The sequence below is a fragment of the Rattus rattus genome, chromosome 1 (assembly GCF_011064425.1).
Source record: "Rattus rattus isolate New Zealand chromosome 1, Rrattus_CSIRO_v1, whole genome shotgun sequence".
NCBI classification, from domain to species: Eukaryota; Metazoa; Chordata; class Mammalia; order Rodentia; family Muridae; genus Rattus; species Rattus rattus.
The window spans coordinates 172,613,706-172,685,794 of NC_046154.1; the positions used below are offsets into that span (position 1 = coordinate 172,613,706).

Genomic DNA, 72,089 nt, shown 5'->3' on the forward strand with positions numbered 1-72,089 from the left:
CTAAGCTCTCAATGGATGGGTCATGTCTCCAGCCCTTATATAGAGTTTGTTTAGGTTTGTTCTAGGTATATAATTTACTTTGCCCATACTCACTTGTGTCTACAGGAATTTGAAACATGTGTTTCCTTTTCTTTGGACAGAACCAGGAGGTGGAATAACAACCCAGTTGCACACATCAAGGAGCTCTGCAGGTAAAAAGTAACCAGTCGATGTAGACTTCCTATGTGCCTGGTATGATTAGGGACCGTGGTGGCCTTAGGGGTAAGGGAGGAAGCTTCCTGTCAGCATAAAAAGGTCAGAGTGCATCCCCTTGCTACTGTTAGCTGGATTGCTTCAGCTTCTCATGGCTAAAACGGTTAACCCAGTGACTGTCAAGATGATGGACAGGAGGAGCTGACTCTGTGTGAATCCACCAACCTCCCTCCTCTATTTTCTCCCCTCCCCCTCCTGCTTCATGATAAGACAGGGAATCCCTTGGTTTTCAGCTCCAAATCTGACAAAGCTTTAACACCTAAGGTAGGTCATAGGTGCTCTCTAGGCAGGCTCTTCATTGGAATTGATTAGAATTTGCAAGCTTGACTGCAAGGGGCAGATGTAGAAAACAATGAGCTTCAATAGAATAAAGGTTCTATTCTCTCAGAGATGGAGAAGAGGGAGAAGGAAAGGAGAGAAGGGGGCAGGGAGGGGAGGAAAGGAAGGATCCTGGGTGCTTCTGGGAAAGGTCTGACAAGCAAGCCCTTTTGAAATCCCACTGGCTTTCCCTTCCAAGTATTCAAAGAGCCCAGCCAGAGCCCAGCCACTTCCCCAACCCTGTTCCCATTGTCTGGGCCACTTTGGTTTCAACCCCACTCTCCTGTTCCTACTTGCTTCCTGTTCACCTGCAAAGAAGCCTTCTGGGAATCCATCTGACCAAGAGTCAAGGCATGCAAGACACTGACTGACCTGCCTCACTACTGCCTTACCCCACCCCAGACCCCGTGGCTGCTGCCCTCTGTCCTGTCTCAGGGCCTTTGCACTTACTGTTATGACATTCAGAACTGATCTTCCACAGATCTGTCACTTCATGGACGGATCCATCCCTCCACTCAAGTTTGCTCACCCCACACCTTGTCACTTGTATCATAAAAATGTTCACTTGCTGTGTTTACTTCTATCATCTGTCGCCCCTCCTCAGCCTCTGTCACTTGAGCTCAGTGTAAGGGTAGAGTTTCTGTTTTGTTTACTAATGTGCAGTACCTGGGGATTGAATGGATAAATTAGAACCAGGCAAACAGAATGGGCCAAAGCTAAGGAAGGAATGAGTCTGTGCGTTGCAGGGTTTGAGCGATTTTGTAGGCCAGCTGGGGGTTTGTTTGTTATAAGACATGGACTCACCTGGCTTCCCTGGAATTATGGAGATGAAGATAGCTTTGAACAGCCTATCCCTGCCAGAGTGCTGGTATTAAAGACATGGCCACTATGCTGGGCTACAGAATGCACAGCACGGATGCTTTTTGAATGGGAAAAAAGGATGCGATGTTAGTGTTATTTAAAAGTTTTTTTTAAGTGGGGCATAGCAGTATATTCATTTAATCCCCACACTTGGATAGTAGAACTCTGTGAGTGAATCTGAGGCTAGCCTAGTCTACAAGACCAGTCCAGGACAGCCAGGACTACACAAAGGAAAAAAAAGTTTTGGGGTTTTTTTTGTTTGTTTGTTTTTTAGTTCTTATTTGTTTTTTGAGACGGGATCTCACATGCAAACCCTACATACAGTCAAGGTTGCCCTTAGACTACTGACCTCACTTTCTGGGTCTTGAGTGTTGGGACTGCATACCTGGATCAATATCCAGTATTTTATGGAGAAAAAGAATCTGCAGAATCTTCAAGAAGCAGTAAAGCAAACCCACCAGGCAGTAGTACTTTAGAAGCTATAACGGGATCAATGATCAGTGATCAATGATCATAATGGAAGATGCTCTGAAAGGTGTTTTGTTGGAGAAAGAGCTTCCAGCTCTGGAACCCCATCCAGCCTGTCCCCAGCTACTGGCTACTCATGTGCCCACCACCAGGCTGACGCCCTCCAGCACCACCAGGTTGTGCAGCTCCGGCCCTGTCGGATATAGCTCTCTGGGGGTGCACACCAGCACCACTTGCTGTGCATTCTCCAGCAGGAAGCGGTGGCCTCTCATCATGCTCCTCCTAGATGCTGGCTAGAGCCTGCAAGCTGTGGCTCCTGGGCAGAGCATGACTGGGCAGAGCTGGGCAGGGTGGGAGCTCCACAGCAGCAGGTGCCCAAGACCCAGGCAGTGCCAACCAAAAGTCTGGAATAAAATTAGAATAAACTTTATTGTGGACCCTAGTCTTTTCAACTCCCCTTTTCGGGTTTTGAGTAAAGGACGTGATGATTACATCACCCCCTCCCCAACCCCTAGCTTTTGGATTCAAAACAAAACAAAGTTGAAATTTAGCCACGGGAGCGATCACGTTGGAAGAGGTAGCTGCTGTGCGGTGGCCGAGCGAATTGCTGGGAAGGGCTCGCACAGGGACACCAGTGATGTGAATATTTGTGTGTGTGTGTGTGTGTCTGTTAGAGATAGTGACAGAAACAAAGACAGTAATCTGTGTGTTTGTGTGTGTGTGTGTGTGTGTGTCTGTCTGTCTGTCTGTCTGTGGTGCTGCATGAGTGTGCATGGTGTCTGTGTCGTTTGTAAGCATGTGACTGCGTTTGTAGGGACAGTGACAGAAACAGAGACAAAGACACAGTGTGCCCTGGGACCTAGGACCTGACAGTTGTTGGAGACCTGCGCTGGCAAGGCAACAGGGCAGGCACGGGGGCAGAGGGCTCACAGTGTCCACTCGATGCTCCCAGGAAGGCTGCGGGTGCCACACACTGGTTGGTTGGCCAGATTGGCTCTCAGGTCTGATACCAGACGGTTCCCAGCATGAAGGGGACCTGGGGCAGGGAAGGATGAAGCTGAGACACAGAGTATCGCTTGGGTGCCTCTGTCTACTTTGTCCCTGTAGCCTTCGAGAAGGATAGGTCTCAACTGTGATCCAAACTCATTGAGGTAAAACCCGATTTGACCCTGGTGTCTGCCACACACACACACAATTCTCGGGAGTGTGGTGGCTTCCGTGCACACTGCTACACTCAAGGATGTAGACAGCATCCAGATGGTTTAAAGAAGGCTGGCAGGCACCAGGATTTGTTTAGATTCTTTTTTTTATTATTATTTTTTAAATTATTTTTCTGAGATTGCAATGATGTCATTTCCCACTTTCCTCCTAAACCTCCCTTCTTCTCTTTCAAATTCAAGACGTTTTCTACCTCGTTACATATACCTGGTGTGTGTGTGTGTATGTGTGTGTGTGTGTGTCCCTAAATACATAAACACAGCCTGCTCAATCTGTATAATGTTACTTGCATATACATGTTTTGAGGGCTTCTCCCCTTATCTTTTTCTTCTTGTTAAGACAAGTCTCACTATGTAGCCCTTGGCTGTTTTAGAACTCATTATATAGACCAGGGTAGCCTTTTAATTCAGAAATCTATCTGACTCTGGTTATCTGTGTCTCTTGCTCTGTCCCTGTCTCTGCCTCCCCCTCCCCCCTTACACACACACACACACACACACACACACACACACACACACACACACACACACACTGCACATCAGTGCTGGGACTAAAGATATATACCACCACTCCACCCTTGTTATTTGGTTTCTAATGCATGTTTCATAAATAAATGAGTTACTTACCCAGCCCAGCAAATACAACAAGAGATAGGGGGAAAAAAAACCACAGGAAATCATTCCATAAAAGTAGGCTTACTCTGCGAATCACAAAGATGACGTTGGGTCACCTTCCAGCCATTATAAAACAGACAGCAAAAAATATCTTTCAACGAACAGATTAGAACAGACTAGAAACAAATGTCCTTTAGGTTCACGCCATGTCCTATAATAAAATGGAGATGGGATAGAAACGAAACAAAACCAGAAACCACAAGAAAGAGGTTATATAATAATTTGAGTGAAGACCCAATGGCTGCTCACAAAGCAGAAACCGCCACAAATGTCCGTGTGCTGCCAGAGGGGAAAAAAAAAAGTATATATTAGGCAGGGATAGATCTCTGTGCGTTTGAGGCCAGCGTAGTCTCCACAGTGACACTGTTTAAAAAAATTGAAAGAAGTAACGGGGATGGGGAGTAGAAATGGCAGTGTGGAAGCAGTCACTGATGCATAGCAGCAAGCCTGACGCCAGCAGGGCAGAGAGAGGTCAAGCAGACAGGTGTTTCCTCACCCTTCTGAGCCGCTTCTGACCTAATAAAAGAGGAGGGCCATGGAGCAGGCCAAGGACCCAGGGCTCCCTGGCTTGTGGGTGAACAACAAACTGCTGACTCAGATGCACCCACACCTTTGAAGGCCACAGTTCACAGCGTCCCTCCTAGTGTTTGAAGGGTGGGTGGAGGCAGGGAGAAAAGTGGGAAAGGCATTGTGGTCAGGGAGAATTGGCTGCTAGAACAGTGGTTCTCAACCTTCCTAAAGCTGAGACTCTTTTTTAAAAATCTTTTTTATAATTTACCCTTAATCTTTATTTTTTTTTACAGTCCAGACTTTATTCCTCCTCCTGGTCCACCCTCTGACTGCTCCACATCCCACACCTCTCATCCCCGTCTCCAGCAGGATGTCCCCACTCCATCAGACCTTCCCATTCCCTGGGGCCCCAAGTCTCTCAGGGCTTAGGTGCCTCTTCTCTGACTGAGTCCAGACCCAGCAGTCCTCTGCTGTGTATGTGTCGGGGCCTCACATCAGCTGCTGTATGCTGCCTGGTTTGTGGTCCAGTGTCTGAGAGATCTCGGGGGTACAGGTTAATTGAGACTGCTGGTCCTCCTACAGGGTCGCCCTCCTCCTCAGCTTCCTCCAGCTTTTCCCTAATTCAATCACAGGGGTCTGTAGCTTCTGTCCATGGTTGGATGCAAATATCTCTTTCAGCCTCTTGTTGGGTAGTTTGAAGGGCAGTCATGCCCCTTTTGGTGAGCATTCCATAGCCTCAGTAATAGTGTCAGGTGTTGGGGTCTCCCCTTGAGCTGGATCCCAATTCGGGCCTCTTGTCACTGGACTTCCTTTTCCTCAGGCTCTTCTCCATTTTTGTCCCTGTGGTTCCTTCACACAGGAGCAATTCTGGGTCAGAGGCTTTGACTGTGGGATGGCGACCCCATCCTTCACTTGATGCCCTGTCTCTCTACTGGAGGTGAGCTCTAGGAGTTCCCTCTCCCCACTGTAGGGCATTCCAGATCCTTTGGTGTAGTTCCTCATGCATGCTGTGGTGACCTCCAAGCAGAAAATGATTTCCGTTGCTACTTCCTAGCTGCAATGTTGCTACCCTCATGAACTGTAGTTATTATCTGTGCTTTCCAGCGGTTTTAGGCAACATCCATGAAAGAGCCCCAAGAAGGGGTCAAGACCCACAGGTTGAGAACATCTGGACTAGACTCTGGCTATGAACTAAAAACTCAACTTTAGTTCAAATACCACCAGGGTGGTGGCATTTTTTTAAACAGAGGACATTGTCCAGCTGTCTTCTTGTAGATGGAGCTAGCTGGCTCCCTTCTACCTCCTTCTTCCACAGACTGACCTCCTCAGTCATTCAGGAGATAAACACGAAAGGAAAGACAGGCATCTCAGGACTTCCAAAGACTGTAGCATCAGTTTGTCATCAATTTTCCTGTATCGATGTGGAAATTTTAAACATTTCACTAGCCTGTTATTTACCTTCCCCGCTTAGTTGTGTTCTCAAACTTCTTCTTTTCTTCTATCTATCTATCTATCTATCTATCTATCTATCTATCTATCTATCTATCCATCCACCCACTCACAAGTCTGTCCTTCTTTCTGTCTATCTATCTACCCACCCACCCACTCACCCATCCATCCATTCACCCACATATCTATCTATCTATCTATCTATCTATCTATCTATCTATCTATCTATCTATCTATCTATCTATCTATCATCAATCCATCCATCCCCCACCCACCCATCCATCCAACAATCTCTCTCTCTCTCTCTCTCTCTCTCTCTCTCTCTTTCTCTCTCTCTCCATCCATCCACCTACCTACCCACCCATCCATTCAGCCACATATCTGTCTGTCTGTCTATCTACCTACCTACCTGAGGTAAGTGCACCATCACCCAGCCTCACCCTGAGCCTGGACAAAGAGGGAGGGGCTGTGCCAAACCCATGGCTACCACAGCCTGCTTGCTCAGCAGCTTCAGAGACCCAGGCTTCACGTGCAGTTTTCTCTGCCCGCACTGTCCCTACGCTGTGGCAATAATGTGATTGATTGGTTGGTTGGTGGTTTATTGATCCTGCCTGTGTGCACCTGTGGAGGTCAGAGGTGTCTGAGTCGTCTCATCAGCCCTGGTTTGGGGTTTTGGGTTTTTATTTTCTTTATAACTTACAGTAAGTGGGCAACAGGTGAGAGTAGCCCAGCATCAGGACGCTAAGGAGCGCATAGCAGTTTCGTTTGTGGTGTGCAGTGGCTCACAGTCAGCTCCTGGGTTATTAAATGGCACTGAACGGACGCTATTGCACATACATTTCTGCTCTCGGGATTGATTATTTTCTGGGGTGTAAGTTCCTAGAATTAGAAAAATTGCAGGGGCTGGAGAGATGGCTCAGCCGTTAAAGGCTAGGCTCACAACCAAAAATATAAGAAAAATTGCAGGGCACAGGAGTTTGTGTGCCCATAGTTTTTAAAGCCACAGGAGTTGTTGGGAAGTCACTGACTATTGAATTTAGCCACGTTTGTGCAATACATAAAACATTTTCATTTTTTTTAAAATTATTTTATTTTTCAGGCTGAAGAGATGACTTGGCCATTAAAAGTTAAGCTCTTAGTTTTAATTATGTCAATATGTGTGTGCATGTGTATGTGTGTGTGTGTGTTTCTGTGTGTTTGTATGTATGTTCTGACTGTGCTAGTCTTTATGTGTGTATGTGCGTATATGTACATACATGGTGTGTGTGTGTGAGTCTGTGTGTATATGTGTTTGTATATGTGTGGATATGTGTAGATATATGTACGTTTCTGAGTGTATGTGTATGTGTATTGTATATATGTGTTTGTGCATATATGTGTGCATGTGAATGAAGCTGCCTACAGAGGCCAGGAGAGTGTTCGTGATCCCCCAGAGCTGGACCTCCAAGCAGTTGTATGCTGCCCAACATAGATGCTGGGACCCCAACTCAGGTCCTCTGAAAGAGCAAGTGTAAGCTCTCAATGGAAGGGTCATATCTTCAGCCCCTATATACAGTTTGTTTACATTTATTCTAGGAATATAGTTTACTTTGCACATACTCACTTGTGACTACAGGACTTTGAAACGTGTTTCCTTTTCTTTGGACAGAACCAGGAGGCAGAATACCACCCCAGGTGCACTCGGCAAGGAACTCTGGAGGTAAAAAGCAACCAGTCAATGTAGACTTCCTATGTGCCTGGTATGATTAGGGACCGTGGTGGCCTTAGGGGTAAGGGAGGAAGCTTCCTGTCAGCATAGAAAGGTCAGAGTGCATCCCCTTGCTACTGTTAGCTGGATTGCTTCAGCTTCTCATGGCTAAAACGGTTAACCCAGTGACTGTCAAGATGATGGACAGGAGGAGCTGAGCTCTGGGTGAATCCACCAACCTCCCACCTCTATTTTCTCCCCTCCTCCTCCTACTTCATGATAAGACAGGGAATGTCTTGGTTTTCAGCTCCAAGTCCTACAAAGCTTTAACACCTAAGGTAGGTCATGGGTGCTCTCTAGGCAGGCTCTTCATTGGAATTGATTAGAATTTGCAAGCTTGACTGCAAGGGGCGGATGCATAAAACAATCAGCCTCAAAGTCATAATGGTTCTATTTTCTCAGAGATGGAGAAAGGGGGGAAGGAAGATGGAGGCAGAGAGGGGAGGAAAGGAAGGATCCTGGGTGCTTCTGGGAAAGGTCTGACAAGCAATCCCTTTTGAAATCCCACTGGCTTTCCCTTCCAAGTATTCAAAGAGCCCAGTCAGAGCCCAGCCACTTCCCCAACCCTGTTCCCATTGTCTGGGCCACTTTGGTTTCAACCCCAGCTCTCCTGTTCCTACTTGCTTCCTGTTCACCTGCAAAGAAGCCCTCTGGGAATCCATCTTACCAAGAGTCAAGGCATGCAAGACACTGACTGACCTGCCTCACTACTGCCTTACCTTACCTCAGACCCCATGGCTGCTGCCCTCTGCCCTTCTTATGCCCTTTGTACTTACTGTTATGACATTCAGAACTGAACTTCCACAGATCTGTCACTTCATCGACGGATCCATCCCTCCACTCGAGTTTGCTCACCCCACACCTTGTCACTTGTCTCATAAAAATGTTCATTTGCTGTGTTTAGTTCTATTATCTGTCACCCCTCCTCAGCCTCTGTCACTTGAGCTCAGTGTAAGGGTAGAGTTTCTGTTTTGTTTACTAATGTGTAGTACCTGGATATTGCCCTTCCTGGGTGTTTATTGAATGGATAAATTAGAACCAGGCAAACAGAATGGGGCAAAGCTAAGAAATGAATGTGTCTGTGTGTCACAGGTAGAGTAATAGTCCCCAACTATGTGTACATCATCTTCCTTGGAACCTGTGAACATGTTACTTGACACAGAGAGACTTTTAAAGTGTGATTAACTTAAGGAACTTGACATGGGAAGAATATTCTGGATTGTCTGATGGGCACAAAATGGAGGCAGTTGTATCTTAGACAGGTATGCCAATGTGGCCATGGAAATAGTGGATGGATTTGTGCTGAACATCGATGAAGAGGCTACAGCCAGGGTGTGTAGGCATAATCTAACAGCAGAAGACATAAGCAGAGTGTACCTAGAGCCTCCAGAGAAACACACCCTTTTAAACTGGCCTTTTCAGGCTCCTGATCCCTAGAACTTCAAGCCAGGGCATTTGTTGTGCTGTCACAGCCTCTATGGGACACTAATGGTTCTGAAAGGTTCCTTATCAGCCATGATGTGAATCTTCAGAGCCCAGAGGGAAATATGGCTGAGCTTGGGGTAACTCAGGTTCAGCTAATGACTCGTGCCAAAGTGGCAGACTGTAGATCTCAGGCCCAAGGTCCATCTTGCCCTAGAGCCTGCAGAAGGGTCAGGCAGGAGGCTAAGGGTAGATTCTCATATACCAAATATTAATATTGCCCCCTAAAGGTCAGTCTAGCAAGAAGCTGAAAATAGGAACATATTTCAAAAAGGGTCTTCCCAGAACTAATTCAAGGATCATAGATTTGTGGTTGGTCCATCTCGAATACAACTTGTGGGGGTGTGCTTCTGCAGGCAAATCTCTGAGTTCAAAGCTAGGTAGATCAACATGGTCAGTTCCAGGACATCTAAGGGTTACATAGTAAGGCCCTGTCCCCAAAATCAAAACAACACCCCAGTAAATGCAGCAAGTGATTAAATGCATTAAGTGCAACTAGCTATAGGAGACTAGAGGTGAAGAGAGGGCAGGTGGGGTATGTCCCTCTGAAGCTGTCAGTGGTCTCATTGGATATCTGGGATCCGTTCTTGTCCTATGGTAAGGGACATGGGATGGACTCAGGCAAAGTCAAGGTCTAAGTCCAGAAAATAGCCAGTGGAGAGGTTACGCACTGTGAGAAAAGGGTTCAGGGGATTATAGAGCAACCCTCAAGCTGGACTTGGAAAAGCTGGTGTCAGAGAGTCTGTCCCAGTGCACAGGCCTGAGTCCAGAGGAGCTAACAGGATCAGCCTCAGTCTGTTGATCATGGGTAGCAATCCGAGACGAAATGACTCAGTTCAAACAGCAAGGCGCCCGAGAGAGAGAGAGAGAGAGAGAGAGAGAGAGAGAGAGAGAGAGAGAGGTGGCTACTTCTCCCTCCTCAGCCTATTGTCTTATTCAAGCTCTCCGTGGATTGGCTGGTGCCCACGCATAGTGGGAAGGGCAGTCTTCTTTACCCACTCAACCAATTTGAAGGCTAAAGTGACCTGGAAAACCCCTCACAGACACCCCCAACATAACGTCTAATTTAGGCAAACCGCAGCCCCAGGCAAGTCCACACATGAAGTTAAGCACCACTCCGCTCTCTCTGCTGAGCCGGAGCCTGTTGGTCATGCTTTCCCACAGCCTTGCAATCCCCAGAGCCCAGCCTTGCCTCGTCGCTGTCAGTCCTCTATCCCGTGCGTCATGGGGCCACAACGTCATCTGCGTTCTTGACATCTTTACGCCCCAAAGGGCCCGCAAGGAATCACCCGCAGTCTCTCTGCTTCTTACCAGATGTGACCCTCCCTGGCTGACACCCCCTTTCCTGGACCAGGCACATTATACTCAGTTTTCAATGCATCCGATTACCTACTGCGCATGGTACTCTATGCTCAACCCTCTAAGGAGCCGGCCGGTATGTTCCAGAGTAGCCCCAGCATATAACACCTCTGATACCAGATGGTGTTATAGACCTCAAGTGTGATCCCTTAGCTCTGGTTCGTGCCTCCTGACCTGCTGAGCCCTGGGGTTGTGCTGTAGAGAGTGGGTAGAGAAGATGTGGCTCCTACCTGGGAGATCCAGGAGGTTTATTGCCAGGTTCAATTGGAGGGCGAGATCCATCTGAAACCCACCTTCTCAGAGACACCTTCATCACCAACTACTCCAGTTGGTGGGGTCTTTATAGTTCTGACCAATAAAGGAACTAACAACTTCCTCCCTCCCTGCCTTCTTCCTTTCTCTCTTCTCTTCTCTTCTCTTCTCTTCTCTTCTCTTCTCTTCTCTTCTCTTCTCTTCTCTTCTCTCTCTCTCTCTCTCTCTCTCTCTCTCTCTCTCTCTCTCTCTCTCTCTCTCTCTCTCCCTCCCTTTTCTTTTTAGATGAAGCAAAAGATGCTGAACTCAAAAAGGAAGACCCTACAAGATCTTTTTTCAAAGATCTCTTCCTTTTCAAAGAAAATGAAATTGCTGCAAGGAAAAGGGTAAGGTTTTATTAAGATCGGACCCCCCCCCCCAAAAAAAAGGTTAGAACCGTGTACTTTCAGCCATAGAGCTCAATAGTTTTATGGGTTAAGAGACGGTGTCAGATACTGATGCACCTTGTCCCGCGTTTGACGCCATTCTAGGAAGATGCTGTTCATGCCTAGGACAGGGGTTCAGAGCGCGCCCCCTAGTGGGAAAAGACCGCTACGCCGTTACCAACTGGCTCCAGAGCCAGGGTTCACTGTCCTCCGTGTGTCTGACACCCGGGGTTTTCACATCGCTACGTTTCTGAACTGGGTCTAGCTTGTGCAGGGGGCATGCTGCACTTCACTGTCCGAGCACAAAGTAAAAGTAGGTCTTACCATGGGTAACACCTCGGGACCGACGGGTCCTACAGTCAAAGCTGTGTGAGGGAGACAGCAGAGGCCTGCTCTGTGGATGAGAGAAGAATGGGAAGGACAGACAGAGCCTTCTCTATGGTGACAGGAGCTGAGTCCTTAAGAATAATCCAAAGTGTGCCAAAACTGTTACGGATAAACAAGTGTATGCGTGCTTTGAGGAGAGAGAAGAAAAGAGTGCATGGAGAGGAAAGGGGATTGGTTTTAGAGTGATTTGGAATAAAAAAAAATTAGCAGTGGGACTGAAATTCAACCTTTCTTCCCAAAGGTAATGGATTAGAGGACTCCCTGGCCTTCAGCGGGATGAATAAAATAGCTACAAACATGGATTGTGGTCATCTAGGGATGGCTCTGCTCTGGGCATCGTGTGCTTCGCTGAGCCTCACACACGATTAAACTGAGAGAAGTGCAAAGCAATCCAAAGACTGGGCTGTCACTGCTCTCTATGGAAGTCTGCCTTCCATTAAGTTTTCGGCTCCAGTGGGCTATGAACCTTTGAAATTCCATATTTTCCCTGCATTTAATCTGGGGAGACATTTTCCTGCCTCCGTTTCTGAGATAGTTTAGAAGGCCCAACTTCCAAACATAATCCTGGTCCCCATGTGAGAAAGAGAGGATGCTGGGTCCATTCCTTCCCAGGGTAAGCTCCTGAGCTGCCTAAGGCCAAAGGCCTTTGCTATTTGCAGATGACTATTATAGCAATACGACACTTTGCTGCATTAAAATCCCTTCCATGCTCTTGCACCTTGGGCAGGAAAGAATGAAGACCCACAGCATGAAAATCTACCAGAAGACGACATTTTCGTCCCGAATGAAGAGTCGCTCACACCTTGCCCAGCTGGCTTTTTTTGCGGAGGCAGGTAGCAGCTCCTATGAAAAGCTGGGGCTAGACCCCACTCTGATCCTCAGACTGACAGAAGGTGAGTGTGGTGGTTTGAAGAGGTTCAGCCTCTCCAGACTCCTGTGTTCAAATGCTTGGCTCGGAGACACGTGGCGCTACTATTTGGAGGCGTGGCCTTACCGGAGAAGGTGTGGCCTTCTTAGAGGAAGTTTGTCACTGTCGGGGGCGGGCTTTGTAGTCTTAAATGTTTAAACTATGCCCAGTGTGAAACAAATCCAGCTTCCTCCTGGCTTCCTGGTAATCAAGGTGTAGAACTCTGCTCCTTCAGCACCCACTGTGTCTGCCTACACGGGGCCGTGGGCCGTGCTCCCTGCCATGATGATAATGGACTGAATCTCTGAAAGTGTAAGCTGGGCCCAATTCAATGTTAGCTTTTGTAAGAGTTGCCATGGTCACGGTGTCTCTTCACAGCAACTTAAATCCTAACACAGTAAGTCAACGTTAGTCTTAGTCATTCAGATAGATAGATAGATAGATAGATAGATAGATAGATAGATAGATAGATAGATTGATAGATGATAGAAACAGATGATACAAAGATAGATAGATTGATAGATGATAGAAACAGATGATACAAAGATAGATAGATAGATAGATAGATAGATAGATAGATAAATGTTTCATATATATATGGATAACTTGGTATTTTATATACATATATAGACATATGATTATATATTATATATATAACTTATTTATTTTTTGTTTTATGCACGTTGGTCTTTCACCTACATGTGGGTGGGAGTCAGGTCCCCTGGAGCTGGAGTTACAGGCAGCTATAAGCTACCATGTGGGTGCTGGAATGGAACCCGGGACCTCTGGAAGAGCAGCCTGTGCTGTTAACCACTAAGCCATCTCTCCAGCCCCTATTCTTAGTCTTAAGATGTTGTTTTTGATATTTGCCATTCATCGTAGGTTTGGGAGATTTTCTGGTGCTGAAAGAGAGAGAATCAATGCTTCTCTACTGCTGTGAGAAGCCTACCAGAGACAACAACATGAAGCCCCCCCCCTTTTTTTTTTCTTTGTTTTTTTCTGTGTAGCCCTGGCTGTCCTGGAACAATTGCTACAGACTAGATTGGCCTGGAACTCAGAGATCTATCTGCCTCTGCATCTGTTGAGAGTTTAGGCCAACACAGACATTCTTAAAGTCAAAAGGAAAGTCTTTATTGCTGGACAGTGGCTACATGGGAACTTACCCAAAGTCTCACTCACAGCCATTTGTCTTTTATTTAAAAAACAAAACACACACACACACACACACACACACACACACACACACACACACACACACACACTCACTCCTGGTTGGCATACTTCAGTTAGTTAGCAAGACGCAGAACTACAGAAGTCAAAAAAAGCAAGATTAGTACATTTAGGGACTTTTCATTTGTGGACTTTTCTAGAACTGTGAACTAGGTCTTTGTTCCCATTTTGGCACGTGTCAGGGCCTGTGCGCTGGGTTTTAAGGTCAGAATGGTGCCTCTAACATGGTGACAGTCATGTTAAGCTCTGGGGCCTGTTACAGTACAACAGGTAAGATCTTTGCCATAGGCTCGATTGAAAGAAGAAAGCAGCTTAAGTTAAGAAGACACTTTCCCAGGAAGGTCTTACTTCTTCTCCTGCCTTTGGGAAGGAAGGAAGTCAATGCCAAATAATAGTGTTGACGTCGTCAACGTCGAGTAACGTGAAAACAGTAGGCCCAGCTAGCTGTACTGTTTGAGGTATGGAAATATAGGCACTTCCTAAGGTTGGAGGAGCTTTGGAGGTTCAAAATAGGCCTCAGACATAGAGCATCAGGAAGCCGATGGGGCGAAATAAACTTGTCCACCATTGCAAAACCCAGACTGGTTTAGTGACCTGGTTGTCAAAGTCATAAGCACTTCCTGCGCCTGACAGGTCAAGAAGCGCCTACACGTGAAAGTACTTTGCAGCTAAATAAGGCCAGAATGGCTCAAGAGAAAAGGGACTTGGGGTTGACCAGCTCCCATGGAGGAAGCAAGCCATGAGGCTGGAGAGAGCTTAGTCAGGGGAGCTCGGCTGCTCCTGCAGAGGCCTGCGGTTTGACTCTCAGCCTCCTGACAGAGGCTAAGCACCAGTTGTAACTCAGTCTGAAGGGATGTAATGCCTTCCTCTGACTTCCTCAGGCACCAGGCACACACGGAGTGCATGCACTTGAATGCAGGCAAAATATTCATACGCATAAAAAAAAATAAATGAATCAATCTTAAGAAAAAGACGGGCTGGCTAGATAGCTCAGTAAGCAAACGCAATGGCTGCTCTTCCAGAAGACCCGGGGTCTGTTCCTGGCACCCACATGGAGGGTCACAACTACCTGTGACTCTTGTTTTAGAGGATCAGGCACCCTCTTTTGTCCCCTTCTGGAACAAGGCACATATGTGGTGCTCAGACATACACGCAAGGGGAAAAACACTTTACACCAAAAACAAAAACAAATTGACTTTTAAAAAAGCCCTTAGGATTATTTGTTTTGTTATTTTGTGCATATCCGTTGTGCCCGCGTGTATATAAGTGTGTCGGATCCCCTGGCAACGAAGGTTAACAGTCGGTTTTGAGCTTCCAATTGAACCTGGATTGGGTTGGGAATTGAACCTGGATCATCTGAAAAGGTAACAAGTTCTCTGAATTGCTGAGCCAAGTTTCCAGACCCCAAAAACATCTTTAAAAAAGACGAAGCAGGCAACGCTAATCGATCTAGACCATCTCGTAGATGTACGTGTGACTGAATAGTAGTGACTGGCAGGCAATAGTTGGGTCCAGCTACAGCATCGGGTCTAGGAGATCCCTGGGCTCCATCTGTGTCTCCATGTTGAATCTTGGGCCATCGAGAACATGTAAAGCCACAAGCGACATATCTACGGTTCCTTGCAAAAGAGGTGACAGTCCTCGCCACCCTGGCCGTCCTCAGATAACTAGAAATCACAGCTTTGAGGGTGATCCGGCCCTCCTCTCTGTCATTGATGTGGAATGGGACACTTCTGGCCTCTTAAGACCGAATGCCCTAGGACGGGCTCCTCCACAGGAAAAGAGTCCAACTGTTATGCATCATCCGAGGCTCTCTCAACAATGTGGCAGGTTGTACTAACAAGCAATATGGAGTTTTCACTCAAAGACATCTCCCTCTAACTGCATCTGAAGTAAAGAACTGATCTGAGTGAGGTCCCCCAACCTTACAGTCTCTGTATGAATTCTGATTTTAAAATATTTTATAGATTTATATATAACAATATATTTATAAATTATATGTATTGATATATAGTATATAACACACACATTTCATATATATATATATATATATATATGCACGTGTGTGTGTGTGTGTGTGTGTGTGTGTGTGTGTGTGTGTGTGTGTAAAATAAGCCAGTGGTCCCACTTGGGGACTCTCGATTCTTGTATTTCTGTGTTTGCACTAGTGGTGAATGGCTAGATCACTATCAAAAGAAATTGACAGATGCCTCAATGCCAGTGGCAGATTGGTTTCCTACCCCTGCTCATTCTCTACACCACGGTGAGACTCTGCTTTGCTTTGAGAGGAAATACCTGTAGGCCAGATGTGAAGGGGCACTCCTGCAGTGCCAGAACTCAGGGAGCAGAAGCGGGAGAATCAGAGTTCAAGGTCATCCTCTGCTCTAGAACAAGTTTGAGGCCAGCGGGAGTTACTGGAGATCCTATCCAAAAAAAGAAAAAGAAAGAAAGGAAGAAAGGAAGAAAGGAAGAAAGGAAGAAAGGAAGAAAGAAAGGAAGAAAGGAAGAAAAGAAAGGAAGAAAGAAAGAAAGGAAGGAAGGAAGGAAGGAAGAAAGGAAGGAAAGAAGGAAGGAAGAAAGGAAGAGAAAACAGAGTCACAGAGCGGGCAATGGTAGTGAAGCACACACTTTTAATCCCAGCACCTGGGAGGCAGAGGCAGGCGGATCGCTGAGTTTGAGGCCAGCTTGGTCTACAGAGTGAGTTCCAGGGCGGTGCAGAAAAACCCTGTCTGGACAAACAAGAACAAAAGCAAACACACCAACAACTCTGAACAGGCTGTGTTGCAGGCTCTGTCTGCCCCAGATATGTCACTGTGCTTCAAAACACCAGTGCCTGGGATGGACGTGTTTGGAAAGACAACTGGAAACTCGGGCCAGATATAAGACGGTGTTGAGGAATTGTTGGTTTGTTGGGGGTGGAAACACTACTGTTTAAATTCTCTGATAAAGTTACACACTAAAGCTCAGAGATCAACTAGTCTAAGATGTTTTATTGATTTTCAGAATATTCTAGTGGGGGGAAAAGTTGGGGAGGGTTATCAACAGGTAGGAACTAAAATATATCAGCGACGTCGAAGCAGCTGAATTTCAGGATGCGCTGTTATGAATGTCAGTGACTTCTAGTTAGTGCAGTATTAAAAATATAGCTGTTTCTGAGCGTTAATCACTCGGGTGTGTTATATTTGATCTGCAACAAAATGCGGTTGGATGTCTTCAACCAATCTTTGCAGAAGAAGACAGCTCGGGGAGGCGGGGTCATCTCACATCTCTCCGAGGCTCCCTGCAATGGATGTTTGTTAACGACTCTAACAATCACCGTGGTTTTCATGACTGGTCATAAAATGAATGGCGCATCCCAAGTGCATTGCGTGAACAATAGCAGCTCGTAGTGGTTGAGAAACCGCTGTGTGTTTTATGTCCTACGCGGGCGACCTTATGCTCTCAAAATAAGCCACATTGAGCTGGCAGTGGCTTCCCATGCCAGGGGTTTAAATTCTCAGTCACTTCTCGGGTTTGTTGCCTGGGTCTCTTCTAAAGGAGCAGTCCCGGCCAGGACATCACAGAGGGCTGCAGCTAAGGGCTCTTGAAGCTTCTTGGTAGTCACATAGCCCCACATCTGTTCCGTGACCAGCAGGTCGACAGCCATGAGCTGTGGGTGGGAGAACAGTGTTCACACAGATGAGGAAACTGGGGCACAGAGAGAGCGCGGGTCTCTCTCCCAGTTAGAGGCAGAAACCCCGTGCATCTGTGGGGAGACAGGAGCCCAAGACAAGGCCCTCTGCTTGTTTAGGAAGTAGTGTTTCTATTTACATGGTTAGCGAGAGACTGTACTCTATGTCTATGCGCACTCTGTCGGTTTCACGCAGAATGAATGTGGAAATGTAGCATTTTCCAAAATGAAGAAAACGTGAATGTTTTTTTGGAATTCCTTGCCGGTTCCCTGCAGGGTAAAACTGGCTGTCATCCTTTCCAAACTAGTTACGTTACCGGAGGGCAAAGCTCTTTTGCTGAGTCTGGATTCGCAGCGTATGTGATAACGCTTACTCTTTGAAAGCTAGCAGTCTAAACATACGTCTGTGTCAATGTTTTCTCCAGGCGCGGACAGAAAGAGGACCGTCCACCAGTTTATTAACGACCAACGAGACAGATTTCTACTTGAGGTATGAAAAGCAAGTTCTTTCTCCTGTTAGCCAGACTTCTTGCATAGCATTGCCAGGTAATGCTTGCCTTGGCGTTAGATTTTTCCCTCACAGTCTATTGCCTGAACGAATGGCGTGTTCCTGTGTTTATTCACTTGAACGATATTTATTGAGTACTTATAACATGCCAAGCCATTACAAAATTCCCTCCCATTGGAGAACTTACCTTCACACAATCTATACCAGTGACCTGGGAAATGGTTTGTTTTTGCAGAGGATGATGTTGGGCCCCAAGATCTCTATTTTTCCCAGTTCTGTGTGGGGGTCAGAACATTCTGGAATCTTCCCACTCTCTCTATAACCACTCAGACCAGAGAGAAATGGCTTTGTTACAAGAGAAGAACACATTAAAATCAGCCAGAAGAGCCCTGTGAGGCAGAGTTTAGAAGCACTCCAGATAATCGTGATTATATTTTCTTTGTTTTAGTTAGATATATTTCTTTACTTACATTTCAAATGTTATTCTCTTTCCCGGTTTCGGTTTCCTGTCTATAAGCCCCCCTCCCTTCCCCTCCCCCATAAGGGTGTTCCCCATCTTCCCCCCTACCCCCCCCATATTCCCCTGTACTGGGGGTCCGCCCTTGGCAGGACCAAGGGCTTCCCCTTCCACTGTTGCCCCAACAAGGCTATTCTCTGCTACATATGTAGTTGGAGCCCTGGGTCAGTCCATGTAGAGTCTTTAGGTAGTGGTTTAGTCCCTGGAACTCTGGCTGGTTGGCATTGTTGTTCTTATGAGGTTGCAACCCCCTTCAACTCTTTCAATCCTTCCTCTAATTCCCCCAAAGGGGGTCCTGTTCTCAGTTCAGTGATTTGCTGCTAGCATTGACCTCTGTATTGGACATGCTCTGTCTTTGTCTCTCAGGAGAGCTCTATATCCAGTCCCTTTCAGCATGCACTTTTTAGCTTCATCAATCTTATCTAGTTTTGGTGGCTGTATGTATATGGGCCACATGCGGGGCAGGCTCTGAATGGCCATTCCTTCAGTTGCTGCTCTAAACTTTTCTTCCATATCCCCTCTTATGGATATTTTTCCCCTTTAAAGAAGGAGTGGGAGCATCTGCATTTTGGTCATCCTTCTTCTTGAGCTTCCTGTGGTCTGTGGATTGCATCCTGGGTAATTCAAGCTTTTGGGTTAATATCCACTTATCAATGAGTGCATATCAAGTGTGTTTTTCTGTGATTGGGTTACCTCACTCAGGATGATATTTTCTAGTTCATTCCATTTGCCTATGAATTTCATGAAGTCATTGTTTTTTGATAGCTGAGTAATATTCCATTGTGTAGATGTACCACATTTTCTGTATCCATTCCTCTGTTGAAGGGCATCTGGGTTCTTTTTCTACCTTCTGGCTATTTTAAATAAGGCTGCTATGACCATAGTGGAGCATGTGTCTTTGTTGTATGTTGGAGCATCTTTTGGGTGTATGCCCAAGAGAGGTATAGCTGGGTCCTCAGAGAGTGCAATGTCCAATTTTCTGAGGAACCTCCAGACTGATTTCCAGAGTGGTTGTACCACTTTGCAATCCCACCAACAATGGAGGAGTGTTCCTCTTTCTCCACATCCTCACCAGCATCTGCTGTCACCTGAATTTTTGATCTTAGCCATCCTGACTGGTGTGAGATGGAATCTCAGGGTTGTTTTGATTTGCATTTCCCTGATGGCTAAGGATGTTGAACATTTCTTTAGATGCTTCTCCGCCATTCTGTATTCCTCAGCTGAGAATGTTTTGTTTAGCTCTGTACCCCATTTTTAATAGGGTCATTTGTCTCCCTGCAGTCTAACTTCTTGAGTTCTTTGTATATTTCGGATATGAGCCCTGACAGTAGTGATTATTGTATCGATAACTGCCTGACGCTCGCAAACAACTTACTGTTGTTCCAATAGCGCCAGTGAACTGTGGCTGCTTATTTTGAAGCTGTGTCTGGAATAATCTCAAAGTCGCCCATTCCGTTTGCTGTGCTGTGTTCAGCTTTATTTGGTTTGTAATTAAAAACAAAAAAAAACGTTATGAGACAACATCTTTAAATCCCTGGTGGCCGCTCCAAGTCATGCTTAGACAGCGCGTTCTCATCATCCGCATCTGTATTTGCCAACAGTGCGTGGCATACCTCACCACGGCCCTTCCGCTCTGCTCACTTAGAGCCTCGGCTCCAAGCGCTCTACCACCTGTTAAAGCTTGGTTGCTGCTCTGAGTCATTTCCATCTGTCCTCGCAAGGTTACAGAACCGAATGAAAACAGGGTTAAGATTGCCCCAGCACTCACAGGCTACAGTAACAAAAGGGCACACCGTGTGTGTGAAGAATTACGGGAGACTGTTTCTTTCAGTCCTGGAGGCAAAAACAAAAGAGGAAGCACCCCAGGGCAAAGTTTCTCAGGCTCCCTTCTCATGGAGTCAGACTGTCACACGGTCCCCCTGTCTGCAGCAATGAACACACAGTGCAGCCGGGCAGGGATGATCTTAACATGTCTAGTCATAGAAGGTTTTATCCTGTCTTCAGGCCATGTGACAATACGTTAGTTATTACCCTTGTGTGCATATTAATTTACCATAGACAGAGTAGAGACTCTGTGCACGCAACCCTGGGAGAAAAACTGCAAATTGAATCCATTGGCTGTTGGCTTATACCTCTGTTGCCAAGCCCTAATCATTTTGAGACAGTCGTTTCTGTTGGGGCCTTGAATGCTAGCAAGTCAGTGAAAATGTTTCTGGTCTTTCCTAATTTCATAGCACACATTTTTTGGGGGTACAGGCCAAAGCTAATGCTTGCCCTTGAGGTCAGCTGCAACCAACAAGAAGGAACTCAGATAAACTACGTCACACAGCTGTGAATGGAACCCACGCCTTAGCTTAGCTAATGTTAACAGTTCTCAGGTGTGGCCTCCCCTAGGAAACCTTGCTGATGTAACTGAAGTCTTGGCTGGGAGTAGATGGTTCTTGGCAGACTCTCTGGGATTTGAATGGGCCTTGTTCTCTGCTCGGGTATTTTTCCAGTTCCCCAAGCAGGTTGATAACAAGCCCCAAGTGATATAATGAAGTCAATGTATCACTAAGACTATAGCTGGAAAAAAAATTGACCTTGCCCAAACAATGCCTGGCTCTAGTGTTTTTTGTCTTCTAGAAGGTGACTTATGTCACAGGTCATAAGGATGTCTTCAAGGTGAGGCTGACCACATCTGCCAGTCTTAGGATGGCCGTGTCAGGAAAACCAACAATGTGGCTGTTTGGGGTCATTCCAAGAGGGTCAGGGGACTGAAGAGATATCAGTCAATTAATCTTGTCTACAGAATGAATTTTCGTTGGAAATTCTGGCCAGCGAGTCTCGGTTGACTCCGTGGTTGGCTGTACTGTGTGTTTATTGTTTTAGACTCGGGAATAAAACCATGGGCGGAGTCTATGGGGAGGGAGACCCAGAAACTTTGTCTCTGGAGAGCCTCTAAACCAGGGGTTCTCAACCTGTGGGTCTCAACCCGTTCGGGGGTTGCCTATCAGATAGCCTGTATATCAGGATATTTACGACTTCATAACAGAAGCAAAATTACAGTTATGAAATAGCAACATAATAATTTTATGGTTGGGGGTCAGCACGGTGTAAGAAACTGGATTACAGGGTTGAAGCATTAGGAAGGTTGAGAATCACTGCTCTAAACCCTGCCTCATGGGGCTCTTCCTCTGGCTAACTTTAACGTTTCCTTTCCTTGTAATGATATCCCCACCCAGGAGTTTTGTGGGACCCAGAAACCTGAAGCTACTTGGGGGGGCTCATCAAATTTGCCAGTGGTGTCAGTGGTGAGAGCAGATGTGGGCTGAGTCCCTCAAAATTTTCAAGTTCAGTAACTTAATGATGTTTTTTTTTTTTTTTTTTGGAGCTTTTTTTTTTTTTTTTGGTTTTTTGTTTTTGTTTTTTTTTTTTTTTTTTTTGGAGTTGGGGACCAACCCAGGGCCTTCGCTTGCTAGGCAAGCACTACCACTGAGCTAAATCCCAACCCCCCTTAATGATGTTTTTAAACTGAATGATCTCATAGCACCCTGCCTTGTTCTTTCACCCCTTTTTTTCCTCTGCTCCCCTACCCCTCTCTTTTTAAAAGTTTTATTTATGGGATGGTGAATTTCTCACTTAGAATGTAAATGTTAATGTATTGTGAGTTTAATACTATGGACGATTTTTTTTATGCCAATAACTTGACATGGATGGAACAAATTCCTGGAAAGTTACAAACCATCGAAGCTTGTCCGAGAAGAAAGCACTCGATAGCTTTATATCACGGTACAGACTGAACTTTTAGGCAAAAAAGAAAGAAAGAAAAATTCCACATTCGCTGGCTGATTGTACCAGACATTTTAAGAGAAGACCATTCTAATCTTACATAGCCCGTTAACACCAAGAATATTATTCTGATCTCTGAATAACATGCAGGCCTTAGAATAAAAGAAAGCACAGACCCTATGACTTATGGGTAAAGGCACATGGCTCCAGGCCTTATCTATGAGTTTGATATCTGGGACCAACATGGTGGAAAGAGAGACCTGACTTCTATAAGTTGTACTCTGACCTCGTGTCCCTGCCCAACTGATGCTAGCCAAGAGATGCACTATACTTACTAACTAACTAACTAACTAACTAACAACTGACAACTAACTAACTCTTAACAAATCCTTAAAGAAGAAGAAAGTGAGAGGCAAGCATTCCAAACTAATTTCAACAAATCAAACATGATAGAACATAAAAAGGATAATCCATCATGGCTAATTAATTGGGGCTTCTGCTAAGCGTGTGGAAGCAGCTCAGTGCTCGGAAACGGATAAACACAACACACGCCAGCGGATTAGAAACGAACAGCCATATAGTCATCTCAACCAATACAGGAAGAGCATTCCTCTATATCCAAAATGTGTTCTTTTTTTTTAATAATATCACTCTTATCCTTAGATAATTTTATACACACGTCAACTCAATTCCAGGTCAACCCCTCATCTTCTTACCCACCCACTGTCTTTTCTTCACTAGTAATGTTTTATTTATTTAAATACATTTTTTAAAACGTTTTATTGATTCCTTGTGAGTTTCACGTCATGCACACCGATCCCACTCATCTCCCTATCTCCTTGGTATCCACCCTCTGCCCTTGCAACACCTCCTCCCCTCTCCCCAGGAAACAAAGATATAAATATCACAAACCAAAAGGAGAAAATCTGCTCGTGGAAGCTGCGCTGTGCCCCACAGCACACCTTCGTGATCGCACATCTACACTTGCAAATGTTTCCTGCAGGGAGTCATTGGTCTGGGTCAAGGCCTCTGTCTTCCGCTGTCCATCAATACTAGATCCTCAAGGGGGTTCCTCTCTGATATCCTGCTGTTGCCGTGTGTGCCATGGGATCCTGTAGCTTTGGTTCTGTAGGGCCAGCCCTTCTGCTTGCTCCAGCAGTTCATAGATGGGGTAAATGTTAGGGTGGGCCAATTCGAAGCCCTGGATCCGGCCATTAGGTATTGTTCTGTCTGCCTTTACATCAACCCGACATAAGCTAGAGTCATCAGAGAAGAGGGAGTCTCAGTTGGAAAAAAAAGGGGGAAGGGGGCTTCCGGAAGGTCTAGCTATAGGCAAGTCTGGGGGTAGGTGAGCATTTCCTTTATTAGTGATTGACGTGAGACGGCCCAACCTGTGCTGGGCGGGACTACCGTTGAGCTGGTAGTCCTGGGTTTTAAAGGAAAGCAGGCTGGGTAAAACTCTAAGCAGCATTTCCCCCATGGCGTCGGCATTAGCTGCTGACTCCAGGTTCCTCCCTGCTTGAGTTCCTGCCCTCACTGCTTTTGCTGATGAACTGATGTACAGAACTGCGAGAGGAATAAACCCTTTCCTCCCCAAGCTGCTTTGGGTCATGGTGCTTCATGACAGCAATGGTAACCCTAAGACAAGAGTTGTTCGAATACTGCGACCACTTAGCAGAAGTATAGCAGTAGATTCTCCACTAGGGTCCAGGGCCTAACTAGCCACAAATTCCTGACCCTAATGACTGGGCAGGTATGGGTTCTACTCTGTGGCAGGCCTTAGGTCCAATCAGTAAGTGGTTCCTACCATTGTACTGGTGAGTATATCTTGCCAGGCCGGTCATTATTGTAGCTCGTAGAGTTCCCAGTTGGGTGAGAGTGATGATTACCTCTCTGCCAATGGTATGAGACTTCCCAGCACTATGAGAGCTATCCTGTGGGGATGAAGCTTCCAGGACAGTGTCACCATGCCTTCTCGGTGATCTGTGTCTCGATATGCGGCGTCTTCGGCAATACATTGTCTCAGCTAGATCTCCAGTGCTGTGATAAAACTTCATGACCCAAAGGAAGGAAAGGGGTTTATTTCATCTTACATTTCCAGGTATCAGTCCATCACTGAGCACTGAGGGAAATTAGGTTGGGAGCTCGAGCAAGGCAGGAACCTAAAGAACAAGACTGAAGAAGTCATGGAGGAGTGCTGCTTTCTGGCTTGCTCCCCTTGCCTTGCTCCCCTATTTTCTTATACCGTCCAAGACCATTTACTCCAGGGGTAGCACCACCCATAGTCAGTTGGGCCCGCCCACAGTCAGCTGGCACCTCCTACAGCTAGCTGGCTCCGCCCACAATCATCTAGGCTCCGCCCACAGGCAGCTGGGCCCACCTACAGTGATCTGGGCCCATCGACCTCAATTATTAATCAAGAAAGTATCTCACAGGCTTGGCCATGTTGCTGCCAATCTTTTTTTTTTTTTTTTTCGGAGCTGGGGACCAAACCCAGGGCTGAGCTAAATCCCCAACCCCGCCACAAGCCAATCTTAGGAAGGCATTTTTTTTCAAGTTGAGATTCCCTCCTCTTTGATGATTCTAGCTTGTTCCAAGTTGACAAAAATCTAGCCAACATAAGGTCTGACTGTTGAGTTTTGGAGGGTAACCAAGAGCGATGCCAATAGCCAATTATATTTGGAGGTCAGTGGAACTTCACTGATCAACAACTCAGAAAGAATAGTGCATTCCTGGCCTGGGCACTGGGGAGTCTAGTTGGAGCCTTTAAAGGAAGTCATACAGAAAACTGCTATTGTAGAAGCTACCCTATATACATACACACACATGAGGAGGCAAAGAAACAAAGCCATGTGTTTGTTTCATATACTGTACTAAAAAACACTTGAGGATCTAAACAGCTCCCTCTGGATTTGGCTACATAGCCCACACCCTCGGACCAGCCTGGAGAAACCCATTACTGCACCCGAAGTTGAACTGATTTCTATCAGAGGAGAGATAGGAGGCTTGGTCACTACAGACAGCCTGGTTTCCTTGTGTTTAGAAAACCAGATTGCATCATGGGTAACAGATGGACCTATTTTTTTGAAGAGCACCTGATTTTTTATGTATTTATTTTTGGATTGGTAGGGAGCATCCATTTTAGAAGTACACAAAGTCTTTTCATGAAAGCTAATGGAAAAGGGCTAATTTCCCTGCTGAGGATCCCCAAAGCAACCTCTTGAGATCCAGGGGACTCCATGGGTGTCGTTATTACTTCCTCCCCAAGTGGTCCCTTGCTGCAGGACTCACGCCCCTCTTGAGATTCCGTTGAAACCTGCTGGTAACATGCCATGGGATGCACTTCGCCCACTCTTGTTTTCAATGCTCCCCAGTACGCAGTGTCGACTAAGAAAAACACAATCAAAAGGTTTGAAAGACTCATAGCCACGAAAGAAAGTCAACTCAAAAAAGCCGAGAAAAAGCTCCAAGATGATGCCTTGTCCTTTGAAGAGTTCCTACGAGAAAACGACCAGAGATCTGTAGACGCTCTCAAAATGTTAGTGCCGTTCTTACTTCTTACTCTCTTACTCTTTGTCTCTTCCCCCTCTGTCCCTTTTCTCCCCATTCCCCCCCCCCCACATGTTCATGGCTGACCTATTCTCTCTCTCTCTCCCCCCCCGCCTTTACTTTCTCAACTCCCAAATAAACTCTATTCATATATATATACATACATATATATATATACACATATATACATACATATATACATATACATACATATACATACATACACATACGTACATATATACATATATACACATATATACAGATATGTATATATATATATATATATATAGTGTCTCTTTTCTGGCCATAGCTTTCTCCCCATCCCCCAAGTCTTTGCTTGCTTGTTATAGTTCCTTGGGAAAAGGAACTAACTAACTGATCCGTGTTCCCTTTTAGGGCAGCCCAAGAAACAATAAACAAACTCCAAATGACGTCAGAGCTCAAGAAAGCAGTCATGGAAGTTCAAGCAATAAAGAGGTGAGGGGGTGCTGCTCTCCCTCCGCCAGTCCCCACATCTCCTCATGACTCTTGTGCCCAGCAAAGCCAGGTGGGAATAGTTTCAGCAGCCTGTGCCTTACTGTGACTGATGGCCTTCAAAACGGGCGAGCTGTCTGTCCACGGTGCAAGCCTAGGTATGGGAGCATAAACCTCTCTGTGGGGAGGCTCTGCTGCTGGGGCAGAGGAGGGAATTGAAAAGCAGCAAAACCATGTCAGGAGTCAAAAAGGGTGTTCCCCCTATGTGCCTCCTTTCATTCGCTGTATGACCCGCCCCATCACCCCACATTTACGCATCTCAGCTGGGATGCATTTGCCAATCACCTCCCATCCATCATTGGCGGTTTTCGTGTGCAGAGCCCTTAGCAGAATCTCACGTCGATGTTGAAATTAAGATCTATACTGAGAAAAATCACAGGGTCGGGGATGGGTTCATATTATGACATCATCAGCCACCCCTCTTCCAAACCTGTATGCTTCTGTGTTCAGTTGAATGATACGAGTTCCAAACAGATTCTGGCCATAGTAGCCTTTTCTATTTAAAAGTCTGAGGTGGAAGATGCTTCTGAGAGGGAGCTTCCTCCCCCACTTTCTACTGTAATGAAATTCCTCAGTACATCTCCGGCATGTTCTACTTTTAATTTTTAAACATGTTTATTTATTTTATGTATACAAATGCTCTGTTTTCATGCAGACCAGAAGAGGGAATCAGATCTCATTACAGATGGTTGTGAGCCACCATGTGGTTGCTGGGAATTGGACTCAGGACCTCTGGAAGAGCAGACAGTGCCCTTAACCACTGAGCCATCTCTCCAGCCCTTACTTTTAGCTTACAGATAGAGCTTTGCTATATTACCCAGGCTGGGTTTGAACTCACTCTGTAGCTCAGGCAAACCTTAAACATCTTACCTCAGCTTCCCAAGTAGCTGGGAAGATTATAGGTTCCCTCTAGAGCAGCGGATTTCAACCTTCTTAACACTGCAAACCTTTAATACAGTTCCTTGTGTTGTAGTGACCCCCAACGTAAAAATATTTGACTGCTACTTTTGCAATTTTTCTACTATTGTGAATTGGAAGGCAATATTGGATATCCAGGATATCTGATATATGACCCGCAGAGGGGTCGCGACCCCATGGTTGAGAACCACTGTGCCAGCTGCTCCTATAGGTCTGGTTCCGTGTGTGAGCGGAGCAGTGTACGTGGTGCATTAATGACCATGCTCTGCCTAGTGTCCTCTTGGTGACACCTCTATACACCCTGGCCAGAGACCTGGCTCATTGCTTACATGCCTCACCATTCTAGAAGGGTGAACGAGATACGGGAGAGCTCGCTTGCGTAGAGCCAGGGAAGGGGAACCTCTTCCCTCTGTGGTAAGGCGACTCGAGAATGGAAAGTATTTGAAAACGAGAAATGACTTTCTTAGAAAACCTTTCCAAGGAAGCCGTGCGATCATTTCGCCTCGTGGTCTCTGACACATCCGGGGGGTGAAATGAGGGGCTTTCGCCATCTCCCAATCACTGAACACGAGGAACTGCGTCCTGACCCCTGAAGACCACTCGTACCGGGCGGAGGAAGAGCTCTGATGTAAGGGTTTGAGGCTGAGCACTTGAGCTGACACAGCAGCGGCAAGGCTACGAATGGGGTTCTGACTGAGGAAGACAGGCTCTGACCTTCCGGTTCAGCTTTGCGAATGGCTCTGTGTGAAACGTGACTGGGCTAAACCAACGTGAAGCCGGGGAAAGCATTCAGCTCAAGTCTCTAGGTATTGTTGGCGAAAACGCAGGCATCTGTCTAAGGTCTCCCAAAAGGGTGGAATAAGAACATCTGTTGTTTCGAGATTTATATTTAATTATGCATGCATGTCTGTGGATATGCGCGCTGGTGCAAGTGCCGGCTGGGGGTAGAGGCGTCGGATCTCCCTGGTGGCTTGGAGCCACCTGACGTAGGTGCTAGGAGTTAAACTCGGGTCCTCTGCAAGAGCAGTATGCATTCTCACCCTCCCATCCATCTCTCCAGCCCCAAGGATGCCTATTTTTAAATTCGGTACTGAGTGCGCAGTCTTGGGGGCTTGCTGCACACGGCTCGCACGTGTCAGGCCTTTGTGACAGGGTAGCTCCTTTTCTTCACCTCACATACCTACGGTCCTTTTCACCTTCCGAGTTCTTCATAGGCCCGAAGCTTAATAGAATATAAGGTTTCTGACAGAAACAGACCAGCCGAGTGAGCTGGTCAGCAGCCCATGGTTTAGGAGCATGTCAATGGCTCTGTTTATTCACATGCCAGCCTCTGGGTGTGTTTCTGGTCATATATTTCAGAAGTGTGTAGTCTGGGGTTGTGTTTGCAAGTTTGGTCAGGTGTGCCACTGTGCGAGCAAACGACGGTGAGGAAGCGTTCACGGCGGTGTAATTACAATCCCTGTTTCTTTTGAAGTGAAATAGCAAAAACAGAGTTCCTCCTCAAGGAGTACATGAAATATGGATTTTTCCTGCTGAAGTTGTCTCCGAAACAATGGCAAGTACAGCAATCACAAAAAAGAGTCCAGTCATCCAAAAGTAACCAGGTTCTTCCAAAAATCTTAGAAAGTAAGTCACTGGTAGTAAGTCAAGCGAAGCAAATACCCCTGATTATCTAGAGTGTTCTGCTCAAAGGTTGTTATCTATTTCAACAGTGAAAATGTTTTTTGATTGTATGTGCATTGGTGTTTTGCCTGCATGTATGTCTGTGTGAGGGAGTTGGATCCCCTGGAATTGGAGTCACAGGTAGTTGTGAGCTGCCATGTAGGTGCTGGGAATTGAACCCTGGGTCCTCTGGAAGAATGAACAGCCAGTGCTCCTAACCACTGAGCTACCTCTCCAATCCTCTTCCTATCATATATTATTAATTTGGAAATTCAGGTTAGTTTCAGATATAAGCAATAAAAATGAATACATCAACAAATAAAATTACATTATTTATAGATATTATAACAACATCTCAAAAAACTGTAATTAAAGGCCTCTATAGTATGATCAATGGATACAAAATCGATAATACTTTGTTAACCTAATAGTAATAAACTAAATGTATTCATTGGGAACTGTACAAATACTTTGAAGCTGGGAAATCACAACTTCAATGTGTCTGACCTGGGGTGTTGACAAATGGAGAAATTTGTTGTGTTTGCAGAACACATCACAAGAATTGATAATGTAAGGTTAATAATTTTCTTGAAATAAGTGTATTTGGCAAAATTACAATAAAAATCCTGCTACCGGGGTTGGGGATTTAGCTCAGTGGTAGAGCGCTTGCCTAGGAAGCACAAGCCCTGGGTTCGGTCCCCAACTCCAAAAAAAAAAAAAAAAAATCCTGCTACCACGGGATTTTTAGAGAGTTGAGTATGAGAGTGGAGAGGACGTTGAACCATGATCCTGAGGTCCGTACAGAAAAATAAGTGCTTTTAGCTTAAGAAGGTAATGGGGGTGGGTGAGTCATTAATAGTGCTTTAAGTATTATATATTTAAATATATTATAATTTTATATGCAATTATATGGTTAGATATTTAACAACATAATCTGAGTAATTGTAACAGTGCTGTGCTGGTGTTAGTGTGTCAGTTATAGAGCAGAGACAGAATCTATTACATAAACATTCCACACATGATCCAAGCGGAACCACATCCTAACAGAAGATTTTATTCCAGCAATATTGGAGTGGCTAGGCCCAGGCTCACTTCCTCCTTAAAGAAAGTTCTGAGATATTGGATAGATGGACATTGGTCGCCAAGCACATAACAGAATTAACCCCTGGGAGCAGGCAAAGCAATTACGTGAGAGCCAAGATTCTCAGCTACTGCCTGAAGCATTTCTAGGATCCATACAAGGACCGGGAGTCTAGAGGGTGCCCAGCTGATCCAAGCATTTATACTACAGGAACTGGCAAACTAAAAATCAGGGAGAACTAGTCTTGCAGGGAACTGGTGGGCGGGGACATGAGTCCCTGATCAAAGCTTGTTAAACGATGTTGAGCAAAAAGTAAAGCCGAGATGTATTTTCATAAGAGAGTTTCGGATTTAGTTTTTTTCTAGACTCCTCATCTAAATGAGGACACTCAGGTCCCGGTAGGCTCTCAGGCGACGAGTGCCAATGGTTACAGCGGAGTTTCAGGAACTATGATGGGCTAATGTTGGAAATGGAGCTATCCTTGGCCATAAATGGTCTATTCTCATCTCTTCTCCCTGTGTCCGAGAGCAGACCTCACGGTTGGTTGCAGAGTTCACACTGCAGGTCGCAGGGTCTCCACTCCGCATAATTCATCCTGGGAAGCTTTAAAGTAACTCTGCCTTCTGGCTGAGCCAAAGCTCCCACTCTCAGAAGTATAGCCCCGCCCCGCCCCGCCCCGCCCCGCCCCGCCCCGCCCCGCCCCGCCCCGCCTCCTTCCCCCACAAACTCTCACTCTTTCTCTCCTCTTCATCTCCCATGTTTAGAATTCTCAATATGTACCAATAAAAGAAATAACAGCACCGAATCGGACAGGGTATCGTTTTCAGAAGATCGCAGTTCAAAGAGAGGAAGCCTAGGTGAGGACCGAGGTCTGTGACTGCACTGACCAGAGCTTCCAACAGCACATATTAGTGCACATCGGGCGACAAGGACTCTAACAGTGTTCTCCTTTTCCTCTCCCATCACACGTGGCATGACCTCACCTGGACATTCTGAACAGGAGGAAGACGTAGGAAATCTACTTTGGGCCAAGACTCTAGGAGGTCATCCGTGTTAGCGTACGTTACAAACTTAATGAATTCTGGTGAAAAATGTGAATGACTTTTTAGAAGATAAGTCTCTTTAGCGTTCTGTCAACAAAGTCCTCATCTCCAAGCCTATTGTCACATACAGTGGAGTACGTGGTGGCTCAAGTCTGTGCACTCCCGAGATGCCCCAGAATTCTGCTCTCTGTATAAGGACCCACTGCCCCCAGTCACTGGAACCAGTAGATCCCAGCCCCTTGGGTCTCTTCTTCTAGCTATTCCTATAGCCTGTGCACCTTCAGATTTAACCCCTCATTTACCTATCGAAGAAGGACCATAAAGCATTTTTATTTATTTCTGTGCTTCTTCCCTAACTTGATTATGAATTCATTATTTTATAAACTGTTCATTGTCGATCTTAGCTACAGAGAGGTGCTTTGAGAAAATATATGACTGTCTCGGTCAGGCATGGTAGCCTCAAGGAAGGGTTCTGAGCTAAGACTACCATATCCCGCAACAGGGATCCCGTGCCAAACCATAGGGCAATGCCTCAGCCAGGATATCAACCTCGGCTCAATCAAGTGCAAAATGCCACCACTGGATTCTCCATGTCCCTTTGTGGTCACATCCACATCCTCTTCCCCTGGCAGCCCCTACTCTGTTCATTTCTCTGGTTTTTATCGTTTCAAGAATGCAATGTAAGAAGAATCATGCAGAATGTAATCTTTAATAATAATTCCCAAGAGATCCAACCATGTTAGACCGCGAGCAGTTGGTTCTCTTGTCGAGCAGTGCTCTGTGGTCTGAACATTGTGTCCTTGAACTGTTCACCCCCTGATTTCTAGTTTGGGGCTATAGTGAATGTTTTATGTATCTGGGTGTTTGGCCTGCATGCGTGGTGAACCCTGTAATAGGGGCTGGTGACATCGCTCAGTGGTTAGAGCACTGGCTGCCCTGGCAGAGAATGTGGGTTCGATTCCCAGCATCCACATGTTGGCCCACAACACAGGCTCTTGTGGCTTCTATGAGCATCAGGCATGCACATGGTACATTGACATACATGCAGATAAAACACTCACAGCGTAAATAAAAATTAGGTAAAAAAAAAACCCCAACTTTGTGATAGTTGGGGTTCAGAGTCATTTAGGGACAAAGACAAACATGTTAACAGAAAATTACTCAGAAATGGTTTCTTTCCCTTTTTTCTTTTACAGTCGGCCTGAGAGCATTGCCTCGGAGGACAGTTTGGAGTACTTTATAGAGGACGAGATAGTGGAGTTTGATCTGGTAACCAGATTGTTTCTTAATTCTACCTGTACGTAGTGTACATGTTCACTCATTTCTCCTGCAATGTCCTGTTCCAAATATATCACCCTTTTTCCAGAAGGAAACACGATTTGATACTGTTCTTAAGACCTGTCTATTACCAATACTTGTCATCAAGCCATCTATGAAAAACAAACATTTAAGAAGGTAACATGTCAGCCCTTTTAAGGGCGAGGCAGGAGAACCACAGATTTCAGACCAAGAAGCTAGATATGGCAAAGCAGGCCTGTAATCCTAGCTCTTGGGAGGCTGAGGCAGAGGCCTGAGGGCCCAGGTTATCTTCAGATAGTTAGCAAGTGGGAGGCCAGCCTAGCCTACAAGAGAGGCTCCCAACTCAATAAGACAAAAACCAAATCAAAAACAATAGCAAACACAAAATTCAAGGCCCGCTTGGGCTACATAGTGTGTTCTAAACCAGTCTGAGGTCCTTAGTGAGCCCGTCTCAAAACAGAAACAAAAGCAAAACAACAAAAAACAAATGCAAAACCTTTTGGAGAAGATAGATACTCTACAACAACTCTACAAACATTGTTACTCTTAGATTGTTATTTGCGTGTGGCATATGTATTTAAGTTTGCATGTATGTGAATGCACGTGTGACTGTCCATGCCCAGGGCAGAGCTGCCACTGGGCGTGTCCTGTGATTGCATTCCACTTTATTTCCAGAAACAAGGCTCCTCGATGAATCTGCAGCTCACAGATTTTGGCAACCTATCGAGCTTGCCCTGGGAATCTCCTAACCACTGGGGTGATGATGGGTGGGTGGGAGGGTTTGGGGGTCAGCTGCCACACTCTGATCCTCATCCTTGCACAGAAAGTGCTCCAGCCTCCGAGCCAGCCCAGGACTTATTTTCACCCTATTGGGTAGCAGAACCACAAATATTCCTCCCTCAAAACACCCCATTACAGCTGCAAAACCGATTGCGGTCTCCCCGTCTAAATGCGATCACAGAGGCTTGCAAGTGATTGAAAGAGAAACAAAACAACCCCTACCAAACACCCCTACCATTATTACACAGGACGTACCTTACCCAGGTCATTCTGCTTTGAAACCTGTGCTCAAACCCAGGTGGTCCAGCTTAACGTTTTCCGTGTGAAGGGCAGCACTGTTGACCATGCACGCCCTGTTGGATAGCATCTTGCAAACCTGAAGCACTGTGCCCATCTAATACCCTCTCCTCTAACCTCCAGCCCCTGGCAACCATCTTTCTGTTTCTAAGAGACTGGCTATTTAAATATATAAATATTTAAATAAGCATCTTGTGCACTATTGGTCTGGATTTGGGGGCGTGGGCTTTTTCACTTAGCATGATGGTCCTTCAAGCTCATTTAGATTATGCCACAATGGGGCTAGGTAGCGAGCAAATAGGTACAGTACTTGCTTTGTGTGGTAGTTTGAATAGGAATGGCCCCCATAGACTTGTGTGAATGCTTGGCCCATAAAAAGTGACACTCTGGCTGGGGACTTAGCTCAGTGGTAGAGCGCTTACCTAGGAAGCTCAAGGCCCTGGGTTCGGTCCCCAGCTCCGGAAAAAAAAGAACCAAAAAAAAAAAAGAACCAAAAAAAATAAAAAAAAGTGACACTCTTAGGAGGTGTGGTCTTTTTCGAGGAGGTGTGGCCTTGTTGGAGGAGGAGTGGTCTTGTTGGAGGTGTGGTCTTGTTGGAGGAGGTGTGGCCTTGTTGTAGGAGGGGTGGCCTTGTTGGAGGAGGAGTGGTCTTGTTGGAGGAGGTGTGGCCTTGTTGGAGGAAGTGGTCTTGTTGGAGGAGGTGTGGCCTTGTTGGAGGAGGTGTGGCCTTGTTGGAGGAGGTGTGGCCTTGTTGAAGGAGGTGTGGCCTTGTTGGAGGAGGTGTATTGTGGGTGGGCTTGTGCTCTTATAAGCTGCCCAGTGTGCCTCAGTCTCTTCCTGCTGCTGTGTATCCAGATGCAGAACTCTCTGCTCCTTCTCCAGCAGCACTATGTCTTCCTGCATGTTGCCAAGTTTCCCTCCATGATGAAAATGGACTGAACCTCTGGAACTGTAAGCCAGCCGCAATTAAACGTTTACCTTTATAAGAGATGCCTTGGCCATGGTGCCTCTTCACAGCATGACCTGATTTCCAGACCCAGAATCCGTTATAACCCCCCCCCTTCAAAAAAAATCAGGCATAGTGCCACAAAGCTTATAATCCTAACACCTGGGAAGCAGGGACAAGCAGATCCCTGGGGGTTGCTGGCCAGTAAGCATGTCCTACTTGGTAAGTGTCAGGCCTGCCAAAGATCGTCTCGAAAGAAAGAAAGGAAAAGAAAGAAAGGAAGAAAGGAAGAAAGAAAGGAAGGAAGGAAGGAAGGAAGGAAGGAAGGAAGGAAGGAAAAAACCGGATGGGCAGTGTCTGAGAAACCACACCTGAGGCTCTCCTATAAGCCCCAACACTGTGTCATGTGCACACATAGCTGCACACACACGTGCAGAACCACACAAATGCACTGTAGAAGAGAATGTCTCGGACCGAATAACATTCCATTGTGTGTATGTGCACTATATTCCCTTTATCCACCTATCTATGAATATTTTCTGTTGTGTCTGTGTCATAGCTGCTATAAATAATAATATGAACACATGTATTAGTGATATATGTCATCTTTGAGAATGCTTACATAAGGTAATACATGTTCTTAAAAAGCCAGGACCTATCAAATAATTACCTTGAGAGGAAATGAACCTCCATCAATCTCTTACCTCTCCTCCCATCTTTCCTCCCCACCCCAATTCCTGCCTCCACTTCCCACTTTTTTTTTTTTTTTTTTTTTTTTTTTTTGGAGCTGAGGACCGGACCTAGGGCCTTTAAAGGCGTTCTGCCACTGAGCTAAATCCCCAACCCTCCACTTCTCTTCTAATAAAGCCTTTCTCCTTTCTTCCTTCCCTCTTTTCCTCTTTAATATCCCCCACCTTTCCCCAGACCCCAAATCATCTCTTTCCATCTACCATCTCTCTGGGAACAGAGCTCCTTTACAATGGTCTCTGCCTCCCTGTCCTCCAAACTGTTGTGTGGATTCAGGACATTTCCAAAAACATTTGTCTTGCAAGTGTGGTCCCCAGTTCTTGCTGGGAGGGTGGGGTCACCACTGCAGACCTTGTGACATCTGCCGAGATGTGATGTCTCTGGAGATGGGGACTAGTGGAAGAAAGTTAGGTCATTGGAGGTGTGTTCTTGAAAGGGAAGAGGACCCCTGGTGCCTTCTCTCTTTACCTCTTGGTTATGGTGAAGTGGCTTCCACCATGTGATCCTGACACCGTGTACTCTGCCAGTATACATATATCATATATATATATATATATATATATATATATATATATATATATATTCATTCCCAGGGCAAAAATAAATAGTCCCTCGTTAAAAGTTGACTTCTCTCAGGGGTTGGGGATTTAGCTCAGTGGTAGAGCGCTTGCCTAGGAAGCAAGGCCCTGGGTTCGGTCCCCAGCTCCGAAAAAAAAAAGAACCAAAAAAAAAAAAAAAAAAAAGTTGACTTCTCCAGTAGCTTGCCACAGGGGTGGAGACCTGATGCATGACAGCCCCCCTCCCCATACTGTCAGACAAGTCACGTGAGCGCATCTGTGAGACGCTTCTCTTCCCTGTTGATTGATTAGATGCCAGAGATCTATTTCAAGGAGCCGGAGGAGTTACTGCAGGTCCTCACGGAGCTGGAAGAGCAGAATCTCACCTTGGTCCAGTATTCCCAAGATGTGGATGAGAATCTCGAAGATGTCAACAAAAGAGAACGATTTATACAGGATAAGATGTGAGTGGGTTCTTCTTAGTCAACAGTTACTAACCAGAGACCGCATCCGACCACTCATGATGGTTCCTCTCCTGGTGTGGGCTGGGGTTTGACTTAAGAACGATTTACATGATGATGGGTACAAAGGAAGACTGACATCTGGACAGACTAGGCTGGTTTCAGTTTAACGTTCCTCCTGCCTTCTCTCACTCTTTGAAGCTTTTTCCTAGCTGGAAAGGTGGAAATGGCTCCAGGACAGCTGTCGCCGGGCTACCTGTCACTACAGATTGAGGGGGTCATGAATGCAATTTCCATGGGTGTGACTCTCCAAAGTGACTCTCTGTCTTGTTCCGTAATGTATCTATCAGCATAGCAGGCCTAGTACAGAGGAGACCAGAGTCCCAGGCTACCTCTGCCCTAAGACTACAGTTTTGAGAAGAGCCTCCGATTATAAAGAATGAAGCCTTGTATCCATCAGATTACAAAAGGTGTAGGCCTGTTTGGAACAGTTGTCTGGGTCAGAAGACGGCAATCTTTCTTCTTCTTCTTCTTCTTCTTCTTCTTCTTCTTCTTCTTCTTCTTCTTCTTCTTCTTCTTCTTCTTCTTCTTCTTCTTCTTCTTCTTCTTCTTCTTCTTCTTTTTTTCTGGAGCTGGGGAGCGAACCCAGGGCCTTGCGCTTGCTAGGCAAGCGACCTACCACTGAGCTAAATCCCCAACCTGACGGCAATCTTTCTAAGCAATTAGGGTTAAACTACATTTAAACTTCAGAACCAATTTGTCCAGAAGGCAAGGACCTGAGACACAATCCCAGTTTCTTCACCCAGCCTGAGTGTGTGTGTGGTGGCCCAGCCGTGATCCTCCAGCCAGGATGGGCGTGTTAGGAGGGGAAAAGATCTATGTCTGAATCTTTCTCTGGAGATTTTTTTTTTTTTTTATGAGAACTGGAAGGCAAGCTAAGCAGACATATCTATCTTCCCTGAACCTGAGGCTATTCTGGTGATCAGCCACATCTGGGGACATCTGGGGGGCCTGGGGGGGCCACACACTGCTGTTTTCGGTCTGGAGGTTTGAGGGGATCCACAATACTAGAGAAAGGGGAGAAAATGTGTTCTAGTGGAAATTAACACCTGCATGTAAGCTTTTATTTGCTTCCTGGTGACTTGACTGGAAGGCTTGAGAGATGCCTCAGGGGATAAAACAATTACTGACCAAGCATGAAAACTTGAGTTTGAATCTTGGAACCTGCACAAAAGCCAGACCGCAGTAGTGCACACCGTTAAGCCCAGCACTCCTAATGGGAGGCAGAGACAAGAGACTGTCCAGAAGGCCATGGGCCAGACGGTCTGGCATTTGCCAAAACAGAACCTTGGGGCCACTGAGATGCTCTAGTGGGTAGAGTGGCTGGCTGCCAAGGTAGAGTTCAGTCCCTGACTCCACATGGAGAGAGAGAGCCGGAGACAGCCAAGTCCTCCAAGATGTCTGTGACTTCCACATAGGCCATAGCATCCACCCCCCACTCCCGTCACACACACGGAAAGAAGGCCTTTCTCAGACAAGGTGGAAAATGAGGATTGGTACCTGAGGTTGCTCTCTTGACCTGTGGGCGAGCATGGTGAGCACAGGCCCCACTCACGGGCATGCATCCTCCACCTCACCATCTCTTCTCCCCCCCCCTCCCCCTCCTTCTTCCCCATCCCCTCTCCCTCCTCCTTTCTCCTTCCCTCTTCCTCTCTCCCTACCTCTCCAGCCCCCCCCCCCACCGCCACTCTCACATATGACGCACACGTGCACGCACGCTTGAGTTGCACGCACTCGGGCCATGTCATCACACGCTGACTCCCTCCGTGGCTGCTGGGTGCCAGGTGCTGACAGGTGCCCCGCAAGAGGGTTGAATCTCTCAACCTTGAGTTACCGACAGGGGTCCCCCTCCTTCCTTTGCGACAGAAACAACAACATCTCGTTCCTTCTGGAGCATAAGAACATGCTTAAGGTGAGCTGTGAACGAGAGGAGGAGAAGGCTGCAGAGTTGGAGCTGAGGTCCAGGCTCTTCAACTTCGGAGAATTCAATTCCGATGCCCAGGTACAGGTTTGGCCTGCGGTGACATTTTATTTTTGTCTCCTGGTAATGATCTGGCCTCCCTGGGTGCTGAGCACTTGACACGGGGAGAGGCAGGGCCACCCAGAAATTGCCAGGGTGTGGAAAAACAGGGTGGAATTAGTTTGTCAATGCGAAACCGTCGATTGGCGAGAGAGCAACCATTTAGACTGACCCTGGGGCTCACGCGAAATGTTGTTCTATTTATTTCAAATGGCCCCTCTGTGTTGGTGTGTGCTTGTGTGATGCAGTTCGCTGCCTTTAACCGTTTGGGTGGTAATTCGTGTGACCAGTGACAGAAGATAGTAAACTTACACAGGTAACCCTGAATGGAGAACTGGCCCAAGCACTGAGCCTAGAATGTGTGTCAACTTCTTTGGGCCTAAATAGACTGGCTTGCCTCCCAGCACCTGTGACACATGCTAACGCCCGTATTTTATTGACAGGTTCCTCTTTCCCAGCCGCATCCAAAGCCCTCCACCAGGGACCGTCCTAACTTCTTGTTAGTGAGCTCAGTTCAGTGCTCCCTTAAGTGTCAGTGCTCAATAAATGTTTGTTGAATGAATGACCACGTTAGTTTTCAGATCCACAAGACACGCCAACCACCACTGCTGTTTCTTGGAATGCGAATCCAAAGCCACCGAGTTGGGGCTCACACCCCATTGACCGCTGCGAACTTGACGTTTAGACAGAGGCAGATCGAGGAACGGGCTGCGTTAGGAAACGTGACCAGCCTCCCCTACCTACACACAGGCAGGGTTACTTACAAGCAAAAGCTGCAGCAGGAAATGTTTTGAGCAACAGCTCAGTTCTCCGTTTTTGTTTTTAATCAACCATTTCTTTTAAACGGTGGTACGCTATACAAAAAGACTTGCCGCCTAACCATCCTGAGTGCGCAATTCAACGGCATTTCAACCTTCATGTAGCATAACTGTCACCACAGGCTGCTTCCAGAACCTTTCCGTCACCACTTAAGCATAAAGCTGAACGTCTTGACCACTTTTTAAAAGGTACAGTTTGGTGGTGTTACATCCGTTCACATTGCTTTGCAGCCAATCTCCAGAACGCCTTTCATCTTGTACATGAAAAGCAGCACACTCTTTTAACTCGAGCTCCCGGTCCCTTCGCTGCTCACCATCTGCTTTGACTCTCTGAGTTCAACTCTTCTACAGGTCTCATATAAGTGGATTTGAGCAGTGTGTGTCGTTTAATGTCTAGCTTGTGTCACAAAGCATCATGTCCTCTGGGTTCATCCACGCCGTGGCGTGTGTCAGGACTGTGTTGAATATTCTCTCCTCTGCACTGTACTTTGCCTACTGTACCAACTGACACTCACCTGATGGACGCTTGTGTTGTTTCTATCCAACTCTTAAATAATTCTGAAGCTATCAACTGTTAAGTAAGAGATAAATTATCTTTGCTATCTAACGGTATCCATACATACCACAACCAAATCACTTTAATCTCAGTTTTAGGGTAACTATTGGGGGGGCATCTTCAATACTTTTAAACATTGAGTCAACCAAGAGAAGGGAGAATCTAGTTTGTGAAAAGCCCAGGGCTCAATGCCCAGAGAACAGAGACTTGATTTAAAAGTTCCTTAAGGGGTTGGGGATTTATCCATAATAAACTAACAATCATAAGTATACGTTTGTACAATTTGCAGGCACACTCTGGAGAATGGGGTAATAACTTATGGTCTTTCAAGAATATACAGTGTGGGATATGGAGGGAGAAAAAAAATGGGAGAATTAGAAGGGTTTTGTTTTGAGGATCGTTGTTAGGCAGCATCTCATTATCCAAAGCTAGCTTCAAACTCACTGTGTCCTTGAGGATGACCTTCAAGCTCTCCTCCTGCACCACCCCTTTGAGGCTGGGATTCCAAGCATATACCACCACACCCAGTTTCATGCAGTTCTGGGCTACCTCACACACACGGCAGACTAGCAGTAACGCAGTGGTTCTCTGCCTTCCTAACGCTGTGACCCTTTAGTACGGTTCCTCATGTTGGGGCGATCCCCAACCACAAAGTTATTTCTGTTGCTACTTCATAACTGTAATTTTGCTACTGTTTTGCATCCTAATAGAAAGATCTAAAATGCAGGATATTGGATATGAGACCCCCGTGAAAGGGTCATTCAGTCCCTTGAAAGGGTCACAGGAGACCCACAGGTTAAGAACCAGTGCACTAAATCAATTAAGCTGCACCCTCACCCAGGCCCAGAGAAAACTATTATATTCTTCTTAGTTTTCCTGTTTCCTCAACCCTATTTTCTTCAAATCTTAAAATATACAACACAAAATCCTTTATGAATAAACATAAATCCCTAATTTTTAAGTCCCCCACTTCAGATTTATTAAGGACTATGAAGGACACCTAATTTTGGTATCCATAAATAGGATTCATTAGGGAATTCAAACCTACAACAATGAGTATTTTTATTCTTTTAAAACATCCACAAGCTAGACAGTGGTGGCACATGCCTTTAATCCCAGCAGTTGGGCAGCAGAGGCAGGTGGATTTCTTAGTTTGAGGTCAGCCTGCTCTACAGAGTGAGTTCTAGGACAGCCACGGCTACACAGGAAAACAAAAACAAAAACAAACAAACAAACAAACAACCCCTCAAAACCTTCACAATTACAAAGGCATTCAATCCTTAAAATTTTCCCAATTCAATATTCTTAAAATAAAAATTTAAACTCCAAATTATCATGAGAAACATGTAAATAAATTTATCTCTTGAGGAATCTTCTCAGAGTGAACCCAGCCCCGGGCAGGCCACAGATGGTGAATAAATGACTCCTACAGGAACCCCACCCCAGTCTCTCCATCCTCAAAAGTGATCACTGTTCTGGCTTCTCACCATCAATTAGCTTTGCTGTCTTGAACTTCATAGAAATGGAGTTATGCCCTCTAATGGCTTTTCCCTGTCATAATGTTTATGGCATCCATCCACGTGGTTTTCAGAGGCAACGATGATTTGCTTTTAGAGACCTTGGAATGGAGTGTTGGCCCCTGGTTCGGTTAGCTGAATTTGGTTGTCTCTAGTTTTATGTGTGTGCGCACTGAAGGAGCTCCCGAGGTTCAGTTGGGAACGTGCATAGTCAGTGCACCACAGAAAAGAGGATGGACTGAAGTACAGACTGCTGGGAAAGAACACGTGATGACACCCAGACAGCCCTCCAGTTTGCTCTGGCCCCAACAGGTCCCGTTCACTGTCGACAGACACCTGAGTTACCCTGGTACTCAGTCTTGGATCCATCTTCCTGCCCACTGGCCCTGGTGAACTCAGCCTGCTGCAACGGTCTCCAATTTGTGTGGTTCTGGTCTGAGCCCGCCCTCTAGTGGCAGGTTAAAGGACCCATTTGCCCATCTCTCCTGCCTCCTGCCACGGTTTCCTTTGCCCTTTAGCTGTATTGGACCAGGAAGTCATTCTCATTTTCATAGTAAGCCATTTTCCTTCATTTCCTTCTCTTAGTTCTTAATCTGTTTTCATCTTGTAGTTCCCTCTCCTGTTTAATGAGGGGACTAAAAAGACAAAAAAAAAGAAAAAAAAAAAGAAAAGGCACTATCTAAAGTCTCTGCCCATCCTTGACTCTGTGTTCAAGTCTCTTTCCATCAAAAAGGACATGTTCCTACCAGTTTTTCTTAAAACGTGCATTAAATACTTGAAATTCCCATGTACATTAGGGCAAAATAACTTTTTTCTTCAAGAAAAAATATAACCCAGGTGGCCTAGCCCAAGCCGCCCCACTCTTGTGGCAATCACTGTCCTAGCCCATGTGCCAGGGTTACAGACATAAGCCACGTCTTCTACCAAGATTCCTCCTCCTCCTCTTCTTCTCTTCTCGTTTTTAATACAAAGTGTGTTGCCCCCTGGGTGGGGTTCTTCGATTTCTTTCTTTTTATATTTGTCTGCCCTTTAGCCATCTCCAAGATCTCTAAGAAAGTGCGGAGGTCTATAAATAGGAAACAAAGTAAGCGCTATGCTAGAGGAGGAAACTGTGGCAAACAGGATTTATGGTTTACTTTCGTTATTATTTTATTTCTGTAAGTTTTAAGGGGAAAGGCTGTCCTTTTAATATAAATGAAAACAAAGTATTTAGAAAGCGAGAAACTAGGAGCCTTGTAATAAACAGGATCTTCGGAACATCTGTTAAAGCAAGAAGTGGGGGCAACAAGCTGTTGGAAGTTGCAGACCTTGGCTTACGTGATGGCGGCTGTGAGGCCTTTATGGTTCCAGGATGGGTCTCCCCAGTGGAGGGAGTCACATCAGCCTTGGGTGTGTTTTTCTTGACTTTCTGGTGATTCTCATCTTCTTGAGCAGAAGCCTGTAATCATGAGGCAGGAACCTTCATGGAAATCGACTTATTTGCTGAGAAGTTTATTGAGTTCCTCTTGACGAATATCAGACAGCCAAAGCCGATATCGGATGACCCCCTTTCACCTCCCAAGTTACATTATCTATCAGCTCAAGAGACTGCAAAATCAAGTAAAACATCGAAGTGTCGAGGTACAGGGATTGGCGGGCTTCGGCCTAAGTTTTCTTTAGATTAGATTTACAGCAATGGCTTCCCTGTGAAGATCTCAAAAATTAAACTCCTAAAAGGCTGTTCGGTCAGCCTAGGAATCTGTTGCTTGTACACACATTTCTCTGAAAGCATTCATTTATTCAGCAAACATTTATTAAGTGTGTAGCTATGCGCAAGGCACTGTTTTAGGTGTGCACAGTAACATAAGCAGTAGTCCCTGCCCTCCAGTCCCCCCACCTCAAGACAGGGACTGGGCACATAAACACCCATCAGGCGGCAATATAAGCTTTTAGTGAGTTTATAGTACAATAAAAAATGGGGCGGGGGCACATTATGCCATTGGTGGTATAAAGTGATTTGAAATGTGTATGTTTTCTGTACTTGGAACATTTAGGGAATCTGGTCAACAAAAACCGTTCAGGCCAAAATTACTTTTATACACATACTTGTATATACTGTATATATTTTAATACAAGTCAAGGTGTCACTATAATAATGACCTGACTATAAATTACAACACAACTATTTCCCTGCTACCTGTTCTCACTGATTTGTCTTTTGAAACATTTATGGAGCAGGTAGGGTGTAGCCCAGTGGTAGAACATTTGCTTACCATGTGTTAGGTCCCAGGTTCTATCCCCAGCACTAGATGATGATGATGGTGATGATGACGGTGATGGTGACGCTTAAGAGCTTTCCACTTGTAACAGTAGAATGGAATCTTGCATTTACTGACATCGAGCCACCACATAGTGATGGAACGTTTTCTGCTTTTTTCTTGCGCTCAGGAAAAGCTGATAGACTCACTTAGTAAAAAGATTAACCAAGTCTACAGAGTCTGCATTGGAGATGCTGAGGTTGGCAGTCTGAACGCAATTCAAAAACTGGTCAAAGTGGAGTCTCGCCTGGTGGAGCTGAGCGACCTCATTGAATCTATTCCCAAAGAGAACGTGGAAGCAATCGAAAGGATCAAACAGAAGGAGCGACGGCAAAAGTACTGTGACCGTCTTCTCCTCCGTACAGTGAATGGCTGTCTTAAGTGGCATAAGTCCCACTCTATTGTCTGCGATCTCTATATGGCAAGCATTGCAAAATGGAGATGCAGTGGAGTTAACTCAGCCCTGCCCTCCCACAGAGAATGTTCTTAGGAAATAAGAGTGTTATCGTTACTATTTGTAATGAGCACTGTGACCCGAGGACTGGGTAAATACTATGTTTACCAGAGACAAGCGACCTAATTAGGATGGGGGACAGAGGGAGTCTCAAATATGAACATTTCTTTAGGGCTGTCGTGTAAAGGAACTACACTATGGTGAAGGGTCTGTCCTTAGATGACCACAAACGACTCTCTCTATAAAGGAATGGCAACACTTAGGTGACACTGTGTGACGTTTAGCTGGCACTCCCACCCCCCACTCATTTATCCACAGACCTTACATGACTGAAACCTTACCCCTGCAGATTTCTGACTTGAAGGTCTTTATGGTCATTTTGTTTGGAACGGTTATCACTGTAACATAGCTGCCACTATTACATGACAATGTGACAAGCAATGTTCATGGTCTAGCAAAGGGAACTATAGAGGCAGATGAGCATTGTGGCTCCAGGCGTGAGCACGAAGCCTGCCTGCTTGCCTTTTAGCTACAACTACTGTGACCTACAGGAGGGATCAAATGTCTAGTCTATTTCACTGTGTTTTAAAAAAGAAGTCACAAGATATGGTAATTACTTCAGAGGGGTGATGTATCAAACTAACAATATAAAATCATTGAATATGCTTGGAAGATACTAGCCATTAATACTGTTACATTACTGATGCAGGGAGGGTATTATTTCTCCCTTGTAAAAATGAGGGTGACTCGGACAGCTCTTATAGCACATTGAGCAGACTTATCTAAGCAGAGGACAACTCCTTCCCAATGACCTCAGGTTCCTCAGTACCAGGGAGTGCGATTACAATTTGTTTTCAACAGTAATATGCATACAGTTCCAGTTGTCAAAGAACTTTTTCCTCCAAGGGTTAGAGCAACCTTCCTAATGATCCAAGCCTTCACAGGTCTTCACATTGTGGTGACCCCAACCATAAAATTATTTTCACTGCTAATTTGGCTAGTTATGAAGAGTAAATTATCTGATACGGAACATCTGATATGTGGCTCCTGTGGCTGTAAAGGGGTAATGAGCCACAAGCTAAGAACTGCTTGGTTTAATGGTACCTAACAAAGCACCCAGTTCTGTACAAAAAGGGTTCAGGAGACACTACCATTCCCTGAAAACACTGGGATGTAGGTAGCTACTGCCTTGTCTGAGTCTGTGCCTACACTAACAGGCAGAATTGGCTTATACTGGTCTTAAACTGAAGGCATCATTCAAAATGATCTGAATAGTTTGTGGCAATCGATACACTCGGGTGATGTGCACACTTCCCTGCCTTTAAAGGCAGGTCAAGGGGGTGGCTAAGATCTAAAGTGGCTATGGTACAGAAAGTGCCTGAGCAGGAACTGAGGGAGAGGTATTTCTCCAAAATGTTGAAATCAAATGCCTTCCCATTGCCTGAATATTCAGTCATCATCGTGGAAATCTTGTATTTGGATCGTTCATCTCCAAACAATAACAATGTAGATGTTTCACACTTCATGATTATAGAACTTCTAATAACTCTCCTCTTCACCTATGACAGGCTTCGTGAAGAGAAGATGAGAGAAAAGCAGAGACACCAGGAGGAGAGGCTAAAAGCTGCTCTGGAAAGAGCAGTGGCACAACCCAAGAAGAAGGTTTGTCTTCTACATAATAGGCCCCTGTCCCAGTCCCACATGAGAACTGTCCTCCTAGAAAGGCCATGTCCTTCTGAGCCTCCCATGACAGCAGAATATGGTGTTTCCCTTATGCACATGCCCAAGTCACAAACACTTCACCTGTAAGTGCAAAACGGAAAGCAAAGGGAGACTCCCCTCCAGAGAAGGGGCAGGCATGAATTACAGGTTTCTTAATCCTTCTGATGAAAACACTTCCAACATCCAAGAACACTGATGTTTAAAATGGTTTTCTCAAAATTGGCTCAACAAAGCACCCTCTTGTAACCATGGAAGAAATACAGGTACAGCACTGAGGAATGCAATGTTAACATCCAACACTGCTTTCTGGAACAGCCATATTTGAGCCACATGCTACTTACTCAGTGACTTTCTGTAAATCTCTCCACTGACCATAAAAGCTAGCTGCTACCTCTTGTATACAATGGGCAACTTGCCAAGCAACGCTGGACATCTGCTAGGTCATACCAATCCCCTGTACCCTATTTACTAGTTTAAAACATTTGGTTCTTGTAAAACTTCAAGTAAATAGTGGCATCATACATACTGTGAAAGAAAAGTTATGCTAAAGAAAGTTACTTTATTTTTCTTTTTTCAGTTGGGAAGACGACTTATCTACCGGTCAAGACCTCACTCTGCTAACAAACATGAGCTACTTTTAATTGGTGATCCGAGATCAAAGACACAGGAGGAGGAGTATTTTTTTAGTTGAACAGGATCCTGAAGACACTTATTAGCAAGTTTGTATGTGGATGTTGGCTCTCAGTGATGCACTACTGAGCTAACAGATCCCAGGGATGCAGTAGACCTTTACCTCAAAGCTTACAGGATAGGAATAGCAACCGTTTTCTGCTGAGACTCTTTATTACTCATTGGTACCATTCGATGAGCTAAGCAATATTAGACTTTAGGCTGTCCCTGTTGGAGACATACATCCAAAGTCAATTTATTGATATAAAATGAAGTGGAAATTATAGTAGAATGGCCCCTCAGAGCATGAGAATCTTAATCATATTTTCTAAAGCAGTAAGGAAGTTCACAGCTTTGAATATACACTTTTATAATGTATTATTGTTAAAACAACTGGACAGGTTTAAAACTTACAAACTGATAGCCTATGGTCTCAGAACAAACATGAGACTGGTTTTACTTAGCATTAAGCTCTGAAAACTTTATCAGGAAACTTCTAAGTGAACAAAACCAAACACCTTCAGCCTAAATATCAATTTGTATTATGCTCTATCTCCATAATTATTTCAATTTTCATGTTTTGACTTAGCTACAATATATACATTATTTAGTCTGTATCAATATAGAAATAACATAATTTATTAATAAAATATATATTAATACCAAGAAAATGTTTAACTTTATGCATGTTAAGAGTGGTTTGGAGGGGTTGGGGATTTGGCTCAGTGGTAGAGCGCTTACCTAGGAAGTGCAAGGTCCTGGGTTCGGTCCCCAGCCCCGGAAAAAAAAAAAAAAAAAAAACAAGAGTGGTTTGGAAACCTTAAACAACACAGCTGCTTTGAAGAGGTCTCAGTTAATATAATTACAAGGGCTGAAACTCACCTTAAGAAAAATTATGAAGCATAGAACCATCCTTTACAGAAATAAACAACAAACAAGCCAGCCAGTGGTGGGATTACAAAAAGAGTCCCCTGGAATGATACTGGGTAGCTTTTCAAACATTAGTTCTAAGAAATCGTTCATCCATTGTTTCAGCATTTGCACTTTGCTTATGTCTGCATATAAATAGTCCACAAGTCAAATTGAAAAAAAAACCCCAATCTTTATTGTATAGAAATACATATATATAAAAAAAAAATTCCAAGATGCTATTCTCTCATCTCCCCATCTTCCTCCTCCTCTTCAACACCTCTGATGTAGAGGACATTATTACACCTGTAAGAGAAAACACAGTCCATTCTGAGCTGCACTCAGAACCCACGCATGATCAAGTCAACACTGCTCCGTCCTGACACTGGTCACTGAACTCACAGCTCATCACTCTTCCTGTTAGTCCTAGACAGATGTTTTAAAAGCACACCGCACGTATTTTTACCACCATCATCACAATTTCATCTCTACAACTTAGAATGTAGGTGGTCACTGATACTGGACAATGAGTACAACAGTTGGACCCCACTAAAATTCAAATCTAAGTTCCTATAACCCTGAGAGCCGGGAAATGTAGATCAACAGTAGGAAAACCTCAGTTAGAAACTGAAATCTTCCAACACGTTAGCAATTTCGCAGGTTTCTGAGGTCTAGTTGTAGAGTACTTTTTTTATTTTTTAAGCAATCTACCAAACTAAAGGACTAATTTAAGCAGATATTTCTGAGGTGCGTTAGCAACTCCTTTCACACACACAAATGAGTCTATACCTTATTAGAACTTCACCCAGATGTCCAGACAATGCCCCATCTATGTATTCTTCTGTATTTGCAAGCTTTAGACAAAAAGAAAAAAAAAGATATTAGCATAATTGCACAGAAGGAGAGTGCAGCATCCCTCCCTACTCCTGTTTAGAACCAGTAACTGAGACCACTCCACACCAACAACTCAAGCTGTCTCCATAAACAGTAATTACAAGATCAGCTTTCTATCACTCCTGTGTCTTTGGACTTCATGTATTCATTAAGACATGCATGGGTATAGAACTAACACATAACAGAGCTTGTTTCAAAGTTGTTAAGCCTTTTAGATGTTATTTTTATCTAATATCGAAGTGTTTCTTAAATTTTCTGAAAATTCAGCTCTAAAGAACCAGATAGTAACTTTTAAAGCAAAACATTCTGAATCATATTAACGTGTCCAAATGGGTGTATAAAAGCTATGGCTAAAATATATTAGCCAACAATCAAACCAAAAAGTAAGATTTTAAAAATCTTATGTACTCTATGTTGGGGGGAGGATCAAGAATGATCTTTAGGGTTACTTTGGTGAACTCTATTCTAATTTTAAATTAGAAATCTTTAGTTATCATTCCTTTAAAAATGCCGTATGGGGTCATGAAAGGCAGAACAAGAGAAGGAAGTTTCTTTCGTAAGTAGGAGGTGGACAAGAAAAAGAAATAGGTAAATGCGGCTGGCATAAAGCATTGAAGACATAGGAGCTGCTTCTCTGGAGGAAAACAAAGCAACCTGAGAACATGTCACTAGAATAAATGTTTGCAAGATTATTTTGTACATAATTCCTATCAGAATTGTATGCAGTATGTATGTATGTATGTATGTATGTATGTATGTATGTTATGTTATGTTTTTGAGAAAGGGTTTCTGTGTAGTTCTGGCTGTCCTAGAACTTACTCTATAGACCAGGCTGGCCTTGAACTCAGAGATGGACCTGCCTCTGCTTCTGATTGGTGGGATTAATGGTGTGCATCATCACCACTGCCCACCATAAGTAACTACTTTCATGTCCCTAACACTTAAATGGCTTCTACGTTTTACTACGTGAATGCCCCAAAGTTTAGTGCTTACTAAATCCAAAGGCCTCACTACTGCTGAAAGGCTCTCAGGGACTGCCAATCCAAACCTCCCACTCTGGTCGTCTTGCTGTACCTCAAACACAAGCACACCCCCGCAGACAGACACTTTCGCCTGCTATTCCTTCCAACGGAGACAATTTTGTCCCAGATGTCTCTTTGAAGGCTAGGCTGTTCAGCACCAGAAGTGGTAACCCTGGTTGTGCTTTACCATCGTACTGTGCACCATCCCCAGTTATCTGTGGTCCATAACCGTCTCCCACCACTGAAGCAAGCTCAAGGATATGGACTTTGTTTTGCTCACTGGTATATTCATGGCACCAACAGATAAACATTTGGCTGACTGAAGCAACTCAAATTGGCTCTCTCAGAGATACATTTGTACCTCAGGGGCTATATTAACTGCAAGATCAACTATTAGGTGGTTTATTTTTTTCAACAGGGTCTCATGTATTCCAGGCTGGATTGCAGCTCCCTGTGAAATGAGGGTAGTGTTTTAATCTCTGATCTTCCTACCTCTCTCACCAGCTTTCATCACCACACCAAGGGACAGGGATGGGACTTAAATCGCACCTTCTGTGGTTTTCAACGTACTCATATAATTGAGCTCTCATCCCTAATTCCACATTATTTCCAGCACCACAGGCACGCCTTCCAGACTTTTCTATAGCTTTTGTGAATAACTCGTTTCAAGAATTTTCCAGACCCAAACTCTCAGTATTCTCATTAGCTGGATTTCTGGTTATCTATCCACCTAAGTAACCTTTCGAACCTGGGCAGAAACTACAACTAAACACAAAAAAATTAAAAACGGGCAAAGTGGTGCATGCCTTTAAGTTCAACACCTAGGAGGCAGAGGCAGGCAGATCTCTAAGTTAGGCCAGCATGTTCCAGGTCAGCCACAGCTACATAATGAGACCTTATCTTAAAAAGTACAAATAAATAAATGGGTGAAGGGTGTGAGTAACACATTTCTTCAAAGATGATAAGCACATAGTTAATAAACACACGAAAAGGTGCTCAATGTCATTGGGGAAATGCAAACGAAAAGGAGACACTTCCTCAGATCCAGGAAAATAATATTTTATACACTAAAAAGAGGAATCTCATATAAAACAAGTATCAATGCAGATCTGAACAAACAGTAACTCTTGGGTAACATTTGAAGGAATCAAAACCACACAGCTGCTATGTAAAACAATTATGACAGCTACCCAAAACCAATAAACGATGAACCAGCAATCCGACTCCAGTGTATGTGCTCCAAAGGGTTAAAAGGAGACTTGAAAAAAAGGCTTATTTGAGGCTGGGGAATTGGCCAGAGGTCAAGAGCACTTGCTTCTTTTCCAGAAGACCTGGGTTCAATTCCCAGAACCCACGTGGTGTGCACAACATCTGTATCTCCAGTTCCAGGGTGCTGAATGCCCTTTTCTGAATTCAGTGGGTACGAGGTACACACATGGTACACTGACACACTTGCTAGAACAGCCATAAATAAAGTGAAAAAGTAGAAATAAAAATGAAAAGGCTGAGAATATGGCTCAGTGGTTGCCTGCTTGCAAAGCATGTACGACGCTCTGGGCTTGATCTCTAGAAGTTCAAAAACTGGACAGACGGGCTGGAGAGATGGCTCAGCGGTTAAGAGCACTGACTGATCTTCTAGAGTCCCTGAGTTCAATTCCCAGCAGCCACATGGTAGCTCACAACCATCTGTAATGGGATCCGATGCCCTCTTCTGGTGTGTCTGAAGAGAGTGATGATATGTATATATATAATTAATTAAACAACTGAATAGACTAAAATGTGTTATAGCCATATAACAAGGTATTATTCAGTCCTGAAAAGCAGTGACTTCTGATACTCTATAATATAAATGAATCCTAAAGTCATAATCACACCAGACAAAAGGACAAAAAGCCTATCCCAAAGTATTCATGGGGGGTTTGTTCCAGGGCCTCTCAGAGGACCAAGGGTGTTGGAGCTCCTTGTTTCAAATAGCTAAGAATCTGCATATAACCTAAAGTCCTTCATGTAATTTCTAGACTAATCATGACCCAGCAGAGCGGAGAAAACAAAAGGACTATCTCTTGAGCACAGATAGAATTTCTCTTAAGAATTTTTGATCTGAAGCTAGTTGAATCTAATACATTCCACCTACAGGAGGTACCAAGAATAGATAACTCAGAGAGAGAGACCACTCAAGCGTGGGCTGGATTACAGGTGGTCCAGGAAATAGGGAGTATTTTTTTTTCTTTTTTTTCGGAGCTGGGGACCGAACCCAGGGCCTTGCGTTTGCTAGGCAAGCGCTCTACCACTGAGCTAAATCCCCAACCCCAATAGGGAGTATTTTTAATGGACAGAGAGTTCCACTTGTTGAGTCCCAACGCCACTGCATTACAGTGAGTTTCAGGCTATCCTTTACTACAAAGAAAAAACTGGCTGAATCGGCTGAGGAGACTAAGCAAGAAGCATAGTCAATCATCCGTGTGTTCTATGGAAAAATGCTTTTAGTGAATTACTTTCATGTTTTACAATTCTTTAAAGCACTTTAAAATTTCCCCTTGAAAAATTCTTTGAAGAAGGACGTGCTGGGAAGTTTTGCTTTCTGTAATAAACTAGTTTTTCTTTCTGGTATTAGAGACCAAATAAATGTCAGAGTTCTTCTCTCTTTGGCTGCCATGGTAGTCGATGACTGGGCTCTGAGAACATCCTCCTGCTTCACACTTTAATCCCGACTCCGCCTTCTGTTGTCAATTTAACTGTGCATTCTCAGCAGTTGCAGAAAACCTTGGAGGATAAGGTAACACAGTAGAAACCCCGCTCTCGGTAGGAGCAGCTGCTTACACTGCTCCTCCTCAGCTTACCTGCATGTTCATGTAGCCATCGACAGAGACCAGGTAGCCCTTGTACTCCATGCCCCACTTAAGTTTCACCATCACTGGCTTTCCTGTCAGTCCATTGAGAAAAGGCTTGGGATTGAGGGGTAAACTCTGTGTAAAAACCAAAAGCAGCATTTAACAATTTTTGCTTAGCTCAGCTTTTACCACCCACTCTCCAATGAAACACCAACCAAGACTTTATGGCATCTACGTAGGGCAAACTCTTGATTCGATGTCACTTTATAACTTGTTGGAGGGTGTCTGAGAGAAATTTAAATACCCATTTAGTCAACTTCATAGCCCACCAACGGAAACAAAAATATGAATTATGCAGGTAAGCACTGAGTGACAGGTGGTGGGTGGGACAAGTGTGTAGCACTGGTTGCTTAAGCCAGCTTTGCCAAAGGAACAAAAGCCCCAAATATCTATATGACACTCACTATCCAAGCTCTAACAAAATAAAGGTAAAGGTACAAGGTGATCTCTGCAAACATAAAACACAATTCAGGTGAGAGGACCTCCTAATGCAATCATATCAAGTTTATCCTACAAGAAGTATTCCCTTTAAATTCATAACCTTACCCACACCCCAATCTACTTACACATCATCCCAAAGGATCTTGGAGGGCACAGGGTCTACTGAGTAGGCAACTTATGTTGCCTACAATTTATTATCCACAAAGCAACTACTATTTAAAGTACTTGACAAGTCATGTAGTTATCTTGGCTTAAGAATGCTCCAAAGATCTCTCACTGTACTTGACATTTAGCCTCATACTTCCTAACAGGCGTTGAGGTCCCAAGCTTATCTCAAAGCCACTGTTGTTGCAAGTAGCGGTTAATTCTTGTCAATTCCAACTAGTCAAGCCTACTTTCTAGTTAAGAGTTCGTGTGCGAAATACTCTTCCACCAGCGCTGTCACTTAGAATTCTGGTTAAATGCCACCTTCAGGAAAAAGGCGCTCCTCTGCAGCGTTATACCAATGCGCCTTTCAGAGCATCCTGTCAGCTTCCTGCTTAGCGATCACTACTTGTAAATGCTTATTTTTGCTACCATTTGACTGCCTACCTCCCACACCTGAGAAAATTCAGGATCTGAATTAGCACCCCATCTTTCTGGCACCTAAGAACCGTATTTAATGAATGGAAGGGTAGCCTGGGCGCCTAAGAACCGTATTAAATGAATGGAAGGGTAGCCTGGGCTTTCTGTCCCAGAGGACAATCTGCTAGGTTTGCAAACATCAAGGAATGAAGGCGCACTGTGGAGCGTGCTAAGTAGAAAATAAAAACTCGCTTCAGTTTACTCCTACCCTGTGGCTACACCTTAGGCTCTGGGACAAACAAAACGGGGTAAGACGGCTGGGGATCTCGGAGAAGGGAAGGGCTCCAATGCACACACAGCAAGGCCTCGGAAGCCGGGAAGAAGAGCGAGCGGCCGGCCGCGCGGCGCCTCATGTGGATGAATGGAAGGCATAGCGTGCAGCCGTCCCCGCGAGGCCACCCGTCCTCTAGCCCTGTGGTGCTCATCCTCCTTACCATCGCGAACACCCGCGAGCGCTGCACCCCACTAGCCGCCGACCCCGCCGCTGCCCGCCCCTCGTGACTGGAGCAGCTGCCGCTACACCACCGAAAGGACGGGCGCTAAAAGAAATGGCCGCCAAAAGGAGGCGTAACCTTTCACCTCCCGCCTCGTTGTCTAGGCCTCGATGATTGGTCACCAAAGACGCACTTGGTGATTGGAGGAAATGGAGGTACTGTCTCCTAGCAACCAGAGGTAAAGCGTGTGTTTGTGTCTTCCGCGCAAGTTCCAAGTGGGAGCAATTGAGCGACCCCAGATTTCTTTCCTTCAGGACAAGTAGAAGCTAAATGCCCCGGAGAGCGGACGTGGTTTCTTTAGCTAATGAAGTTTTAATCTGTCCTTAAGTTGAGAGAATGAGATCGGATTCTGGAGGTCTCTGTTCATCCTCCCATAGCTCCAGCACTTGGGGAGTACCTCCAGCAGGGTCCCCTTTTACGGGACTGTTCTTTATCCTAGATTGTCCACTTCCCGGCTTTTAAAGGAAGCCGGGGAAGCAGGACTACGAGAGTGATAGTGAAAAGCACCCAAGTAGGTCTTTACAAAAGTTGAAATCAGGTCAAGTTTGGTCTGGGATACTGTGAATACTGTGGTGGCCTCTTGTCGTTCTGGTGTCTAAGCATTCCCAGGGGAGGTCCTTTTACATGTGTCTGTAAATAAGGATGTGGGAAATTATTGACTATTGACTCTATCACGGGTTAATCTCTCTGATGAAAAGATAGCGATCAGAGTCCCATTTAATCTCCCCATAATCTCAACATTTCAGATACGGTTCACTTGTGATATGAAACCTGTGTAAAGAAAAAAAAAGAGGTACTTTTTTTCCTTTCTTGGGAGATCTAACCCTCTATGAACCTGAACCTGAACTTTTTTTTTTTTTTTTTTTTGGCATGGATTCCCCAAGTAACTCAAGATTTGAGATCGGCCTAGGCCTAAACATGGACATTTATATTATTAAAGTATGCCGACATGTGTTGTCTCAGCGGAGAACAGCACGTCTTATTCTTGCAAAGACCCGGTTCGAATCCCAGTACCCATTTGGTGATTCACATCCATCCAGTACTTCATATGCAGAGGATCAATCTCTCTCTTTTGATTTCTGTGGGCACCAGGCTCTCCCGTGGTACACATGCACACATGCAGACAAAACACAATGAAGAAAAAAAAATCTAAAAAATGAGAAAAAGTATGCTGTTGATCTTGGATACATTTCGGTCAGACTGAAATCTTAGTTCCAACTTTTCCATGGTAATTGAATAATAATTACTGATCCTGGCCCTCAAACTTGCTCTAATTATTCAGTCAGCATTAACAAATCCATACGTTCTAAACTCACAACCCCGGGGATACCTAGTCTGACTTCTAATTTAATACTGTAGGTGATGAAATACTGGGAGTTAGACTGCAAACAGATTCATGTTATTTTTTTTCTCATTGTATTAAGCTACCTGCTTCATTCTGCAAAAGACTAAGAGTGCCAAGGTAAGTAATAAAACCAAGACAAACTGAACGTTTGTCTCTCAGCTTTATGGAAGAAACCAAAGTTACAGGATTTGGGGGATGTACCAGTTTCAAGACTCGAGATTTCTACCATACTTCTACAATTCCGAGCACCCAGAAGAAGTCGTGTTTCAGTCCCTCTGATCTGTAGTTGAACATCTAAGCCCCATCATCCATAGATAACAGACTCTAAAACATTCCTCTCTCTTAGTACATAGCCTGGGCTGGCATCAAATTTTTGCCTCAGCCTCCCAGGTGCTACATTGCACTCCCTCCCATGGCATAGCAATGTTTTAATGGTTGAATGTTATTTATTAGGGTTATACGTTACTTGTTGAACATTCAGGCTGTGTCTTGATTTACTGCCGTCGACACCAGTCTGAAAATATTAAATATGTGCACATGTTTCCTATTCGTCCGTCCGTATCTGTGTGAGACATTTAGAAGCAATCCATACCTCTGTTCTGTGAAAGGTGGCTGAATGTTATGGTTAAGTTAGGCTACCAGATCCATGGCTCCGGGCTTTCTGACTGAACTCCTCATTCTTAAACATAGGCTAGCAACGCTTCCTACCTGCCAAAGTCTAGAGCAGTGGTTCTCAGCCTTCCTAATGCTGCGACCCTTTAATGCATTTCCTCATGCTGTGTTGACCCCTAACCATAAAAGAATTCTTGTTGCTACTGCATAACTGTAATTTTGCTACTGTTGTGAATTGTAATGTAAATATCTGATATGCAGGATATCTGATGTGTGAACCTGTAGCGTTTTAGTCCACAGGGTTTGAACCACTGGTCTAGACAGATTTAATTAGTTGAACCTTTTGTTTCAAGCCGGGATTTCTCTGTGTAGCTTTGGATGTCTGTAAACTCCCTCTGTAGACCAGGCTGGCTTCAAAACTTAAAGAGATCCACCTGCCTCTGCCCCCCAAGTGCTGGGATTAAAGGTGTATAAGCATTCATATTTTAAAACACCTAGAGAAGCCATTTTTTCTTCCCAAATTATATATTCAACAAGCATTATCCCCCTCAGTGTCACCATGTCCCAGTCATTATAAGGACTAGACATAAAAGTCCCAAGAGGAAGGAATGATTCATGAACTGTTAAGTGATGCATGTTGACTGAATGTGACGGGACAAACAGGAATGTCTGCTGGATGACCCTTCTAGATCCCTGTGGGTGTCTTGGCAATGAGCTGGTTGGGCTTGGTGACTTCTTTTTGCCCCTCTCCAAGGACTTGCAGTTCTGGGCAGCTGTTGTTCCCTGCACTGGAATTTGACCTTGATGAATAACTGGCACTCGTGTGCAGACTGATCCCCCTTCATTCACAAGACTCTTCCCCACGTGGCAGAAGCAGGCAAGGCTGCTTCTAGAGCAGAGTCTTGGAAGTTCATGCCACCCCCAGGCAATGTGTCTTGGAAGTGCCAGACCCGTGCAGGACTTGTTTGCCTATAGATTCCTGCCAGGTTTGTGTGGCCCTCTGCTCAGTTGGGGGCTGGCCAAGGTAATGTTACACCTTACCAACATGGAGTGACTGGATAAACATGGAAAAGGAAAACAAGAGTGACTAGACTCAGCTCTGATCTAGAGTATTCTACAGACAGTCTAAGGAGTAGAATATATAAGTGGAAAAGACAAGACACTTCCATCTGAACAACAGGTTTCATCCTCCAACAAAATGAGCCTATTCAAGCGGAATTAAAACCTCAAGCAGGTTTATTGGGGGTAGCTCTCGGGTGGTCTCAAGGAACAGGACTAGGGAAATTGCCATGGAGGGGACATGCATGCAGAGAGAGGAGAGTGAGATTCAGAGGGGAGAGGGAGGGGGAGGAGAAGGGGGAGACCAGGGGGGTTGGGGAGAACAAAATCCAGGAAAGGGAAAGCCCAACCCTTGGACTGGAAAGTTCAGGTTAGAGGGTGGGCTGTGCCAGCCTTGCCTTGTAACAGGTAGGGCCCTAAGGGATGCTGGGAGAACCAGGTCCGCCTTGATATATTAAACAGGCACCTCAGCTGCTTGTTTCAGGTCTGAAGCCCAACACTTAGCACATCTCTTCTTGTAACGGAGGCTTAAGAAGGGTGGCTGCTGTTTGCTGGACACCAGTCATTTGCTGTGTTACTGTCAGCCTGATTTAGATTTCCACAATGCTTTCAGAGGATGGTGACCTTCCTTTTTGCCTTTACCTACAATAAACTAAACACCCATCCCCCTCATCCCTTGGGAAAGGAATGAAGTAGCATTCATAGAGGTGCCATTATTTTTATTTTAAAATCATTTCAAACTTATAATAACGTTGCCGGTATAGCACCTAAAACTTTTATTTGTCCTGAACCATTTGAGAGTAAGATAGCAGTAGGATGCTCTGCTGTAACTTTAGTTTTTTCCAAATGCCTATTTTTAATGATGGTTCTTAAATGCTTTAACCTCCCTTGCAGCCCACCACCCATCAGAGGTAGTGGAAAAGAAAGGCTACACGGTAGGCGGACCTGTTTAGAAAGGTTCTTTAGAGCAACTCTCATCTGTTTTGTCTGAAAACCAGCCGTTCAGGTCACAGGTCAGCAGCAGCAGCTCAATCTACTGGCAAACACCTCACTGATACACCAGCAGTTCGTTAGAGTCGGGTTAGCAACAGCCAAGCCACAGCCATGGCTTGAGTCAGCAGGAGGGACCCAGAGGGACACCAGGGGAGTTCTTGGCTGTGTCTCTCTCAGCTAAGTGAAGAACAGCGAAGATGTAAGACTCATCAGCGCTATACAGTTAGCTCCATAAGCAAGCCTAGCTTAGCCCCCACCACTGTCTGTTGAGTCCTATTTATACCCTCCCCACATCACATGTCCTCCACGGGTCTTGCCTCAGCACTTGCGTCTGTCTCGGATGACGTCACTCTGCCAATCAGCCCAAGTCCTCGGAAGTAGCAAGAACCTGCATCACAACACCAGTTTCTCTGACGCCTTTCTCTCTGTGGAGTCCCCACAAATGCAGCTCAGCTATGCAATGTAAGGCGTGGACCAACACAGGTGTCAGCAGCAAAGAGCCCTTCATCCCGTGTCCTTTCACGTGTTTGCTTTAGTAGAATGTCTTCTCTCCTATGTCTGCTTTCGGGGAATCATTCCTTCACGAGTCTGCCTTAGCCTCTCACCCGTGCCCACTTTGGCTAAGCATTCATTCCTGTGCTTGCCTCAGCAAAACACCGTCCAAACAACGTTCCAAAGAGCCCTTAAGGTTCCGCTTTACTCTGCCATCCCCAGACACCTCAGTGTGCAACAAATGAGGACATTTTCCTACTTGGGCACCTTACAGACAGCATCACATTGTCACCTTTTATTATCGACATGGATCTGGGTTAGTCTGTTAACGGTACATCTTCAAGATGTTATTCCAAGAACGCCGTCCACAGCCCAAGTATCCAAACCAGGATCACTCTCCCCATGACTCTTTTGTCTTGAATATCTTTCAACCAGGAGGAGTTCCTTGATGAGGGCTTGATTTTCGTTACTTTGTTGTAGTGCTGAACATCCCTCAGCTCGGACTTAATTGCTATTTCCTTAAGAGTGGTTTCCAAACACCCATTCTTAGCTGGAACATCATGGAAGCAAGTGTTGGGTTCCTATCTTGCATCACATCAAGTGACACACATTTTTTTCTTGAAAAAAATTTTTTGTACAATGTGCTCCGATCATGGTTCCCCTCCCCCATATTCCCCCAGAATCTCCCTGCCTCCCACTCATCCAACTCCAAGCCCCACCCTCTGTCTGTCTTTAGAAAACAAATAGGCAAAAATAATTAAAATTAAAAAAAATACAACAGAAAGAAAAAGCACAGGAAACACATACACGCCAAAACACAAAGCCCATTAAAAACACAAAATTGGAAATCAAAATAATCAAGCAAAAGAAAGATTAAAAATAAAAGGCCAAATAAATTAATATGAGGCCAAAAAGAAGAAAAAAAAACCTGTACAAAATACAATTGAACTAATTTTGTGTGGCTGGGCATATCTGACTCACAACTGCTTGCAAAGGAAAAAATATTAGTTTTCTTCAATCTCACTGGGTGTATGCATCACACTTGAAGGTGATAAGCATTATTATCTGTACCATTACTGGTGATGCCAGCCCAGACCTCTTGGTTAGGAAACTCTCCTGTCCCCCTGTTGTAAGTACTCTGTGAAGGTTCTCCCGCACTATATAGATTCCTCGAGGTGGCATGTATCTATTCCTCATCAAACTTTGACCCCTTATAGCTTAGCGTCCTGTAAGTTCCTTGACTTCATCAGGTACTACGGTGATCCAGATGGTGGTTTTCCGACTCTAATTCCTCCCACACTTTTCTGTAGTCTACTGCAAGAACTCCCTTATCTTCCCACGTATTTACACTTGCGTATATTAATGTGGATTTACAGATCTTATTTAGTGGGCTATGATGCCACAAGGGTTTTTTTTTTTTAATTAAAAGAAAATGCCTCTTATTTTTTTTTTTTTTTTTTGGATTTGCTTTTGCGTATGTGTGCCTGCTTGTGCATACAGCGATCCCGGGGCCCAGAAGAGAGCATCAGGTTCCCCAGAACTGGAGTTACAAGGAGTTGTATGCAGTCTGACGTAGGTACTGGGAACCGAACCGTGTCTTCTAAAGGGGCAGTAAATGTAGGACTACAGAGATGGCCGAAGTGTTATGAGTACTGGCCATCCTTCCAGAGGACCCAGGCTCGAATCTAAATACTTAATGGACTCACAACAAGCAAAGAGAGTATTTCAGAAGAGACCATCACAGGCTGCTGCTAAATCAATACAGATGAGGCCGCGGTTAGTGACTCACTCTGTTCATTGGATTAGGCAATGCTGGGACCGTTGGTCACCTTCCGAAGAGCATTCCAGTGAAGTGTTGATACTGACAGCTTAATTGATTGTTGTGGTTTAAGAGGGAACATGGGGGGAGGCACAGAAATGAAAAAGTAAGGAGTTGAAGGCATTTGCAAAGGTGTACTGATGCATTTACATTAAGACAACTTCAGATGGCAATACGCTCTCAAGAAAACTGTTCTGACAAACCAGAAGAGGTGGGGTTAATTCTTTCTCCCCTTCCCTCCTCCCTAACTCCTTTTCTTTTTCTTTCTTTCTTTTTTTTTTTAAATTTTGTCTTTATTTTATATATATGAGTACACTGTCCCTGTCTTCAGACACACCAGAAGAGGGCATCGGATCCCATTACAGATGGTTGTGAGCCACCATATGGTTGCTGGGAATTGAACTCAGGACCTCTGGAAGAGCAGTCAGTGCTCTTAACCACTGAGCCATCTCTCCACCCCACCCCACCCCCCAACTCCTTTTCATTCTCTCTCTTGAGACAGGATTTCATGAAGCCTTCAAACCCAAGTCTTCACACACAGGCCTTGTGCCTGTGGAGGCCAGAAGAGGGCGACAGATCCCCTTACACTTGCAGTTACACGCAGTTGTGAGCTAACATGCGGGTGCTGGGAATCAGACCCAGACCCCTGGAAGAGCTGTCAGTGTTCTTCTCCGGGGAGTCATCTCTGCAGCCAAAGTCCTCATATTTTATTTAATACCACTAAGATCCTGTAGCATGTAATAGTAAAAAAAAAAAAAAATGCTGTTCAGTCCCCGCTAACCCCAAGCCGTAGCACCCCAATTCGAGGTTTGCTCGCTGCCAGACCTGCTCACATTCCCAGACATCCGTGCCCTGGGGTTAGCTGTCACAAATCCCCATAACCGGGTGAAATCAAACTCTCAGAGGTTTGTAATTTATCGGACAGATTTATATCAGTAAATTTTTATCCCACAAAATGCCCACGCATTTTACTTAGAGCCAACTGATATTGATACAAGCTGCCCACCTCGACTGGGCAAATTGTCTTGTATTATTCTCTCCTTTCTAAGATATTCACAGCTACCTTTGGCTATTCAAAGTCACGTGGGTAGGGTTTGTCCCCTCTTCCTCCATCTTCTCTCCTTCCTCTTCTCTATCTGTCCCTGATTCCGCAACCCAAAATAGAAGAACCTAAAGTTGAGGGAAGGAAAACGTGTCCTGTAAGGTTTGATAAAGCATTGCTTTGTTTACGGGAGTCTTGTCGCTTCAGCCACACATGGTTAATGACATTTCGGTTAACCTCGGGCCACGGGTATGGCAGGTGTCCTGCGAGATTACATTAGAGAAATATTCCTACTGCCTAGTACATTCACGGTCCCCCTCCCTGTGTTTAGATTGTGTCCCAGTTGTCCACAGACTTTGGTCCAAGAACGTGTCATACAGGCTTCAGCTTGGTAATCTCAGGATGGAGTAGGCGGTACAGTCTAGGATTGCACGATGGTTCTCTATGGTGTTTGCACTTTAAAATGTATTAGTATCTGGGCTCATAATTCTTCCCCCAGAGTTGTGTTCCGTACAAGGATCCACTATAGAATCATTCCTTAGTTCACCTGGACATCCTCTCGTATACACGAAACTTCTCGCTGAAGGCTGAATCCACGGAAGGGGCTAACCAGTCAGTCTCTGCCTGACAGGTGGCAGAAACACATCCATTCTCCAAGTCAGATCTAGTATGTCAGTAGCACGCCTGTAATCCCAGCTCTAGGGAAGCAGAGACAGGAGGATCACTGTTTGAAGCCAGCCCTGGTCTATATAGAAAGTGCCAAGCCAGCCAGGACTATATAGTGGGGCCCTGTTTCAAAACAAAGAAGTTGTCACACTAGTAATAGTTTTATATTAAGTCACTTTCTTTTTTTTAAATTTTTATTTATTTATTTATTATATACATGTACACTGTAGCTGTTTTCAGATACATCAGCAGAGGGCATCAGATCCCATTACAGATGGTCATGAGCCACCATGTGGTTGCTGGGATTTGAACTCAGGACCTCTGGAAGAGCAGTCAGTGCTCTTAACCACTGAGCCATCTCTCCAGCCCAAGTCACTTTCTTATCATCATAACCGTCACACAGATCGCTCAGTGGGTACAGGTGTGCGCTGTCAAGCCCGACCACCTGAGTCAAATCCCTGGAACCTACACGGAGGAAGGAGAGAACACACTCCTGAAACTTGTGCATTGACCTCACATGCATCACATACACACACGTGATGCAAATGTGTGACTACACGTGACCTACAAGCCTGCACAGCTACACACTTGTTTTGCTTCAGTGACATAGGGACTCGTATTGACACATACTAGGAATTAATATGGGTTCAAAGGATTCCTTCATAAGACGATTTCCCATGCCTGTGGCGTATTGTGAGGAACGAGAGAACTCTGTTCTTAGGCGTTTATACCAGATTGTGATTAAAACCACATTAACGCAAATCATGACTAATTTGGAATTTACGGGAACTCCATTGGAGCCAAACTTACCCACTGTTCTCTGAAAAGGAAAACTTATTATGGAAAATCACTGCATAAAAAGAATGCCAAATATCTCCAAAGCCGGCCACAGAGACTTTCTGAATCCTGAGAGGTATCTCAGGTACCCACAGAAAGGTACGAGTGTAACCAAAGGCCCACGGCTTCCAGAAAGAGCACCAGACAACCAAATTTTCTATTCCTGGAGCAACAGGAAGATAAGCCCAGTTTGTTCATTTCATGCATAGAGATAAATCAGTAAGGTTAGCAGCACAATGGCTGTGTCATCTCCAAACAACAGCATTTCATAGCGCTGCTCGAGTCCCAGCCACCAACTCTTACAGTCTTATTTTTTTTTTAAAGATTTATTATTTTATGAATATGAGTACACTTCAGACACACCAGAAGAGGGCATCAGATCTCATTACAGATGGCTATGAACCACTATGTGGTTGCTGGGATTTGAACTCAGGACCTCTGGAAGAGCAGATAGTGCTCTTAACCACCGAGCCATCTCTCCAGCCCCCAACTCTTACAGTCTTTTCACACAGCTTTCCCCACTTCTGCAATGACTGCAGAACCTTGTGGTAGGCGGTTGACACAGAAATTCTGTTCAGAGCTGAGCACTCATGGGTCACTGATTCTCCGCACTTTTGATCAACTGTGTATCTGCATTAACTGCGCTGCTGACCAATGTAGAGAGGAACTTTACTAATATATATATATATGCCTGACAATCTAAGTTTGATCTCCAGGCCCCTCGCATGACGGAAGGAGAGACATAAACACACACCATAAAATGAATAAATGAAGACATCACTGAAGTCTATGTTAAAGAATTATGATTTTCTAGCACTGGAGAGGCTGAGGCAGGGGGATGATCATGAGTTTGATCATGAGTTTGAAGCTAACCTGGGCTCTATAGTGTGTTTCAGGACAGCCTGGGGTACAGATTGAGATCTTGTCTCAAAAAAAGTCAAAACAGCAAAACAATTGCTAACACCATCATAACCTGTGCATAGTGCAGGTACCGTGAACAAGACATTGTAGGCACGCACCTGAGGGATATAGTCACCACAGGACATGAAGCTTGGGGGGTTTCCTAGAGACAAATACTACCCTGAGTGTAATTCTCCGAGATAACCAGAGAGCCAGAACGGTGTTTTAATGTCCAAGACACTAGAGAACGTTCTCCATGCATTGTAGAGATGGTCTGGCTTAGTCTACAGGAACTGCAGAGAGACACAGCATTTCTGTTATTACTTTCTACCAGTTTCCAGGCAATATTACTTTTTATTAGCATTGAAGGCAGCATACAAAGTGATGGGTTTCCCTCTGACGTTTGCATAACTACTTTGGTGTTTGGGTATTTTTTAATTTGTGTGTGTGTGTGTGTGTGTGTGTGTGTGTGTGTGTGTGTGTGTGTGTGTATACATTTATTTCTATGTGCCCTGTATATGCCACGAATGTTCATGTTCCGGTGGAGGCCCGTAAAGGGCATCAGGTCCCTGGAGCTGTAGTTCCAGGCTGTTGTGAGTCCCCCGATATGGGCGATAGAAACCAGCACAAGCACTGTACAAGAGCAGCCAGAGCTCTTAACCACTGAGCCGTCTTCCCTTTGCTTCAAATCTTACTTTGTTTCTGGTCAGGAAGACCAGAGATTGGACCTCTCTCCAACAGACCTCACTTCTCTCCTGTTACACCCATTCCATTTTCTTCCTGTTTTCCTTATTATAATTACAGCAATCCTGGGAACGGTTATACTCTCACCACTGCGCCTTGATTAAGTCCCCCTCCTCCCCAGGACTTTCGTATTAGGAGTGAAAGGACAATGTGTATACTCCTTAGAGATCTTTCCAGCTTCAACATAATGGCATTTCAGATTATCTAACTTAATGACTGAAAAAAGATTAAAATGAATTTCTTAGCCATGCTTTTAATTATAAAAATAAGTTTTACAAAGGTCCTAAAATAAGTTAATACTTCAATTAAAGTAATGAGATTCTCTCTCTTTTTTTTTAACATATAATACTTTATTTTCTACATCTTCCTAAGGTAGGGAGGATAGATACTTTTTTTTCCACACTGTACACGATGCATGCAGCAGGGTTTGCAACCCTGTCAGACTTGTATGCAGTTAATCCAGTTGAATAACTGGAAAGGCAGTATGTTAAGGATGCCAATAAGAACTGAGCGAGATTAACTGATTATCTATCTGATCACATTGCATCATCTCTCTCTCTCTCTCTCTCTCTCTCTCTCTCTCTCTCTCTCTCACACACACACACACACACACACACACATGATCATAGCTAGCATAATGTATAAAACTTTATTTGTAATTCCTTGATCCGTGTTTTTAAAATATAATGTAAGTCTTCATCTCCATATAGGCACACCTCTGGGGGAAGGCTAGGCTGTTCTTGGAAGGGCATAGTAATGACATTCACATAATCATCCCTGCAGTGGTCTGTGCTGATACCTCGTATGCATTCTCCATCTAATCCTCACAGCAAGTCTGTGAAGCTGCTGATATTGTCTACAATCTCTAACCTGCTTAAAGGACCACAGGGGACAAGCTTCACAACCCGGGTCTGTCTGTCCCCAGAATGCTATTCCTTAGCTTTTCAACACAAACTGTGAGAGAAAAAACAACTCCACTCTAAACCTTTAATTCTATTTTTCTTTTTTCTTTTTTTTCTTAAAATTTCCCATATGGTTAAGCAGCCTCGCTAAAACAATGAGACCCCCAGGTGACAGCCCAACTTCAGATTATTTTGAAACGTGTGGCAGTAGGCGGCATCGCCCAGACACGTGACCTCTACAATGTCAAACTTGTCTTCACATCTCCCATGCGTGCTCAAGATTAAGATCATTGAGATTGCGTCTGCTAGGCTTTAGCCCACTGCAAGCACGCAGGGCGCCACCGAAGCTTCTGGAGTCTAATTGGAGTAAGACTCTCTGAGCTTCGGACAAGCCCACCTCCCCTCCCTGGAGAGGTCCGTCAAGCGAGACTGGAAGAAAAGACTTTTCCCCACGGTCCCCAGCTGATTATGAATGCACAAATTCTCGGCCTCCTGCCGACCTGTGAATAAGTTGCCCATTCCCATCCGCACTCACAAGACAAACGTCACGGGACAACCTCTGACTGCTCATTAAGGAAGGGCGCCGTGGGCTTCGGCAAAGCATCCCTGTCATTTTAGCATGGCCAAACAGCGGTTTTGTCCTGTTAGAACAAGGAAAGGGTCCTGCTAACTGTAACTTTTGATCTAAAATAGTTTAATGTCTGTCTGCACTGTTCTCCAGGAGCGAGCTAGTGAAGGCCCATTGTATAGACATCGGTAGCACATGCCTTTTACACACGTGCTTTCTTGGCATTGAACACCTTCCCTGTCTCCCCTCCCTACCTTATCAAAGCCAACCCTGAGGAGACAGCCAACACAACGCTTATCTCCCATGAAATCGCTCCTTTCCCTGGGTGCCAACACTATGTTTTTGCCCACAAGTTATGCATATCTTAATTTATTTTTGGCTAAGGGCACTGTGTGAAACACATAAAAGTGTTTATGATCATAGGAGCTGAAGAGAGGGCTGTGTGGTCGAGTGCTCGCTGCTTTCGCAAAAGGCATAACCCAGAACCCACACCACGGCTCTCATCCATTAACTCCAGTTCCGGGAGTATCTGGTGCCCTCTTGTGGCGTCTGTTGGTGCTACATTCACATGGTGCACATGTATGCATGCAGGCAAACACAAACTACATACGTGACTGACAATAACAGCATGACAAATGTTGTACCGACCCTTAGACGAGCTATTGCATTTAATCCTCACAGGGATCCTGCAGATATTGCTATCATCTCCACCCTATTGAGGCCAACAGATATGAAATGTACGATCACGTGCTTGCCAATCACTTGGCCAGAATTTGATCCGGTCATCAGAAGCAGAGCTGGGCCTCTAATTGATCTTGGAACTGAAAATAGTTTCCTTGATGGTTGAATAAACGGATGAACTTTTGTGTTTGGACATTTTATTTTACTTTTATCACTATTCTAGGGAAAGATGATGTCTGCATCTTTAATTGGCTTCCTAAAAGAGGGACTACTACAGTGCCCGTGAGATTTATTCTACTCTATTTCAAAGGTGATCCATTGTTTTTCTGTCTCAATTATGTGTTGACTTTAATTGCAGACACTACCAATTGCAAAATCCCAAATTTTAGAGATGATAAAATGTGTGCTTTAGTATATATCTATATATCTATAAGTCTATATATCTATATTCATATCTATATCTATGTGTCTATAAATCTATCTATATATATCTGTATACCTATATATCTATATATCTACATATCTATATATCTATATATATATCTACATATCTATAAACCTATATATCTATATCTATACTATATCAATATATCTGTATCTATATATGTACATATATGTAAGGTGAGACTATACAGATTTTCCATAGCAGTATTTTTTCTACAAGTTCTGAGTCTATTGCAGTGGTTAAGTACACAGACTAGAGAGCCAGTTTTACACGATATCAAGTAGCACTGGGGGAATTAATTACTTCAATAGGTATCTCATCTACAAAATGGGAGAGGTAGTAATATACTAATCAGAATCAATCAAGATATACTCATGAGACCTAACTTTATATTTCAATTTCATTTTCAGATTCTTTTGCAAAAGGTGGACCAGATAAATTGTTTAAAACGTCTAACAGTTGCAGGTATAGTTCAGCTCAGTGGATGGGTGCTGGCCTGGATGTGCAAGGGCTTGGTTTTGACTTCTTAGCACTGAGAAACACACACACACACACACACACACACACAGAGGGGGGGTGGTGGACAACAAGGGATCAATTTAGAAGTGATAACGCATATTTCTGTTTACATTTTGTTCCCAAAGACTGTATTTTATTTTGTTTGGTCTGAGGAAGACCCTAATGTATCCCAGGTGGGCTTCTAACTTGTTAGGCAGAAAAAGGTGACGTTGAGCCCCCATTCTTGGCCCCCACCTCCCAGATGCTAGAATTATGGGCGTGAAGCACCTCATGCCCAGTTTCTGTTCACGGAGGATTTGAACCCAGGGCTCTGTGCATTCTAGAACAACTTTGCTATACCCCCAGCTCTTCCAAGACTGCCTTTTAGTTAAGAGGTTTTAACTGTCTTTGGAAGGTCTCCATCCGTAGGCGGTCCTAAAAGCTACTATCTTGTCAGCCAGGCTCTTGACAACGACAAAGCTGGCAGTAGGGGCCTGGTTTAGGAAGATGGCTTCCTGCCTTCATTCCAGCCAGAAGCCAGTTAAGTTCGCATTGGGAAAAGCTTCCGATTTATAGCTATAATATGCAGGTCTCATGTAAATCTCTCTGTGGGGATTTGCTTCACTTGCCTTTGCAACAGGAAAGTAAACAGAGTTAATATTTCCTTGTCCATGCTTCTAAGTCTCCAGCCTTTATGCAAATAATTGCCTTAGCTCTACCCACACAGCAAATAAACAGAATTCGTCGTTCTTTGTTGGAGGTGACCCACATCCCAGCGTACCTGTCTGGAATCAGATAAAACTAACTGTCCACTGAAGTAACCCTGCAATCCACTCTTGAAGGAAAAACAAAAAGGCTTCTTTCATCGGAGGATGATGCGGGTTTCGTTTTTTTCTGTTTGGCTCTGTTGCAGGCCACTCTAAAGGTTAAGAAAGACCAAGGATGCTGACAGAGGTTACGTTTGGTCAGAAGAGAGACTGTTTTTTTGTTCTGCGTTCTCCCTCACTGAGAACGTTTCTCCTGGGAATAGAAGTTTAAATTCCCCCTTTCCACAAGAAGGTTGGAGGTCACGTACTGAAAGTATTATTTTGCTGGCTTCGCTCAGTGATCTGAGGTCTCACTGAGAAAAACAACTTTTTAAAAAAAATATCAAGCCTGGGGCTGGGGAGGTGGCTTGGTGTTTGAGAAGCACAACTGGATGTTTTTTCAGAGGACCCAGATTCAATTCCCAGCACCCACATGGCAGCTCACAACTGTCTAAAACTCTACTCCAGGGGATCTGACATTCTTACACAAACATAGGCAAAATACCAATGCACACACACAAAAAATAAGCAAATTATACAAAACCACATTTTTTAAAAATGTCATGCCTGGGGCTGGAGAGATGGCTCAGCGGTTAAGAGCATTGTGTGCTCTTCCAAAGGTCCTGAGTTCAAATCCCAGTAACCACATGGTGGCTCACAACCATCTGTAATGAGATCTGGTGCCCTCTTCTGGTATTCTTAATTATAATAAATAAATAAATCTTTAAAAAAAAATGTCATGCCTGAAGCCAAACACAAACATTCAAATTTCATTCTCTGCATGAAAATACCTGACTATTTCCAGGATTTGGACACAGCCCCACAGCATTTTAATTTGTAGCCAGGAGTCAATGAAATCAATTGAAGAGCCTCTTAGCTCCTTGGGGGAAGATCTTGTGCTGACATTCTGTTTGATTGCTAATGAAACATCTGATCGATATTTGTGTGTGAGAATAAGAAGAAAACCCAGCAGACGTGACCAAGGCTTCCTGATACAAACATACAGTTCTTAGCTGTCAGCTTTTTAATTTTTCTTTTACATTTTCACTTACGTGTATTGGAGTTTGCTTTCATGTGTGTCTGTGTACCACGTACATGCCTGGTTTCTTCAGAGGCCAGAAGAGGGTGTCGGGTCCCCTAGAACTGGAGTTGCAGCTGGTTGTGAGAGGCCATGAGGCTGCTAGGAACTGGATTAATGTTCCTAGCCTCTTAACCACCCGGCCTGTCTCTCCAGCCCCCTGGCTGGGTAGACATCAGGAGTAGGGGAGGAGAAAGGTCTAACACTGGCTGTCCCAGGCCTTGGAGGGCCTGGACCTAGGAGATTCCTGACAATAGACCTAGGTGGTTTAAGTGGCAAGCCCTGACGACTCTTGGTCTGATGCTGTATGCTTTCAAATCCAGAGACTTAAGACTGTATGTACTAGGGTTCGAGGTCTGCTTTGGCCTTTAGTCCCAGAGATGCTCTCACTCTTGGCAGCGATAGGAATGCTAGGCTTTCAGGAGAAGGAGGGAGGAAGGGAGGGAGGGGAGGGAGGGGGGGAGGAGGGAGGGGGGGGGAGGGGGGAGGGAGGAGGGGAGGGGAGAGGGAGAGGGAGAGGGAGAAAAAGAGGGGGAGAGGGAGAGAGAGAGAGAGAGAGAGAGAGAGAGAGAGAGAGAGAGAGAGAGGTTTTTTTGTCTCTTGCAATGGTAGTCAGAGACTTGATTGGCTTCCTTTTTGTATTATATTTTGTCACCAGATAGTTATTGTCATTACTGAACTAAATTTTAATGCCTGTTCTTCTATAAGAACAAGAAATTTTCTCTCTCTAACTTAATAATAATAGACCCCATTCTAAGCACCAATCAATGGACGAGTGCTTGGACACAAGTCAAGGGGATCTGCTGCCCTCTAGAGGGTACCGTGCACATGAGACGGTCAGGGTCTAGGAAAGTGCGTGGTAGAACGAACGGACCAGAGGGAAACCGAGAAATTCTAACTTACGTCCCAGACTAACGTGTTCACTGTCCTGCTCCTCATTTAATTTCTGTCAATATTTGTAAAACTCTCGCCCAATGAGGATTATTTTATGCCCCACACCTACAAATAACATTGGGAACACAGCAAAAATACGAGAAGCCAGAAGATTTCTTTACAAAGCTAAAGAAAGGCTCAGATGAAACACCCCACACACCTCTCTGCAGTGGGATTCTACATGGGCTGCAGTCAGCTACAAGATGTAGGCTGCGCTGTCCCCAAGGTTTTGTTCAAATGAGACATTCAATCGTTCACACTGTTTGAAGCAAATGGAACTTCGATCCGAGCTTTGTAACATACAAACTCTGCTGCATGTCTGTCTTAGTTAAGAGACACCCTGACCACAGCAACTCTTATAAGAGAAAACATCTAACTGGGGCTGGCTTACGGTTCAGAGATTCAGTCCATTATCGTCATAGTGGGAACATGGCGGCACCCAGGCAGACATGGTGCTTGAGCATCTGAGACCTCAAAGCCCATCCCCGCAGTGATGCACTTCCTCCTTCAAGGCCACACCTACAAGCACCACTCCTTATGGGCCGAGTATTCAAATACCTGACGGTATGGGGGCTATAACTATTCAAACCACCAGAGAACCATAAAACCTAAAAACTGTTTGAAGCTCTGTGAGGGGCCAGACATAATGGCCTCTGCCGGAAAGTTCAGTTAGAACAGAGCATAAGTTCTGCATACACAGTAACAGCAAACTTCACCTCAGGAGAAATGGTCAGGTAGTGTGGTCAGGAGGTGTGGTTTTTATTCTTTTGTGTCAGCAATTTCACAGTCCTAGCCAATTAAATAAACATCTCCCCTCCCCTATTCTGTGGAAGAATCACCCAAAGAGCTGTACCTGTTCAACAGAAGGAGCTGATGCTATGTCTCACTGGGCAGGAGTGCTTTCTGTACAAGCAGGAGGACCTGAGTTCGAGTCCCTAGCACCCACTTAAAAGCTGATCTCGGTCAAACATGCCTGTGGCCCTAGGGCTGAGGGATAGAGACAGGAGGATTCCAGGAGCCTCTTGGCCATCAGTCTAATAAAACAGTGAGCTGCAGGTTCAAGGAGAGACCCTGCCTCAAGGGAACAAGGTAGACTACAATAGGAGAAGATATTCAGTCTTCTCTTCTGGCCTCTACATGCATGTTCATGGATGCCTGCATGTACTTAACATGCCCATACACACATATATCACATATCCAGAACATAACACATACACACGCATACATACACTTTCTCTCTCTCTCTCTCTCTCTCTCTCTCTCTCTCTCTCTCTCTCTCTCTCTCTCTCTCTCTCTCTCAGAAGCTACATGCAAACACAGCATTTGACCATATAGCAGTTGTTCAACTAGTGTGAATCAATGATTATTGAGCCTAGAGACAGCCTACGGGGAAGTCAGAAAGTCAATATGGAAGGCAGTGAAGGTGGAGGTCAAAGTTGAAGTGACTGCCCATCCCTGCCCAGTTATTGGGCACATCAGCTTGGGCACTGTGGTGGTTTGAATATGCTTGGCTCACAGGCACTGTTAGTTGATTATGGGTGGGCTTTGGAGGCTATACCCAGTGCAGAAGAGAGCTTCCTTCCATCTGCCTGAGTATGCCAGTCTCCTCCTGGCTGCCATCCGATCAAGATGTAGAGCTCTCAGCTTCTCCTCCAGCTCCGTGTCTGCCTGCACGCTGCCATGCTGATAACAGAAGAGACTGAACCTCTGAAACTATCAGCCAGTCCCAATTGCATGTTTGCCTGTATAAAAGTTGCCCTGGTCATGGTGTCTGCTCACAGCAACAAAACCCTAACTAAGGCACTTTACGGCATCTTGCAACAAAACCCTAACTAAGGCACTTTACGGCATCTTGCAACAAAACCCTAACTAAGGCACTTTACGGCATCTTGCAACAAAACCCTAACTAAGGCACTTTACGGCATCTTGCAACAAAACCCTAATTAAGACACTTTACGGCATCTTGCATCTTGGCAACAGTCATCTTGGGAACCCCCTTAGTTCGAGGTAAACAGGAATGGCTAGTCACCGTAGCCCAGAACCCAGAACAAGAGACTGAAAGAATTTGCAATGCTCACTAGGTCTAACGTGGACACTGTGCTATCATTTGTTGATGTCACTGTGATGTCGGTGAACAACTGCAGAGGCTAAGCAGCCAGAGCTCGATGGCCAAGTCAGGAGCACATTGAACTAAAGGAAACGAGCTGTAGAAGGGCTTGCCCAGCAAGTCAAATTACACGTGAAACCGCAATAGCGTGGATATCTATACGCAAACATATAATACAAGTACAAAAGCAGCCATGGAGATGAAATCAGGAAGGAGCTCATACGGGACCAAGTGTGTTTGTTGTGTTTTATTGCTTAAATATCTGAAGGAAATAAATCAGTGCATTATGATTTGC

General features: G+C 44.8%; 2 protein-coding genes across 2 annotated transcripts; one reads left to right on the top strand and one right to left on the bottom strand.

Annotated features, from left to right (window-relative positions):
* Positions 1-8,775: 8,775 nt before the first annotated feature.
* On the top strand, positions 8,776-46,103 carry Ccdc38 (coiled-coil domain containing 38). The gene is given in 19 exon segments (XM_032916774.1): positions 8,776-8,833; positions 10,334-10,414; positions 10,876-10,976; positions 12,130-12,295; positions 17,635-17,699; positions 25,380-25,543; positions 25,951-26,031; positions 28,481-28,632; positions 30,514-30,606; positions 30,750-30,807; positions 31,989-32,061; positions 35,731-35,882; positions 37,806-37,941; positions 42,285-42,327; positions 42,330-42,391; positions 42,393-42,470; positions 43,278-43,483; positions 45,170-45,263; positions 45,901-46,103. Coding segments are annotated over 19 exon segments (1,977 nt in total). The 3' UTR covers positions 46,015-46,103.
* A 975-nt stretch (positions 46,104-47,078) lies between these two features.
* On the bottom strand, positions 47,079-53,339 carry Snrpf (small nuclear ribonucleoprotein polypeptide F). The gene is made up of 4 exons (XM_032911509.1): positions 53,208-53,339; positions 51,658-51,783; positions 47,691-47,755; positions 47,079-47,207 (listed from the first exon to the last, which is right to left on the bottom strand). The coding sequence occupies exons 1-4, from the start codon at positions 53,208-53,210 to the stop codon at positions 47,141-47,143; spliced, it is 261 nt and encodes an 86-aa protein (XP_032767400.1). The 5' UTR covers positions 53,211-53,339; the 3' UTR covers positions 47,079-47,140.
* Positions 53,340-72,089: the final 18,750 nt, after the last annotated feature.

Coding starts and splice junctions, on each gene's coding strand:
- Snrpf (XM_032911509.1), bottom strand. Junction 47,756..51,657: donor ATGGCTACATGAACATGCAG/GTAAGCTGAGGA, acceptor TTTTGTCTAAAG/CTTGCAAATACAGAAGAATA. Junction 47,208..47,690: donor CTGGGTGAAGTTCTAATAAG/GTATAGACTCAT, acceptor TTTCTCTTACAG/GTGTAATAATGTCCTCTACA.